General features: G+C 37.6%; 1 protein-coding gene across 1 annotated transcript; it reads left to right on the top strand.

Moving 5' to 3' along the window:
* Positions 1 to 35,269: 35,269 nt before the first annotated feature.
* LOC149220542 (importin subunit alpha-1-like) lies at positions 35,270 to 43,659 on the top strand. The gene is made up of 10 exons (XM_089382823.1): positions 35,270 to 35,852; positions 37,624 to 37,720; positions 38,038 to 38,129; positions 38,750 to 38,881; positions 38,970 to 39,155; positions 42,039 to 42,202; positions 42,338 to 42,413; positions 42,509 to 42,637; positions 42,789 to 42,916; positions 43,007 to 43,659. The coding sequence occupies exons 1-10, from the start codon at positions 35,646 to 35,648 to the stop codon at positions 43,368 to 43,370; spliced, it is 1,575 nt and encodes a 524-aa protein (XP_089238949.1). The 5' UTR covers positions 35,270 to 35,645; the 3' UTR covers positions 43,371 to 43,659.
* Positions 43,660 to 72,089: the final 28,430 nt, after the last annotated feature.

Raw genomic sequence — 72,089 nt, 5'->3', positions numbered from 1 at the left:
GATGAACAAATTGAGGTTGAGTAGTGACAACCGTACTTATACCAGGCTGACCTATAGGCATCTGGACCGTGGTTTGAATCGTAGATCCAGACAACGGTAAAGATGTCTGAGGAGTGGTTGCAGAGACAGTAGAAACCGGAGCTGTCGATACTCCAGAAGTAAGTGCGGTAGATGTAGCGGTAGTTGCAGCAGCCGTTTGAGATGGAGTACTAGGTGCAATTGGCGGCTGAGTAACTACCGAAGTTACAGAAGTTTGAACATTTGACTGGACAGGTTGCGGTTGCTGGGGTGGACCAGAAACTACGGGTTGTCCAGCTTGAGGTACCAACTGTATACTTGGCTGCAACACCTGTTGACCCTGTGATGGATCCCACACTATCATTCCAGGGTATTGACCCGTAACAGGTTGAGGATACTGAGATCCATAACCGGATTGAGGATAGGACTGATAATTGAAAGGTGCAGTTCCCATACCTTGAACATATGACTGACCTTGAGGTGGTTGATAACCTTGAATCGAGTATTGACCTTGAGGTAAATACGGATACTAGGGTTGACCTTGACCTTGAGGTTGATACCCTTGAGGTTGATACCCTTGAGGTTGATACCCTTGGGGTTGATACCCTTGGGGTTGATACCCTTGAGGTAAATATTGATACTGAGGTTGACCCTGGGGTACATATTGAGGACGGGGTTGACCTTGAGGCATGTATTGCACCATAGGTACATACTGACCTTGAGGTTGCCCCCCAGACACGACTTGTGTACCTTGAGGTTGCCCCCCAGGCGTTAACTGAGGCTGCCCCCAGGCGGTAATTGGCCACCTTGAGGTTGGGAAACGGGAACTGAACCTGACATCATGTAAATGTCTCCTACACCCAATGGTATATTACCATTGTTTCCAGCTAATAACCCATGATCAATGGGTTGAGGAGATGCCCCCGCAAAGGTACCAGAAAGTGATTGATACCCGGTGGGAACAGAAGGACCGCCGTGTAAGAAAGATTCAGGAGTTTGAGTAAACACGGACGACTGACCAGACATATTTACAGGAGTATAAATACCTCCAGGTGGAAAGGGAGTACGAGGTGTAGAAAAACCTACCCCTGAGTTGTCTAAATAATTGGTTAACGAAAGGTACCAAGTAGTACTTCTAGGAGGACTGTAAAAGATAGATTCACGCTCCCTGAGCTCAATAGTAAGTTGATCTTCAAGGTTAGAGACGCCTATTTCTTCCTCTGGAGCAAGTTCTTCAATAGCAATGAGACCAGTAGGAAGATTTTCGGTGATAACTCGTTCTACTCTTGGTGAATCTGGAACACTAGAAGTTGGAGTAACAGGTTCAGATATTTCAGGTTCTTCGCCTGTATCACTAGTAGGCGAAAAACTACCAGCAAGCTCAGAAACTGTAACAGCTTCGGGATTATAACCTGTCTCTAGACTTTGGTAATCTGGATGGACTACCAAGGAAGATTCTCCTTCTTCAGGTGAACCTACTCTACTGCCACTAGGAGGAGTTACAAGGACCTTCAAACCTTCTAGATTACTGGGGTCGTCTCGAGGAGGTTCACCCCGAAGTCTACGGGATCTCCTCAACAATTCGGCCACAGAAACAACTTCAGGAGACTGGCCCCGAAGTCTACGGGACTGTCTCGGTAATTCCGCCACAGCTAAAAACTTTTAACTACTACACACGAAAACAAAGTAAAATCTCAAATCAAACCACCTAAAGTCTCTAAAGAACCAAACAAATTTGAATCACACGCCTAAAGAATCTAGGGCGTCAAACCAAGCACAAACAGTAGCCTTCCAGACCGAAAACGCTAGTTGGAGATGAAACCCAACATCGCCGGATTCAGTACAGAAGTGGCGGGTGGAACAGTTACCCCGGCAACCTGCTTAATGAATAGACCGGCACAAGTTCCTCCACTTTAACCGTCTCGAGTGAAGTGAACCCCCGGAAAATCCAAGTGAGTCTAGCCGACGTCTGCTCCAGGTACAGTGGGATCTTCCCTCCACCGTCACCTCGGTAGAATCCTAAAGATAATGGTCACTAAGGTTACCAACCGCAACAAATGCACCTGGGGGAACAGTCTACACTCCGACAGCACGCAAGGGCAGAGTATCAAGCTCAATCCCCTTGCCGGTTCCTTGACAATAATCCAAGGTTTACCGACAAGTGACCCCTGGCTCCTCGACAATGGTTAATCCGAGGTTTACCGTTTGTAATACGTGCATGTCTGGCGTCGTTCTCAATGAGGGAGGATTGATCCCCTCACTGGTTCGGACACGAGCTCGTGCTTCTCCTTTAAGAGGAGCTTTCCCAGAGTACAAATGAGACAATTGGATTTATTCTATCACAAGATAAGCTACTTGTTTGGTTTTGTTGTCTTGGAGAGTTAATTACTCTCCTACTCCAAGACACTAGCCTAATCTAAATTGGTGTTTCAGAGCCCTAGTAAATAAAAGTTACTAAGTTGATTTTACTTTAAGCGTTAATTTTATGGTTTTTCTTAAAGACAAAAGGTAGCGGAAATGAAACCAATGGTGTGTAGACTCGACTCAAACCACTACAAAGATGCACCTAAGATGATTTACGCTACTTTTCTCTTTCAATGAAATTCCTAACTAAGAGAGTTGGAAAATGCAAATTTTATAGAAAACAACTTTCTTAGTAAAGACAATCAAAGAAACAATTCTCTTTATCTTTCCAAGCATACAAACATGACCACTCCTTACGTGCCCGAAAAACTCTTTTTCTTTCAAAATCCCTCAAAGCTACTTGAAACAAAACTTTTCAAAGGAGATGTTTTTGTATTTTCTCTTATTTAATAAAGCATATAAATCTATTTTAACGAAAATCAATCTCAAAAGCTATAAAATCTATGAAAATTTGACTCACAAGCAAATCAAAAAGAAATTTATTCTAAGCAAACCTAACGAGGCAAAAGCCTACAAGGATGATTCTAGGTTGTTTTACTTGACCAAAATCAAGCCAAGGACCAGCTAATGCAGAATCAAAAGACCAGTCAAAACAAAACTCAAATCTTTTTGTTCTTTTTGTAAAATGGAATTCAATACTCAATCAACAAGTACTTCGAAATTTGCCAAAGAGACAACTCAACGGTAAGTTGCTCTCACAGGTAGACTTTATGACAGGTCCGACTTCTAAGAAGGCTGACAAAACCAGAGAGATCTAAGGCTTGACAACTTCTACCGCCAAAGTCACTACAGGACCTACTCAAAAATCAAACCCTAGGGCTTAAACTTCTATGAAAACCACTAAAACACTCAATGCTATCGAAACAAGTTCAGGTGAAGATCTTTGACAAGAGACTAATGGATCTGGGCAGTAAAAACTAAGAAAAAGCAAAATCTAAGAGAAAAAATGCAAAAAATGGAAATTTCTTAATTTTTAGCAGGGTACGCAGGCAACCTGTTAAGCCAGGTGCGGGCCCGCTCTGTGCACACAGAAACATTGCGTACAAGTACGCACTGTGCAATACTCAGAGGGTGCGTACTACTGAAAAAACCAAGAAAAACTAAATTCAATCTAACCCACCCAAATACAAAGTCACAGAGCCAAAAATCAGAAAATAAATGACTTTTCTCAGATCAAAGTTGCATACAAAGGAAAAGACTTTCACATCAATGGATTCCCCAGCGGAGTCGCCATTTTGTCAGGCGGAAAGAGTCGATAGTGCGGACACAACCAACCTCCCTAGGAGCCTAAGACTCTCTAGTGACAAACAAGACAAACAAGAGCAATCCTTCTCTAAACATGCATTTACTATATAAGAAATCAAGTGTTTAGATCCTACCTGTAATCCAACGCTGTTGTAGCAGTCCAGCCTCGCTGATCCGGATGAGCTCCTCCTTCACTTTGAAACCTGCATCCACTAACAATCAAACGATTAAATAGCACTTGATAATCTCATAGAATAAAACATATTTAACACATAGACCAAGGAGTACATGAAACAACTCATAAATAACAAGTTATTGAGAAGAATGGACTCATTTGCATTAATAGGAAACAAAAGGAACAATTACAACCTGAGCCTTGGTGTTGTGCAAGTCCCTCCCAGGGTCCATCAAGAGTTCTCCTTTACTTTGACAAAGCTCACCCACTTCCAAATAGAACAAGCAAAGATGGCAATCTCTCCTCACAAGCTTCTAAATGGGAGTCTTAATTCCAGCAGCATCTACCCTTAGAAATGTTTAGCTTCCAACCTCCCCTCCTTCTGGCCCAATGCCTGTATTTATAGTGCTCAAGAGGAAGTTAATCAGGTCCACCATCAATGGGATAATCCCCTCTTTGGATGGGATAGCTCCCTTATTGATGGGATAAGTTCCTCTTTGGTAGGGGTACATGAACCATCTGGAGGCGCTCAATACACGTCGAACAACCTTCTAGAATGCTCTAGAAATGACCACAAGTAACTTTTTAAAGATGAAACTTGCGCATTTTGACCTTTACAGGGGTACGCACCTGCCCCTTTACATACAGAGCGTACAAGTACGCAGCTTTTGTGAACATTAGGTGCGTATCCGCAGGTAAGGTTGAGAGAACCTGTGTACCCAGAGATAAACACATTTACAAAGACTTTCTCTCTTTCTTGAAGTTTGACATGGAGAGCAGAGGTATGAGACTTGCCCAGGAGGATAGCATGACTGTTGATAGAGCCATACCAACTGTAAATAGTCATGGTGACATTTTTTAGTGTAACAGTTCCTACCATTGTTGTCAATTTAAGAGGCCTGCATACCTCTGAGTTGCTATGAGTTTGAATTTTGTCTAATGTGCCTCAGTGATTTTGAATGGGCAAGTCCCTGTCCTATTTATTGCATCGCTTACAGAATTGGCTATTAATCCTTGTTCCATGATGTCAAGCTTAGGAAGGATAAAGTTTACGTGTATATGGGATTATATACATGTATTTATAGCTCCTCAGTGATTTTGAATGGGCAAGTCCCTGTCCTATTTATTGCATCGCTTACAAAATTGGCTATTAATCCTTGTTCCATCATTTCAAGCTTAGGAAGGATAGCATTTACGTGTATATGGGATTATATATATATATATATATATATATATATATATATATATATATATATATATATATATATATGAAGCGTATTTAGGCTCTTCCTTCATCCAATTAATGGATTAAATCCCTTTCATACTACATCAAATCATGACTGTGGAATGGGGAGGGAACTTAGCATCAATCCAAAATTATTATGCATTTTGATGCCTTAATTCTACCCACATGAAACTAGGGCTCATGACCGTGGCCCCCAGGACATGTGATCCCAACGTTGTTACTCCTTCAATCATCGGTAAAACTCAAAAATCATGTTGTAAGCTCAATACCCCACCCTTGATGGTTTAATGGGCATCTTCCTCTGCCTTCCACTTGAGCCTGAAGCCTCGTCACCCTAGCCTGATCCTTAATATCCACTCTTTATTTCATCCAGGGATCCCCTTATGGGATGATGTATGCATGTGTGGGCCTAATTGTTGCTTGGCATCCATTTTCCACGTACTCATGTTGGCCCACTTGCCATGTTCTTTGGCACCGAGTCACCCCACTACTTATCTTTACCACATGCCTTCAAACATTCTGAGAGATAGACTCCAAGGAATTAGAAAGTTCTTGTCGCCATTTCTTGATGAGTTGTGGCAATTATAAAGCACATCACCTTGGTATTTAATGAAAGCCTCATATGTCAGTTTTCTCGTCCATGTCCACTAGCTACCACGTTTGCCTGATCCTTGTCATCCTAGCGGTTTTGGACAAAGTTTATAGAGGAATGACCAATATTGAAGTCCCAGGGTGAGGTAGCAAGGGTGGTTGAGATCGACGCATGTTAAAATGATTTATCTGTTTGTTCATATGGGTGTATGTGTAAATGTTAAGTCCTCTATTCAGTCTTGCAGGTTGACAAGATGGGTCAATCCTTGACCTGGGTATGAGAAAGTTGATAGCTAGAAGGTGATCATGATGTGGAAAGCCACGAGGGCTCCATGTGGTGCCACATGGAAGGTCAATGATGTGGCATCATGTAATTCATCTATGACATAAATCGGCCTTATCTTTTGATCCCAGAACCGGATTGGAATAAATTTTATACTGTTGGAATCGTCTCGACAAGATTAACATGATGGCATTATTCGTTTTGATTTTCAAATGAGTAAAAGAGATCGGAAAATTTAGACCCCATTTCCATGATGTAACTATGGGAGTCATGTCATTTTAGTAACTACCTCCTGCTAATCTTAGTTTTGGGTAGGGGATAGTAAGGGGTATGTTGCAAGTTTCTTTTAGTTGTTAAAATTTTCTCTGAATGATAAGCCTAGGATGACCATTTTTCATTAAAATCACTTGAAGTGCAAATTATGAAGCGTTAGGCTTAGTTTTAAAACATTGCAAAAGATCCAACAAAACAAGTATAGGTGCAAAACACAATTTTTCTTTGAAGAGATTAAAATCATGAGAATGTTCTTGTCCACGTGAAAACAACATTTTTCCCTTTCAATTAATGTAAAGGAAATGTCATTTCTAAAAAAACAAAATTGAATTTACAATATAACTTGGCCAATATTAAAAGAAATTCAACCTTAATAGGATCCACCTTGATTCCTTGTACATTAATGATAAAATGAAGGTAATATATTGTAGTTTGGGAAAAAGACCACCCAAAGAGAATTCACTTAAAGTTTATTTTGTTACAGTAGTTTTAGAACTTGTTATATGTGTTGGAGATGTGTCTTCCGACTGTGAGTGAAAACAATAATATCATATATATATATATATATATATATATATATATATATATATATATATATATATATATAATAACAAATTTATCAATACAATTCTAAAAACATGATTCACTAACTGCATAAAGTTTGCAGTGGGCATTGGTGAGCACAAAAGGCATCATAAGTCATTCAAAAAGACCCATTTTCGATTTAAATCTTGTTTTCCAAGTATCTTCTACTTAAACCCTGACTTGATGATATCCAATTTTGAAATCAATTTTGGTGAAGAATCTTGCAACTTTAAGTTGATCAAGAAAATCACAATACGAGGAAGTGGATATCATTTTTTATGGTGACTTTATTTAATACCATGCAATAAATACAGAGATGCCAAGTTCCATATTTTTTAAGTACAAGCAAGAATGTTGATTCACAATGCAAAATGATAGGCTTAATGAACCCTTTAATCCATATATCTTAAATTTTCCTTTGAATTTATTCACCTTGAATCTTCGAAGTGCGATACAAAGGTGCATCAAGAAGAGAGATTCTAGGAGGAATATCAATGGTATGATTGATTTCTCTTTCTACACAAAGTGTTTTTGGTTCGTGGGACACATTTGAATATGTTTGCAAAAGTTGATTAAAATATAAAAGTGGCTTGGAACCTATAATGTTTGATTTCCTTTCATGAGATTATGGCCTTAACAAAATGAATGCCAACGATGTTTCTTGATCAACTACTTTATGTGCCTGCTTTCAAGTAAGTACCAAAAAAGCTTATTTTAGTGTGCTTTTGATTAAGTACTTTTTAGTGTCTTTTAATGGTGTATATGTATTCTATATGCATTACAATAATCTTCCTCATCATACTAATAACACTTACCATGCATTAGATCATAGAAATACATATTGGTCACATCATAAGTGACATTATACAAAAATTGAGGTCCACGAGCCAATGATATAGTGTAGTGTGTGTGATTTGTGCAAATGACCCATTTTACATCTATCCAAGTGCATATGGATGAGGATGGGACCCGTTGGTAAATGTAGCTTATGAACAATGTCATTCACACTTGAGATTTTTTGTGATTCATTGTTGACTATACAATCCATTACAAAATCATGTGTGAGGTGGGAATAAGTGATATATAATAGTCATGCCCTAAAGGAATAAGACAATGGTATATCAAAGTAAACTTATTGATTTGGCATTTAAACTCTTCATAATCACTATCTCACTAAATGGAGTGTTTTTATCTCATTGTTCTTGAGATGATGGAAGAAATGATTTCTTCTTTAGTTGAAAACAACTACAATTGTCGTGTCATTTTATCTTACAATATATGTGGAATTTTACATTTTTCTTAGCATCAAATAAGAAGAAAAAATATTACTTGTCATAGGATGAGGTGTGGACTTTGAAAATGTTGTTCTACTTGCTAAAGGAGGATGATATTGTTGAACTCTACACTTATCATAAAAAATATCTTCAAAAATTGTGTGATATTATATGTCGCATGAAGTGTGGTGATCTCCATGTACTTTATCTCTTGATATAAATTTTCCTACAATCTAATTTTAAATTCAAGAACATGTTCCTCACTTGAATTAAATTTTGTCAAGAAGGATTTGTAGGCAATTAAATAGGTGTGGTATGCTTTTACATGGATAATTAAACCTAAGATGTAAGTGAATCCTTTTGATTTTCATGATGTGTTTGTACTTTTATGGATAGAACATGAGACAAAGGGATTCCAACAACATTGTCCAGTGGAAACAATATTTTGATTTTCCACGTGGTCTATAGACAAGAGTTTGGTGAGCCTTGGAAGCTTTAGTTTTACAAATGAAACAATCTCATCATTAGGAATTAGGTTGTAGTTGAACCACATGTCCATGTTAGGAATCCAATTGTCAAGTAATTCCAAATCATGGGATTCATCATAGATGGACTTGTCACACTTAGCACACTAAGAATATGGCTTACAACTAGAGATATCGTTAAATTTTAAAATTAACATGGAAATGGTGTTGGCCATTTTTACTACTCTTTCAACGAGAATCAAGATTTCCATGGCTCATGTACTTATCTCTATTTGATGCCCAAGAAAAGGGCCACTAACAAAATTTCTAACAATTTGATACTATAAAATCTCCTTCCCCTCTAATAGTGATGCTGAATGGTGTTGTCATTGATGTCAAAGCCAGTTGTTGGTGAGTAGCATGAAGAGAGCATCCTCTCTAGACATAGTCAAAGAAGAGAAGGAAAGCCTTAACGATGGCTTAAAGAAGATTTGACATGAAAATTTTTAATACATGTTAGATTTCAATAATGGGAAGTACCAGACAAGAATCCCTACACTTCCTACACTTGTTGAGGAAGTTGAATACGCAATTTCATGCTAGAGCATCACCATTTAATAGTATTGGTCGTGCCATTTCCAATGGTAGGTGTCATGCCTCATGGGTCCTATCCATAGGTGGCATGCCTCATGGATAAGTTTGTTCCAAGGTTTAGTATGCTTGTCGATCTAGTGTTTGTGGACTAGTAAATGGATGTGACGAATGGAAGCAAGGTATGCGCACTAATTTGGAATAAAGGCTTGAAGCATGGGATGTTATTTGATGCCCAATATTTATTGAACTCGGTGTTGGCATGTGTCTATGATCAAATATTGGTAGATTTTCTCTATGCTAGAACAATGCTCTATTGATCTGGCATAATGTTTTTTTTTGTGTTCAGTTGGTGATTTCTTTTGATTGGCTTGTACTGGCACATGAATTATTTTGACCCATTCTGGTTTTAGCACATGCAACTTTATTCAAGCACAAAATTCTTATGGATATGAGTTTTTGGAGTTTAATTTGTCACATCTTGTTGTTGTTGAGTGATCCAATGGAGCATACAATCTAGTGCATATCTTCTTGTTAGGTATTTAATTAGAGGTTATCTGAAGATTGATGAAATGAGGCACTATGTAATGAAATTGAGAGTTCAGAATTACTTTTAAAGTTAAAGGTACTAGTGACAAGGACAAATAATGTCAAAGAAATTACTATTTGTTGTTGCGATTGGGCCATCCACATAATATGAATATGCATCCTATAGTATTCACATGCCATCATAGTCATTTATCATTGTTTCTGTTGTCAGTATGATGTCTACAGCAGTCTATTTGATTGATTGTGTTTTCGTTAAAATAGGTTGATAGTATCGTGCTCAAAATATGTATGTTTGTTATTCAAAACAAAATCATAATCTCAACCCTCATATTATTGATAAATGAGGTCAGATATATAGTCGACCCTGATGGTGTGGTAGTAGAGTGATTGTTGATTTAGAACATTGTTGTTCATGAGGGTTTATGTTGTTGACTAGAGAAATTGGATAACAATCATGGAATTTTCATTGATGTTAATATGGGCAGATGTATTACTTAGGGTTTGTGTTGCATGCCAATTGAGGTTAGTTGTAGGGTTGCAGTTTTAATCATTATGTAACAGAGGCAATGTAGATATTTTTTGTTGCATTCATCTAGGGTTTCTACTATTTCATGACTTGTTGATGAGATAGTATGTCAGTGACTTTATGTGGTGTTAACAACAATGATACCAAGACTATTGACTATAGTGGTTTGAAAGTGATCAGAGTAGTGGATGTGTAGTGCAGTGATCAAGAGAAATGTCTAAACAACATAGCCTATCTTATTCAATTGTCTTATCTCCAAGGTGGTAGGGTGGTGCAAGGCAGAGATTGAAGTTTCCTTCAGGTTAGTTCTTGAGAACACTTCAGGGTAGTAGGGTGGATATGGTAATTTGGTGACTATGCAACAAGTTGGTGCTTGTAGGGTGTGCGTGTATCATTTCAGTTGGAGCTGACAAAATCATGGGTTCAGAGCCTCCTACCAGTCCATGCTAGTAAATCAAGGAGTTAAATCTTCCTTTAGGTTGATCGAGGGGTTGTTGCCTCCTTCCAGTTGGTACTGGAGAATATTGTAACTTTGTGCTTCCTATTGATGTAATCTTTAAGATATATATTAAAAGTGTTATGTGGCTTTCTCCCATTTTGGTTTCCACGTAAACAAAATCCTTTTGTACTCTATGTGATGTTTTTCATTATTGAATGGTATTGTTAATTACTAATATTTGCATGAGATAATTTTGAATTGAAATGGTAAAAAGTTCCCAATGTTGAATCACCGCCCACTCAGTATTGATGAATATTCCAACAATTGTTATCAGAGTGGGTTCCTTCAATTGCAACCTAATAGATGGAAGGAATATATTAGGAGAACATAGAAGGAAAAATTGAGGAAGCACACATCCAAATAGTCAAAGGAAGTCTCCAACATTGCACTAGTTTCAGAATCTATTACATCTTATGAAAATAAATAGGTTTCTCTAGTTCCTTTTTTTATGGAACCAGCTAACAATTATGGGAATACATAATGGAAGCATATTTATGAGATCTTGTATATGATGTATGGGATTCAGTTATTTCTAGAAACATATCTATAGGTGAATCTAGAAAGTACAATACAAAAGAAAAGAATGTCATCCTAAGTTCCTTATCAGATTATGTGAAAACTAAAGTTGGTCAATTATCATTAACCAACAATCTTTGGGAGAAGCTTCAAAACCTTTACTTAAAGAAGAATGCAAATCAAGATGAAGATGGTGATAATGATTATGATTCAGATAGAGCCTTGTTCATGGGATCAGATACCGAGAACAAAGAACCTAATGACGGTGAACAAAAGAAGTAGAAGTGGACGTGGAGAGATAATTGATCAATGCCTTATGTGATCTTAAGAAAGCAAGGAAGGAAAATAAAATACTTGAAGTAGAAGTTATTCAAAAGAAAAAGGAACTTGATGCAACTCTAGATGAAATAACCAGGCTCAAGGAATGGCAGAAGGAGAAAATCTAGGATGATAAAAAGAGGAATAATATCATTGATGAAAAGGAACAAGAAATTCCTCACTTAAAGATGAAGGAAAAATAAGTATAAAGAAGAGAAGTTATTTTGACAAGTCATCTCAAGGAAAAATGTGAGGACTTAAATAAGCTTGAACTATATTTTGGTCAATAAGAAAGAAAAATTGAAGAGATCATCTCCCTTAAGTACCAACTTGAGGAAGCAAGAATAACTGAAGAAGTAATAAATATTCAGATATTGTAGAAAGAAGAATATGACATCCTCAATTGTCCAAAATCGCTATGGACAAAATAGTCCAAATCAAAGTGAAAGATGGAAGAAGATTGAAAGTGTTGCTACTCCAAGAAGTTTTAATGAGGTAATAAAGGAAAAGGATCAACAAATTACTAAACCTTCTCAAAGAAAGAATATCTTCAAAAGATCAATATCAACAAGGCAATCCATTTCATCCCAAAACCCTAGTATATTTCCTAGTTTTTTTTTTTCATGTACAAATTTTGAGCATAATTCTAGGGATTGTAAAGCTTTTGATAGGGATGATTATCAAGGCCATAACAAAAATCTTAGTTGAAATCTTATGGAAACACAAGACATATATCCAAATGGCTTCATCAGAGGAAGGTATATGCCAGTTTCTTTGTCATTCGGGTACCATATAGAATGCTTCAAATTCCATAACTACTGGACACAAAACTCGTGATTGTAGAAGCGTGATGGAGTATTCCATGAAGGAAAATATTGATATCAAGTACAAGAAGTTTTGGAGAAGAAAAAAAAACAAGAAGAATAGGTAAATGAACAAATCCCTAGGGTCATACTCATAGGATTTGTAAACCACGAGACCATGATGAATCTATAGGTATAGATGAAGATGTGACGATTAATAATGATGATATTGCAACATAAAATGTTCATAAATTATTCTAAAAAAGCTAGCTTGGAGACTCCCAGTATTATGAATGTTGAAGAGGGAAATTCTAAGTAGCAACTATTACAAATTTGAAGATTAGAAAAAAAGTAGAAAAAGTGGAGGAATGTTGATTCACAAGACTATTTTTATTGACAGGACCCACTTTAGAAAATTGGGATCTGAAATTGTCTAGGAGTAATTTGAGGAATCAAACAACTTTTTTTGGGGTAAAAAAGTGTCACTTAAGAACAACATATTTTTATGTTATTATACACATAGATACATTTCCAACAATGAAAGAATCATCTCAATCAAAGTATGTATGCAAAAGTTATGTCACTCGGAAGTTGAACTTCTTATTTTTGACCACATAATTTGAGAGGAAGACACATCAACCCTAATTATTCATGGAAAAAGTGTTATCCAAATGATCATGATGAATAAGTCTCTATAATATTTGATATTGTAACTCTATTTAGGAGTTGAACGAGTCAAAATTAACCACTAGTAGGCTATTGGGTTATGTTATAACCGGGCCCTAAGAGGAAAATGGGTTCCATTCTAATTGAGTGCATTTTGTTCCATAGATCAGAAAAGTATATGAGAGTGGATAGGAAGAGAGAAAATAGAGAATATTCTTCCATTGTAGTATCCCAAGAGCCATAGGAATCACTTCTTTGTACTTGCATCCATTTTCCATTTAGATAAAGAGAGCAAAGTAGCCTCCCTTTCTAGCTGGTTTTTCTCTCAAAAGGGTTTCTCAAGTTATATCTTATGTTCATTGGTGGTTTGTGAGTTTATTTTCACTATTATCTATTCTATACATAATTATAATTTACGTGCATATTCAATGAATAGTAATTTACAAATCCAAAAAACTAAAAAGAAATAAACCCTCATAATATAGATTTCAATTTTTTAAGCATATTTTATTAGATCTGTTGGGACGAATTGTCCAATGGAATATCTGCGGTAGTTTAAAAATCACATCGGTATCAAAGAAGGTTCCTCTAGAAATAATTTTTGAAGTTGTATGGCATCCATATCAATTAAGCCAAAAATCACAAAATTTCGGTCATCGCCAACAAATTTATGAATAACTCTCATGATCCTACAAAGGAGAGGTTTGTGTAGATGAAAGAACAAGTCCCAAATATAAACCAAAATGTAACCCTCCTCATGGTAACCCTAATAAATAAGCTCTAACTATACAAATATTACATAGGTTCTAATGTGGAGATTTAATTGGAGAGGAAATCAACATATTAGAATAACTAGAGAGGGAATCTAAGAACCAACTCAAAAAGGACCAACCCAATTTGAGTGTCTTGAACCATTCACAATCCATATTCAAAATGGAAGAAAATGTTGACATCAAGTTGTATCAAGGTGATATTAATGCTCTGAAGCTAAATCATTGGTTGCAATAATTAGAAATATATTTTAGTGTTCATCATATAAAGGAAAAAATAATATTTCAGTTGCTTGACTGAAATTAGAGGGTCGTTCCCTGACCTAGTGGAAATCCACATGAAGATCTTAAGGTTGGAGGGATATCCTCCAGTGAAAAATGTAGTATACCTGGGTGGGATAGTATGGGGTACAGAGGGAGGTACCCAAGGGAATAATGTAATAATGGGATGGGTCATAGTTAATAAATAAAGTGGTTAACCCACATCATGTAAGGGACCACAAGTAGTTAGCAATAATGTGATAAGCCCATGGTATTAGATGGATGGTATTGAGAGAACCATGGTAATGACCCATGGTATTGTATGTATGAATCCTATATAGAGGTTAGAGACTCCCTGTTGAGAGATGTCAAGGCATATTGTATGGACAAGCATATGGCTTGTGGAGTGTTCTCCTTCCTTAAGGAGTGAATGTATGGTGTTTCCCTACCTTAAGGGTTTTGATTAATAAAGAAGCATTCATATATTCAGATCCTGTTATTTCTTGGGTATATATGTTTTATCAAATTTTTTATTTTTATCTTTTTTGCAAAAAAATTTGGGGCAGCAAGTTTGCAGATAATATTTGTAACTTCTGGTGCAAAATCTGAAGAGAAAAATTGTAGATCTGGATTTTTTGCAAAAAAAGACCCAAATTCAAAAAAACAATAAGCCGAATCGGTGTCCAAATGAGAGAGATATCGCTAATTTAAAAATCAACTGTGTAGTAGAAATGTTTTGATGAAAATTCATGGATGGCGGATCTCTAGTTAATTTTTGTTGTTTTTGTGGGGAATTTTGAGAAACTAATTGCCGATATGAGATCCTCTTGTAAAATTACCAAATTAAAAAAAAAAGGATCGAATCGGAGTCAAGGATGAGGGAGATATCGCTGATTTAAAATCAACTCTTTTTTCATAAACTTTTGTGACAGCAGGACACTTGCAGCGCAAATATGAAATTCCAGTGCCTAGATTGGGATTTCTATCACATGGGAAGATGCAGAATGGTATTTTCATTTACGAAAATAGGTCATAATAAGGATTCCGAGAAATATTGATTGAATTGAGTCATTTTAAATTTTCACCAAGTACGTGATTTTTTCAAAACCCTCTTCATGGCTTCTAGCAAGATGTTTTTTACAAGAAAAAATGATGGGCCGACTATTGAAAATTTTATAGCATTTCATAATTTTGACTTCCCAGGGTGTTGGAAGGACAAAATAGGGTATTATTTGAAAGATGAGGCTGTTATATGGTGGAAATCACTTGATAGTGAGATTCTGAAGTCATGTCGTGCTGACAAAATTGAAAAAATATTGTTGGACAAATGGTCTCATACTGGAAATAAGGAAACCAAAAAACCTAGAAAAGATTTTATTTTTACAGGAAAGAAGGAAACCAAGAAACATAAAGGGTTATTTTCTGCTGGTATCTCCTTATTACAGGTTCATGGGTTGATTCAGAATGAGAAGATCATTGTGTCTATAAATCCTAGTTGCAAGCATAATTTTATCAATGTTAATTTGGTAAAAAAATTGCAAGCTCCAGCAAAACACATTGAAAACACACAGGTTGATAATGAGAATGTTCAAGTTTATAAATATTTGAAGCATTCTATGGATAAGTATGTGTTGCATTGTGATTTTTATACTTCAAGCATGGATAACATGGATGTTAGATATCATTTTGGGATTCAGTTGCATTAAGTAAGTCATTCATCTATGACCATTTCCATGGGAGGTAGTCATAAATGACTAATTTCTCATTATTTTTTAATAGTCCACTTAGCACTCATTGCATCGGGTGATGCTCAGAGGGGTGAAGAAGTGGGATTGAAACTAGTGAAATGAATCACATAGTGTCAATCATCACTTCCAAGACTTGCAACCAGTAACCAGGACTTCCCAGGCAGTCACCCATCCCAGATCGCCTCTGGCTCAAGCGCGTATCCAACCCCGCTCCAAGGACTAGTAACTCAACCCAACAAGGGCTCCAGAGCATTTTCCTAACCTAGGCTCCAGGACTAGTAATTCAACCCAAGTTGTTCTAGGGATTCCAAAGCATTTGTTCCAACCCACATCCATAAGGAACCTAAGAACCAATCAAGAAAACAACAAGTGGAAAATTCCACAACACCATGGCTATCCAGGAAATGGCAAGGCAAGGATAAACCACTGTCACTCTAGGAAAATATCCATGCCAATGACAACACATAACCAAAAAATCACATGCATATACATGCATCCAGAAACCAGTAAGGAAATCACACATACAACCTATTATCTGCCAAGAAATCTATTTGTAGTTGTTGATCCAATGTTTCCTTGCGCTCTCTGCTTTCCTTTACCTTCTTTCTCCATATCCAAGTGAATAATAGAGTGCTCCAAGCATGCTCCAAGAATACTCCAAGATTTCTCTAAGTATGCAAGAGTATGAGAGAACAAAGCTAAAGTAACAAAAGGCTAGCAATTGATCCTCTAAGGCCTTTTTATCATCGAGCCCTCTATTTTCTTCATTTTCCTTCATTTTTCCTCTAATTTCCCTTGCATGCAAATCTATGTATCTTCACCTTCCTTTTATCCTATTTTCCTTTATATTCATAAATAAATGCCAATTAATGTCTCTTTACCTTTGCCAATGCCCTTGCCGATTTCCATAGCCATAAATAAACCGAAAGTGATCCCCACTATAATATATTCCCACCATTCAACTTGAAATACATGTCCCATGACCTTGGTCTTATATATATATATTTTACATGGAAAATCAACCAGGGGTTGTTACATAATGTATTTGTTTACACAATTTACTGACATATGGTTGACCTTGTTCTTAAAAGGTGTTGGGACAATGTGGTAAATTCATGCTTTAATAGATGGTTATACTTATAGTGCTCAAATTACATCATATTTTAACAATGTGTGTGTAATGGTTAGCTTTTGATAATAAATTGCATGGACATTCATTTATAATTGCAGTAACATAATATTGTTTTTGATTGCAAGCTCTTATTAGCACTCTTTACAATTCTAAGTAGGAATAATGGAGATTCATCACTCTCTGGCCATATTGGCATGGTTACTTCCTATGATTTCCTTCCCAATTTTTCCAGTGAAGTATTCCAAGTTTTGGGTTTGTACTTTTATCTTATTATTGTTGAAGTAGGGATAAAGCCTTGCTTCTTTGTTTTGTTGATGAAATTGTTTCATATGTTTGATGACAAGATTTTATGTTTCCATTACCATGACTCCACGATGTTCTTTTTGATTTGGTGGTATGATTAGTTAACATGCACATGAATGATAGTTCACGATAATTTGATTAAATGTTGAGCTCTACTAGTGAGTTGAACCATTGATAGTTCAAAGGCACAATAGACCTGTATAGGAATTTTGTGTCATCCTCATGGTATTGGTAAGATATTGGCATGATCAGGTGCAAGAACCTCATTGAATTAGTGTAAGATTGCATGGAATCTTCATGCCATTAGTTATGTGTGCATATGACCCATATATATAGATATATAAGTGTATGTTTGTGTAACTTTCATGGGATTATACATTGAGGACTGAACGAAAAACCTACAATCTTTAAACATGCCTTCAGGCATAGTTCAACTGCAATGTTGATGGCTTGCAAACCAAACACTGCACACGGGATTGTTGAAACATTCAATTAGCCTTAGGCCTGTGTTGAAAGCTTTGGCCACACATAGGTGAAATACCAACACAATTAAATGGGAGAAAGTTAGTATAACACATATATAAAAAATATATAATACCAATGTTTATGTCGAGGAGCACCATGACTTATGGGTCAGAATTGTTGTGCCAAATTGTTGGAGGTCATAGCCCAAAGGTTGGGTCGCATGACCCATAAAACCACACCCGATGGTTGAGGGCAGAAGCCTTACCCCCAACAGATGAAGGCTTAAGCCCTAAGGGCCAAGCCATGGTCCATATAACCATGCATGTAACCAAGGGCCAAGTCATAAGGCTCATGTAACCAAGCCCCATAACCATGTGTATAGGATTATTGCAATGCAACACTGTTACACTGGAGGTCAGGCCAACCTGTAGTTGAATTGGCCTCATACACATTGAGTCGGGGTTTAATCCCATGTACCATGTAATATAACCCACACAACCACACACCATTATCGAGGGTGGAGGCCAATCGCAATGGATGATAAATACACGTCAGGGAGATCAACAATTGTGGTGGGTTGTTACACCAGCCAGTGACGTCAACAGGGAGGGGGTGACACAATGGAATACCCTTCGTCAGGTGTAATGGTGGGTGGAGGACCATTAGATTCCCTTATGGAACCATGAGTTGGAACCAACATTTCAGGCCCCCACCCCCTTGTGATGATAGCGGAGGGGGGGTGTTGTAATCGTTGTGGACCGTTGACCATGCCCTCTCAACCATATTCATCATATGTGTAGTGGGTGGAATATATATATATCAAGGTCCATTCCCATGCGTAGGTGGAAGGGTAATCCAGAGTACGTGGCACCAAAGTGCACTCATGGCTAGGTGACATAGGGGAGTAGAAATGTGCCACATGGTGTTATCGGGAAATCTAGTGTCTATGCAGAGCTGCTAGTCCCACTAAGGCTGGTAGCTACCTTAGAAACAAACAAACTAAAACTACTTTCGTTTTCCTTTATGAGAAATAGATAAGAGGGGAATAAAGGAGACCAACCTCTGTCTTGCGCTTGGTTCCTTGCTTGATTCCTCTCCCTTCTGATAGATCTTTGCCACTCGCTTCCTCGTCTACCCAGCTTCAAAGAGCACCTGTAGAATCAAAGAAGCATAACACTATCCAAGAACATAGATCTATTGTCATAAACAATATAGGACCAGATATATATTCACCACACAAATGCATATATCATCAATCATACAAGAATGTGGAGGAAAACTTGAATAGCTTTATTAATAATCAAGAATAGCAAAGAGGATTACAACCAATTGTTCTGACCCAGCATCATCCTCTCAGCAAGAAAGCCCTTCTTCACCTCATGAAAAGCTTAGATCACCCAACACTATGATGTTGCACCAAGAAACCAGCAACACTTCCTTACAAGATACAAAATTCCAGCCTCTGGATCTCTGGGATGAGGGATCCATATATAGATGTTTGGAAGGGGGGTGAGTCATCTTTTGAGATTTGATTAGTGTCCTCTCTCTGATAGTTCTTGATTCCACTTGGAGATTGATGATCTCTTACTCATCCCTGGGCGAATGCAGAGAGGCAAGTGTCACAGGAGAAGTTTCTGGAAGATTCCATGATCCTCCACCTTGCAGATTGACCCTGCCATTTGTCCACTCTCGCACATTTCACCCCATAGAAGGGCTTTTCAGTATGCATCGCACCTCCCTTGTGTATTTAGGTGGGATGCAACGCACTTTGACCATGGAGCAGGTGAGATGGTGCAGTTTTGACCAGTTCTGAGCAGTTTTTCATGGAGAACTTCTGGGAGAAGATGTAATCAGTTGACCTTGTTCTTTTAGAGGTTGGAACAACACTTTTAGGGACTTAAGAGCCCTTGCTTTATGGACATTTATGATTGGGGTTGCAGTGCCCAAAAATGTCTATAACACATGGCAGAAAAAAGAGTGATTACACATTAAAAATTAATAATACTTTGAAGAAGCATAATTTTTGATCCAGAATTCTAGATTAGGGAAAATTTTATATCACTAGAAACACCTCACCTGAGTGTGATGGTGTCATCAGAGTTGATTTTTTAAACATGGAGAAAATTCAAAAAGAAAAAAAATAATAATTAACCCACTTTTATAATAGTATTAGGGAAGTGTTGATGATAAAAAATGACCTCATCAACATTTTTGGCATTAGAAGGAGGGCCAACCAACTGTGAATGGGAAGACAATCACACATTAAAACCAATAACCATTCAAAGAGTCAATCTTCGCCCCAATATTCACCTTTAACTTCTAGATCTCGTTCTCGATTTCCACCTTCTCTATCTGAAGTTTCTCAAACCTCTCATACATCTCCTAGCCCCGTGTGAAGATCCTCTAGTGAACCATCAGTGAACACTCTTCTCCCTCCCGAACCTCCCGAGTCTCCTAAAATCTAGACTATCATACACAAGCCTGAAGGAATTTCAATCTATGGAGAGTAGTCATTTAATCCATAAATTTCATGAGGAAGTGTTACTTCTATTTTGAAATATTCTCAAGTCCTAACCAGAGCTCAAAGTGCAAAATTAGGAATTAGGCCATTTTAATTTCCTATGCAAACTCATCTAAAGAAAAAAAATCCATTATTCGATTTGATTCAACCACTAGTGAAAGTATTGTATGTTCCTCACCTCCTCTTACTCCTACCATTCCATTAATCACATCTCATCTGTTACAATCTTCTTTTGTTCCACCACATTTTACTTCATTGATATCATCTTCTAGTTTTGTGTCTTCATCATCATCTTCCCTTCCAACATCATATACCCCAATTTATTCTGCATCTGCTTCTAGTTCTTCCCCATAGGATCTACTACAACAACTTCAATGGAAAAATGACCTTGCACAACTCCAGGAGTTGTAAATATTGCCCCTCCTTTACATCCTCTTCCTAAGCATCCAGAGAGATGGCTACCCAAGTATAATCCTGATGATGGCCTTCCAGCAGAAGAGAACATCCACAATTTTAGGTTAGCTATTAATCTTAATGGTGTTTCTGAACAAGATGTTATACGTAGACTTTTCCCTTGCACATTTGAAGGATCATCCAGATCATGGTACTTTTCTTTACTTGCGTATTCAATTAATAATTGGGATATGTTTGAAGAATTATTCCTTAAAAAGTTTGAAGATGATAATATTCCTGCTTCCTTGATAAATGATTTGTCTAATATTAAAATTGGACCTAATGAAAATATCAAAGATTTTAACTCCAAATTTAACAAAATTTTAAATAAGACCCTAGGTATTACTAAGCCAGGAGAGGAGGTATGTGTTGACTGGTACATAAGTGCTCTTCCTTATTCATAGTCATGTTCGCAGTTAGAGAAAAAAAGAAAACACTCATGGGTAACATGAAGGAAGTCTTGCCCACGGGGCTTTGGATTGACGGTGAATGGGTGCGCTGTTAAGGCACTCCTTGTGATAGGTCACTGGTTCAATTCCTCGTGGGTACTTAGTTTAGTCTTAGCCTAGAAAAAAAAAACATGAAGGAAGTCTTGGAAGTTGAAAAGAGAATGCTTGCACTTGAAAAGAAAGTCCCTACTGAAGAAAATAAATTTTCCAAGAAAGTTACCTTTAAGGAAGAACCAAAGAAGAAAACTACTAAAGATCCATTTGATATGGAAGGACTACAAAAGGTTCTTAAATCGATGTCTAATGAATTGGTTGATTTTAAGAAACAATTTGTTGAATGTTCTTCTTATAGAAGATATTTTAGATCCTTTAAAAGGACACAATAATCACCACCTCCTGCACAGATCTCAGTTGCCAATGAAGATGATGAAGAGGAAGCTCAATCAACTATAGAGGAAATTGAAGAAGCAGAAGCATTTGAGGCCAATGGTCTTTGGGACTATATTCTTCCCACATCATATGAGGAAGAAGAAGAAGAAGCTCTTCTTGTAACCACTAGAAGTAAAAATTCCACAAATACACCTTCCTCAAGTTAAAAGGCTATAAATGATTCTCCTTCAGAAAAAGGTACGCCTAAGAGAACTTCTAGTTAGACTTCTATTCTACTACTAGTGCTCCTAAGACTAATTCATATTCTTCCTCATCTAAAACATTGATTGTGTATGAAAATACTGAATACAACATTGTTGAAGATATGAATAAAACTAAGGCAAATATCTCTCTCTATGAAGTTAGCAAGCTAAAACAACAACATAAATTGTTACTCAATGCTTTAAATGCAACTCCAAACTTTCCTCTGCCATCAAATGCTGTCACAAATAAATATTCTAAGAGTAAAAAAAAATCTAAGCCTTCTTCTCCATCTTCAAACAAAATCAGTCAGATAGATGCCATCCTCATTGGTCACAAGTCAAATTCTCATACACCACCCTTCATTTTAACTTTTGAAGTCTTCAATAAAATATTCACAATTGCTTAATCGATTATGGTGCTTCAACATATATTATGCTTTGTTTAATATGTTTAAAGTTGAATGTGAAACTTTTGAAGTTTGCAACTCAGATAGTTCAATTAGACAGAACAAAAGTGAAGGTTTTGGGTGAGATGAATGAAGTCTTAATTAGATTGTCATTTAACCCTAAGGTCTTCCAAATAATTGATATTCTTGTTGTTGATATCCATGGATTCTATGGTCTAATACTTAGTAGAGATTGGTCTAAAAAACTTAATGGCTACTTTATTATTGTTTGGTTTCACCTTTGGTTACCATATAATGGTAAACCAAATCAAATTATAATTGACAGGGAAAATCACATGAAATACACAGTGACTGATTTGGATAAAGAGAATGAACCATTTGCATTCATAAATAGTATTTTGGGAAATTATTTTGCTGAATCTTTCTTTGGGAATTTCCCTACCCAAAACTCCCCTTATTCTTTAGAATCTGTTTCATCACAACTTGAAAACTTTTCACAAACAAATACATCTAGATGTGTAAATATTGTAGAAATGCCTATAGATGATTTTGTAAATAATGTGTTTTGGACTCTTTATTTTGATGGGTCAAAATCAAACAATGTTGCAGGTGCAGGTTGTGTTCTATTCAACCCTAAAAATGAGAAAACCATGCTTACCTATAGGTTGGAATTTGACTGTATAAATAATGTTGTTGAATATGAAGCACTTGTGCAGGGTTTGCAAAAAGTGATCAGTTTGGACGTCAAATACTTAAAGGTCTTCGGTGATTCATAGATAGTCATCAAGTAGGTAATAAACATAATACATTGTTGTTTCTAACCATCTCAAGAATTATCAATCTTTGGTACAATACTTGACATCACATTTTCTTTCTTTTAACATTAGCCCTATACCTAAACTGCAAAATGAAAGCACTGATCTATTGGCCAATATTTCTTCCAAACTCATTCCACCTGAGGGATTTATTCCTAATTGGTTCACTATTGAATTGATTTTTTCGCCATCAATTCCTAATAACATCACAAACTGGTGAGTTTTTAATGATGATGCAGACATCATTAGTTTTCTCACATCTAAAGGAACTTATGATCAGAAAATCATTGATGAAGACTCGCATGACAGAGAGATGAATCAATCCTCTGAGGAAAATAAGTCTAAAAATGCAGTTCCTAAGTTTGTAGTGAAATTAGAATATCTTTACGACCTTAAAGATAGATTTAAGTGTCCAACCAACTGCAAAATTCAAAGCTCTTCTTTAAGGTTTGAAAGTATTAATTTTGGGACTAAAGATAAACCTCAGAACATCAATTTAGGTCTTGGTCTGTCCCCAGATGAAATACTTGCCTTTATCCATCTTCTTAGAAGGTATAAAGACATGTTTTCTTGGAGTTATGATGATTTCATAACGTATGACACCTCAATTATACAACATACCATTCCAATGTTTCCTGATGTAAATCTAGTCCAACAAAAGCTTAGAAAGATCCATCCTAATCTTGAGCCTCAAATAAAAGTTGAGCTAAATAAATTGTTAAAGGCCAAGATTATATTCCCTGTTACACATTCAAAATGGGTCTCTGACCTAGTACATGTAAGGAAGAAGAATGGTGATATTAGGATTTGTATTGACTTTAGAAATCTGAATAAAGCTTCAGAGAAGGAAAATTTTCCTTTGCCACTAATGGAACAGATTTTACAATCAGTTGGGTTTGAACTTATGTCCTTCCTAGATGGATTTTCTGGCTATAGTATGATCCTGGTTCATCCTACTAATAGGTTGAAGATTACTTTTAGAACCAAATGGGGCACTTACGCATATCAAAAAATGCCATTTGGTTTGATCAACACAAGTGCAACATTTCAAAGAGCTATGGACATTTCATTCAGAGGTCTTATAAATAAACCAGTGGTAATCTATCTTGATGATATCACCATCTATTCTAAGAAACAAGGTAATCATCTACATGACTTAAAACATAACTTTGAACACTGTAGAAAGTATAACATATCTTTAAATCTGAAGAAATATTTATTTGCTTTAACCAAGGGTGATTTTTAGGACATGTTATTTCAAAAGAAGGAATTACAATTGATCCTGATAAGGTTAAGGCTATTTTTGAAGTGGCCCTTCCCCATAATAAGAAATCCATGTAATATTTCGTTCGTCAAATTAATTTTGTAAAACGTTTTGTTCCAGATTTTTCACAAGTATTTTACCTTTGCAAAATATGATAATAAAAAATGAAATTTACAAATGGGGGCCAAATGATCAAAATGCCTTTGAATTAATTAAACAAGCAATCATACAAACTCCATCCTTGTCCTCTCCTAATTATACTAAAGAATTCATTCTATATACCTTTTCTTCTTACAAGTCTTATGCAACAATATTAACTCAAAAGAATGATGAAGCAATGGAAGCACCTATAGCTTTCAATAATTCAGGATTACAAGGAGTGGAGTTGAATTATTTTGAGGTTGAGAAGCAAGCATCTGTAGTTTTCAAGTTTGTTAAGCATTTCAGACCCTTTCTATTAAAGTCACGTACCAAGGTAATTGTACCTTATTCAAAAGTGAGAAATTTGGTAATACAAAGAGACCTTAGTGAAAAAATAACACATTGGGTTGCTGCCCTACAGGAATATGACTTGGCAATTAAGCATGCTAAGATTGTACGGGGACAAGGTTTGTGCAAACTAGTTATTTGTTGTAATTATAGTTCTTTATCAGAAAATGTTTTAGATGAGCAAGAAGATATACAACATATATATGTCATGACCTCTGATTCACAATATTAAGATCTAATTCATTTTTTGACTCATAATCATGCACCTTCCAAATTAGAACCTAAATAGAAGTTGTGTTAATCATTTATGCAATGCAGAACATGGTTATTCCTCAAAGGAATGGATCAAAGCTAAAGATGGCAAAGCAACATTAGGTGGAAGAATAGATTCTTTACCATATACTAAATAGTATGGAGATGCTCCTAAATATTCTTTGAATGTTATCCTATTAGACCATAGGGCATATATTAAAGCCTTATGCCAATTTTTCTCATTGTCATCTATGGTCCTTTTAATAATCCGCAGGAGATTTTTATTTGTGGATTCTGCTAATCCATTACCGTGAGGGTAATAATTAGAAGAGTATTTAATTTTAAAACCTCTTTATGGAGAAAATTCAATTAAAGCATTACCAGAAAAATAAGAAGCATTTTCAATGATTAGCAAACTTTCCAAACTTTTCATGCACCTCCCAAAGCGACCTCACCTTCCAGCTGGGTTTTCTCCTGAAAGGGTTTCCTAGAGAGCATATCTTGTGTCTTATGTGTGTGTGAGATTATTTTTTCGTTCTCTACTTTTTGCATAATTTTTATTTGCATGCATGCACTAATTACAGTTAAGTTTACAGATTTAAAAGTTTAATAAAACTGTAATAGTGTAGAATTTTCAGATTTTTAATAAAATATTGTCACAATATGTTATGGCGAACTTTCCAGTGGAATATCCACGAAAGTTTATGAATCATTTGGTATAAGAGCATGTTTATTTGGGTATTTTGTGGAGATTGTAGTGATTTAGATTGATAGGGCCAAAAATTGTAAAACCCTAATCATGGCTGACGAATATGTAAATGAACCTCATGATCCTGCAGAGGTGAGGTTTTCGTGGCTCGAACAACAAGTTGCGGATATAAAACACAATGTAAACCTCCTCATGGTGACCCTAAGCAATAATTTGGGGATATTTTGAGAATATGGGGTTCGAATGCAAAGGAAAAATCATAAGGGGGATCAGTAGATCGGGAAGACACATAGAACCAACCGAAGGAAGAACCTAGAAAAGATCAAGCCAGTTCAAGTGCCATGAATATTGCCTTGTTTAAAATGGAAGAAAATTTTGATATCAAGCCATACCATGGCAATATCGATGCTCTGAAGCTGAAAGAATGGTTATAGAAACTGGAAGTTTATTTCAGTGTCCATTAGATCGAGGAAGGGAAAAATATCTCTTTTGCACAACTGAAATTAGAGAGCCATGCATTGACTTGGTGGGAGAGCCACACGAAAACCTTAAGGCTGGAGGGAGAATCTCTAATGACTAAGTGGGAGGATTTCAAAACCCTCGTTAATTCACAATTTTATCCCATCGGGTACCTGGAGGACCAGTGGATCTGGTGACATTACTTCAGGAAAAAGTCAAACCAAAGCATGCAAGAGTACACTACGGAATTCAGAAAGATGGCTATAATGTTGGGCGTCTCTCCAAATAACCTAGATGTACTCCTCAAGTATTTGGGGGGTTTGCACCGCCATTTGCATGAGAAAATGATGTTGTTCAATCCCAAATCAGTGGATGAGGCTTGTATACAAGCACAATACATGGAAAACATAGGTCTGAAAAGAGCGCAATAAAGTGGATCGAAGCAGAAGGAGCAACAATAAGCTTCTAAGGAGGCGAAGAAGAAGCAAAAAGGGAGAAAAGATAAAAAGACAACAACCACAACACACCAGTTCAAAGATCCTAGCAACCACTGGAACCACTATAACATTGATGGTAATACAGAGGAAAAATGCTGGAAGTTGCATCCAAAGCTAAACTTGAAGAACAAGAAGAAAGATAACAAGAAGAAGAATATCATGGCCACTGATTCGAGCAACCAAGTTGAAAGCATCTCAGATGTGGATGAGAAGATAGTTTGTACATCAATATAGAAGGAGGTGAATCTAAGTAGGCTTCAGCAACAAGAAGAGAAAGAAATGACCAAACTCTTCCATATAAAGAGACAGGTCAAGAAGACAAAGATTGGTGCTCTATTTGACTCAGGATCACAGGTGAATCTCATTGCAGTAGAGTTAGTCAAGAAGTTGGCACTGGAATTTTGTGATCATCCAAACGCATATCCACTAGGATGGACAAATAAGGACACAGAGCTGAAGGTAACTAAACAATGCAAAATTAGATTTTCTACCAATGTTAATTTTATTGATGAAGTAGATCTAGGATCTAGATGTAGTTCCCCTTGATGTATATGGAGTTGTGTTTTGGAGTCCATATATGTACACATGTGATGCAATATTCATGAGGAGATCCAACCGGTATCAACTTTTCAAGGATGGAAAATCATTCATCATCAATGCACTCAAAGGAAAGTAAAAAATTTCACTGGTAAGTGCCAACCAAGCCAAGAAATTGATCAATTCCATCAAGAAGTATGTTTTATTGTTTTTAAGAGAAAGTCAGTCTAAAGAGGAGTCAATAAGAGGCAGGGCATCCCTGGAGGGGTGTAATAAGAAACAAAAACAAAAATTGGAGGAGTTTTTATAGGAATATAGGGATGTGTTACAAGAACCTAGAAGGTTACCACCTAAGAGAGAAGTGGAGCATGAGATCCAACTATTTCTAGACTCCCCATTGCCAAATATTGGGTTGTACATGAAGTTTGTTATAGAATAAAGTGAGGTGATGAAACAATTGCAGTAGCTGCTGGAATAGGGTTTCATTCAACCGATTACATCACCATGTGGGTCACCCATCATCATTGTACCAAAGAAGGATGGGAGTTGGCAGATGTGTATATATTACAGGGCGTTGAAAAAAATCACACTTAAGAACAGATACCCCCTGCCCAGGATAAATAATCTGCTAGATCAGTTGCAACAAGAAAAGTACTTCACCAAGTTGGAATTGAAGTTTGGATATCACCAGTTCGAGTCAAAGAAGATACATGGAAGGGCCCCTTCAAAACCAAGCAAGGTTTATATGAGTGGTTAGTAATGCCATTTGGTCTATGTAATGCACCAACTACATTTATGAGATTAATGAATGATGCACTACGACATTTTATAGATTCATTTGTTATTATCTATTTGGATGATATATTGCTATATAGTGCTACCTGGGAGGAGCATATTTCACATTTGACGCAGGTGTTAGAAACATTGAAGAAGCACTAGCTGCAAGCAAATCTCAAGAAAATCAAGTTTGCACAACAGTCTTTGGTGTATATGAGGTATGTGATTGATGGACGAGAGATGAAGATAGACCATTCTAAGATGAAGGCCATCTTGAAATGGTCGGTGCCTACTAATGTTTCTAAGGTCAAGAGTTTCATTGGGGAAACACAATACTTGAGGGAATTCATAGCCTCATTTTTAGTGATAGCGACACCACTCCATGCGATAATAATAAGTGGCAAGAGTTTCCAGTGGGGAAAATGTAAGCAGATGGTTTTCGAGGAGCTAAAGAAGAAGAGAATTCAAGCACCAGTTCTAGAATTACCAAACTTGTAGTGACCCTTTGAAGTGGAGACAAATGTGAGTGCATATGCTACGAGAGTTGTCTTTGATGCAGGGAGGAAGGCTTGTATGCTACCATTCTGAAGTATTTAATGGGGTGGTCCATAACTACCCTACCTACGACAAGGAGCTCTATGCCTTGGTGCAAGTTGTGAAGAAGTGGAAGCACTACCTGATGGGAAAGGAGACAATAATCCACACAAATCACCAACCCTTACAGTACTTGCAGGCCCAAAGTAAGCTACAATAGATCAGACATTACAAGTGGATGGGGTTTTCACAACAGTTTCATTTGGTGATAAAGTATAAGAATTCCAACACCATTAAGTTGGCCAACATGTTTTCAAGGCCACCCACATCGAAGATTACAACTTTGGGGACTCTTATGCACATGGATCCATTCACCCATGATGCATACAAAGAGACATATTTAAAGGATAAGGAATTCAAGGAGGTGTATCAATAGTTTCAAAGTGAGAGTCATGTGCAGGATGGCGACAACACTGTTGACTACCATTTCCAGGATGGGTTACTCCATAGGTTAGATAAGCTATGTGTTCCTAAAGGTGAGAGAATGCAGTTGATCAGAGAGGCTCACACCTCCAAGGTTGCATGGCACTTTGGTGTAGGGAAGATTGTGGCTAACTTTCAGAGGTATGTGTGTTTGCCCAAGATGCAAGATCAAGTAGCTAGGTTCATAATAGGATGCATTCTTTGTTGTACCATCAAGCCTAGAAACAAGAAACAGGGTCTATATCATCCCTTACATGTACCTACTCATCCTTGGGAAAGCATTACCATGGACTTTATGGGAGGTTTACCGATAACCAGGAAGGGACATGACTACCTGTTCGTGGTAGTTGACAGGTTCAACAAGATGTGTGTTCTCATGCCCTGTAAAAAGACCATCAACGAGCAAGAAGCGACAAAATTGTTCTTTGGATAGGTCTGGGTACACTTTTGGATACCAAGGAGCATCATTTCAGATAGGGATACAAAATTTCTCAGTGCATTCTCGACTACGTTGTGGGAGAAGATGGACATGAAGTCGAAGATATCTACAAAATTCCATCCATGGACAGATGGGAAACATAAGTAGCCAACAAGACTTTGGTGTTGCTTCTCAGGGGTTACAACCAGAAGCATCCAAATACCTGTGATGAAAATATGGTATATATACAACATTCTTACAACAAAGCAGTTCACATTTCTATAGGATAGTCCCCATTTTACACTTGTTTTGGATATTTTCCACCTTCACCTTTAGATATTGTATATGGGCAACAAGGAGGAGTAAGGGAAGATCTTACAGGAGATGATTTGAGGGATGAAAAAATTATAGAGAAGATTAGGAAGATCCATATGCAGGTACAAGACACACTGCATAAGTTGCAAGAGAAGTATAAGGCTAGGCATGATCAACACAGAACAAAGAAATCATTCAAGGTGGGAGACATAGTATGGCTACAGTTGAACAAAGAGAAGCTACAGGGGCCTGTAAGAAAACCAAGGCTCTGAGGTATGGTCCCTTTGAGATACTGGAAAGGTGGGTGATATTCCTATCGACTCAGTTATTGACATTTACTCGGTTGTGAATGTAGAGAATTTGAAACTCTATAAGCCTTCCATACTAGATCAGGAAGAGGAACAATTCCTACCTTCTATGGAGGATTTGGCACTAGATGCTCAGGCAAAGTTGATAGAAGATACAGTTTTACGAAGAGGTTCATAACTACAAGACAGGGGTAGCATGACCTTTGGAAGATTGGTTTGAAAGGATAACTTATAGGCAAAGCTAAATGGTACACCAGAGAGAAGGTGGAGGAAAAATTTCCTCACCTCATTAAGTCGAAGTTTATGGGAACCAAAAACCTCCCAAAATGGGGAGGTGTAATCCGAATTATATAATTATAGTGTTTTTCATCCATATCGATGCATTCAGAGCAGAAAAAGTGGAGGAATCAACTCATGGGACCATTTTTACCAGTGAGGTCTAGTTTGGCAAAACGGAGTCTGAAACCTTCCGAGAGCATTTTGAGGCATCAAACAATTTTTTTGGGGGTAAAACTTTGCGACTTTAATGCAAAACCATTTCATGTTTTTCTACACACAGAAATTTCCAATGACGCAAGAAGCATGTCAATCAGAATCCATATGCAAACATTATGCCCTTAAGAAGTTGACCTTTCTATTTTCACACCTATAGTTCAGGAGGATGTCGTGCCAACCCCCATTATTTATGGAAAAGGGGCTAGCCACATGTTTGTGATGTAAAAGAAACTAGAAGATTCTATATTGTAACTCTAGATAAGAGTTGATTTAGTCAAAATTAACCACTAATAGGCTATCAGGCTGTGTTATAACCGGGCCACTAGGAGGAAGAGGCATTCCATTCTTTCGAGAGAATTTTGTTCCATAACTAAGCAAAGATAGTTAGGAGAGATAGGAGGTAGAGCACACAGAGAGGATTTGTGCATTGTAGCAGCCCACAAGCCACATGCATTACTTCTTTGTACTTGCAACCATATTTCTAGACAGAGAAAGAGAGTGAAGTGGCCTCACCTTCCAAATGGGTTTTCTCTTGAAAGGGTTTCTTAGAGAGCATATCCTGTGTTTATGTGTGTGTGTGTGTGTGAGCTTATTTTGTTGTTCTCTACTTTTCTACATAATTTCTATTTACATGCATGCACTAATTATAATTAAGTTTATAGATCTTAAAGTTTAATAAAACTGTAATAGCATAGAATTTTTGGATTTTTAATAAAATATTGTCAGATCTATTGTGACGAACTGTCTAGTGGAATATCCACAGAAATTTATGGATCATTGAAGAAGAAAGAGATAAGACTAATAAAACTTATGCCAAACATCAAAAAGTTATTAAAAATTGGTTCAATAGTAGTTTGGTTGGCAAAAAAGATTCCCAGATTGGTGATTTAGTTCTGAAATGGGATAAAGCCCACGAAGAAAAAGGAAAACATACTAAATTTATGAAATTATGGTTAGGCCCATTTTATATTGCTGAAAAAGTTGGTCCATCTACTTTTATCTTGTAAAATCCTGAAGACATGAAACAGAGTCTCCCTATAAATGGACTTATCCTTAAAAAATATTTTTATTGAAATCTCAATGACCTATTGTAAATATGTAAACAATCATATGTAAATCTCGTATGAACATCTTTTGCATCCCTTGGTTTGTCATTTGATTAGCATATTGGATTTTTCGTATTTTGTTTTTATGCTTTCTTTTAATTTACTTTGAATGTTAGTTGTATGCTACGCATTTTTGGTTTCATGATTGGGTAATCAATTATACTCCATTACTTTACACGAAGTCTTATATTTAAGGAACATTTCAATAAAGATGAAGTTATTATGCTAATGTTCAACTTTACCAACTAGTAGAGTCCTTGGTTATCTTTCTTTGTGTTCAGATCTATCCGCCATTACTTCATGAACTATTTTAAACTGTAGTCCTATGCAAGAAAAATATATTTACCAACAGTTACCTTAAGGTAATCAATTATTAAAAAGAAATATTATCCAAGCAAAGATTAGCTACATAAAACTTTTTACGCCATCCCTTTCTCTTAAAGAGTTGATCTGCCACCCCATCTCTTAAGTAATATCTATGAGATTAACTATAATCACAGTTAAACCTTTAAAGAAATATAACAATTAGCTGAAAGATAGGAGGTCTCATCATGAGGCAACCTACCATGATCATAGGCTCTGACATAGTGACATTACCATTATTGGTCACCAAAACAAGGTAATGGCTTTCAACCACAAACTAGAAGACAAGAGGTCTCATCATGGGCCAACTTGTTCACTTTGTTAATTCCTGTGAATGGCATTGTCATCAGTGGTCACCAAGCTAGGATGGTGGTCTTCAATTCACATTTAAATAATCATTAAAATGATCATTTATAACTATGCGTTTATTTATAATAGATGGGATAATGGCATCAAAAAAACAGTTAAAAGGCATCCATGTCGAGGCTATGGACACCTGTTGGCAGCAGTGGCTCTGCTTGTGGTATTGAAGTTTATTTTAACACTAAGATTTGCTTGGTTACTTTGCATTTTTAAAATTGAATGCCAACAAGACTCACTATTGCAAATACACATTTTGCTAAAACATATGTATTATGGGGCAAATTTTTTAGAAGTTCATGAATAATGAAATATATGATTTTTGTTTTATGTGTCAATTATGTGTACAAGGGACAAAGCTAATAAGATATTTGAATTTTAACATTTTTATATCATCTAATCTTTATTCCTTCATTTTTTTCGATTTCGTATTTATAATAAAAATAATTGTTTCGCCCAATTTGTCACCAATTATTGTAGAAAACAACAATCCCTATATTTTTATATCTAATCATAATAAAATGAGGACCTTTCTTTTCAATATTTTATTTTAATCAATAAAATTATTGCAATAAATCTTTTTAATTTTAATTGCTTTTATTTCAAATAAATTAATGAAGTCCTTTGGAGAATTTTAAAGAACCATTGTAGGCGAGACTTTATTTTCTGTTGGTCATCCCTTGGTGGGATGATGTGCTTATGGCCTACACGAAAAGCATATCTCCATATTCTTTATTGGTCGCGATAACCACACCATATTATGAGTCATCCTACCGCTTTTAGGTTATTTCCTTATACAAGTTGTATGATATGTCTCGGTAGTAGATGTAGTCGAGGTCAGTGAACAACTTTTCGTTACTCGAAAAGGCATAACAATTGGCTCTTTTAGCGCATAAATCATTCAGGGTATGTATCATTTGCCAAAACCTCAAGTGGAATATAATGCATAGTGTGTTGAGCATTTTGTTAAAGAAGAATGTGAGGGGGATAAATATAAGTTACCTCAAATAATCAGAGGATGGATGAAAGTGCATAATTTGTTAAAGGAATTGAATTGTTATCTTAGGTTAATTTAGAATTTAATTGGTAGCTATTAATTAAGCCTTTTGGTCAATGGCGAGTTTTTAAGACTCCCACTGACTTAAACTCAAATGCTGCCACTTTTTCAAACTTTTATTTTTAGCTATGAGCTAAATATGAAGTCTCGTTCACTTCAAGAGCTGACACCACTTTTAGAAATTTATCAACAATGACAACAATCTATTGGCTCAACATCAACTTGAAGACCTCTGATTGGACTTTATATTTTTAATTATATCTATTTTACTATTTTATGCTTAGTTTGTTTTGGTTTAGTTGAGAAAATATTGGGGACTTAGTTTCTCATTTTTGTTATAAAAAAGACTATAAATAAGGCTCTCAAACTCATACGAAGGGATTCTAAATTTTGGCAAAAAAGAGCTTCAGTTGCACTATTGTACTCAAGTTCCTTTTATTAATACCTTTGAACCATTTTGATTCCACTTTAACCCACTTTTTTCGTTCACGCTTAAAACTTTTACTTTTAGGTAACTAGACCCATTGAAACCAGTTGGAACCACTATTTACAATGGAAAAATGTTTGATTTGGGACCTTGACTAAGTGATCTCCTAAATGTTGATGAGATCATTTTTGCTCATCAACAAGAAGTTGGGTTAGTAAGTGAACACTTCTTCGTAAGTAAAGTGAGGTGTTTAGAACCTTCACATCACGGAGTGCCTTAACAAAACAACCTGTTCACGGAGTGCCTTAACAAAACAACCTGTTTCCATATGCTCTATACGTTGTAGGCTTATTTATATCTATAATTAATTAACATATTATTAAAATTATTATTTATTATAAATAATTTTCTTTTAAAATCAACATACAATAACATAAACATTATCTACTTAACACAATCTCCATCATATCAAAATTCCAAAATATTTTTTTAATGTAATTAGATTTAAGCCATTACTAACTCACCATTAAACTACTTAACCACAATTTATGTGCAACATTTAGCCATTACTAACTCACCATTAAACTAATTAACCACGATTTTTGTGCAACATTTAAAAAAAAAAAAAAAAAAACCACTACACCTAAGAAGATGAAAATCATTAAAAAAAATCTCTCAATGTAATTAAATCATCTTAAATTATTGAATTGGAGTGAATGCAAAATGATTATTAAATTTATTTTATTTATCATGGTGATCAATAATTTGTGCGAGGTGAGTGTAATTAAATCATCTTAAAATTTTGAATTCAAAATGCAAAAATGATTATTATTTCTAATTTTATTTGAATTATCATAATAAATCCATAATTTGCCTAAGATTTTAAATCATCTTAAAATTTTGAATTCAAAATAAAAAATGATTATTATTTCTAATTTTATTTGATTTATCATAATAAATCTATAATTTGCCTAAAATTTATAAGCTAAATATAAATTAGTACTTTGAATCGTATCATAACTAATATGCCATTTGAAACTTGATAAAAAAATAACACACCATTATGCCATCCACTAAATCATCTCACCATTGTGCCTATCCACTAGTAATCCCACAAAGAGATTTTTATAATCCCTACTTCTTATTGACTATGTCTATAAAAACATCCATAATCTCAAAATAAAATTAATATTTTATTATTAAATCATTTAATGATCAATCCATACCCATGACTAAAAATTCACATTTTAAATGTTTTAATTGGAACCAAAACCATAACTAAACCCACTAGTCGAAGGTTGGTGAGAGCGGTCTCTAGCCCAAGCATCCGAGCAACGGTTATTAAATTTGAATTGTGAATAACAAATGTTGGTTTCCCCGCCATCTTCTACTTCTGATTGGGTTCTTTCATTTTATTGAATGCCCACCTGATATCTTCAATCCAAACTACCATTTCTTGATCATATCTATAAGTTAATCTCACACTCTTTACATATTTTCAAGAATCCAGGTTGCGCAAGGCTCTTGTTTCTCCTCTATTTCCTACAATTTCATTTCAAATTCTGCGCCAAGTTCAGTTTTCAATTAATGTTCACTCCCTGCTGATTATATCTCCGGAAGCCTTTATTGGGTTTACTGAGGCTTTGAGTTTATTTTCAATAAGTCAGGTTGCCTAAGGCTCTTATTTTTGCTCTATTTCCTGCAATTCATTTCAAATTCTGCGTCAAGTTTCCTCCCTGTTGATCGATCTCCCTGAGCCTTTACTGGGGCTTTGAGAGCTTCGACCGGGAAAGATGTCGCTGAGGCCGAATGGGAGGATGGAAGCCCGGAGAAAGATGGGCTACAAGGTGGCCGTGAACAGAGAGGAGGCACGCAGGAGGCGAGAAGACGACATGGTCGAGATCCGGAAGAACAAAAGGGATGAGGGTTTGCTTAAGAAACGCCGGGAAGGGGGGATCCCTGCCCCGCCAACCTCTGCTGAGATCCCCATGCAAAACCAGGTACGTTATAAGGCTTTGATTGACCTTTCTGAATAGTCAAAGGGTGAAATCAATCAGATCGTAATTTATCAGTTGTACTATTGGAATTCACCGTCTTAATTATCCATCGAACTGTTATTATCTCTGGTTATTTTAAATCTTCTTTAATTTGTTGGTATGAATACCATTTGAGGTGGTATCAGGGTTTTATTAAACAGCTTTTTAAGATCAGTTTGGGTTTTGTAATTAGTGGGTTGTTGACGACAAATTTCTCCTGAAAACAACTGTGTAGATTATAGGAAATGTCAAATCTCCAACTGTGAAAACGTTCATATTCAGATTAGTGGTGTGTTTGCCAATCAGTGGTTATCAATTCCCCTTAAATCAGTAATGCTATTGGGTTCCTGTTGCTCTAGCTGTCCAATGATCTCTGCTTGGTTTTCAGGCGTTATGTATTAAGCTTCTTACCCTTGCCATGTTTCTGAAATTTCATTCGACTCCTTGCAGGTACTACCAGTTCTTGTCACAGTTTTAAAGCTATCTTTGGATACCTAATGACTTGGTGGTATTTCCCAATTTAGATTTAAGGCATCATGCTCAACCTGATCAGGGTACTTAGTTGCCTAACCCTGTAGGCATGTCGGTCGGGACTATCAATTTCTCAAACTTCAACTTATGATCATAAAATATACACTGAGCTTTCTAGTTGTAAAATCTGGGAATTGGGACCTCAATCTTTTCCTTACCATGTAGCCTTTTCATTGACTTGCTATAATCTTGAAATTTCTATTGTCTCTTTGGGCAGTTATTTGTTTTTCATAATAGGTATAGGCCTAGCCTCATAGTTATTAGGTGGTATTTAACATATACTGGTTATGAGATTGATGCGCTGATATATTGTTTTGCCTTTTTTTTTAAGATGATTTTACACTTAGTTTGTGGGTGAAATTTTTGAAGCTGTAGTTATAAGATTGATTCTTTCAGGTGGATAATTGTTTATACGTCCTTGGCCTTGTTCTTTGGCAAATGGGAGTTTAAACCTTCGTTGCGACTTAACTTAATATACTTTTACTTTTTCATTCATATTTATGACTATTAGTTGTGTGTGACTAATTTTTTATGGATTTTGAAATACTTAACACGCTTTGTTTAAAATTGCCTATGCTAATGAAATCTTTTCTGATCCCGTCGGTTTTAGTAGTCTTTTAAGTTTAATAAGTTTACTGCTGAGTTTGAAGATCCACCAGAGCAATTGCCCTGTTATATTTATTTTAAATCAGTTACATCCATTATGTAACCTTATATCATGCCCCATCCTCTTCACCACTTTTCTATATAGTGTACTGAATGGAGAACACACTCTGAGGTTCATGTCTATGTAAAATTGATTGGTATCGATTCAATTAGAATCACGGGTATCTGAGGTTTTCATGTTTGTAATAGTCAGATCTTTGCAGATTGGTCAGAGATTATCTGTTCCAATTTTTTAGCTCGATATATGGATCCACAAGTATGTGAATATCCCATTGGATTGGGCAGAAGTGGATTGTCAATTTCTAAGAAGACATGCTGATCATCACATGGTCACGCTCATGTTCTGGATTGGAACCTAAATCTCCATATGTCCTAGTTTATATGATTTCTTTTCCATTGGTTCCATGATATGTGGTTGCACATGAATTGATGCATTGGACTTAGATTTGTTTTTTTTGAGTAGCTTGGCTTAATAGTTTTTCTAATACTATTTTATTTTACTGTTTTCTTTCTAATGCTATGGTGACTGTTGCTACAGTGCGATTCTATCTCATCGTCAGCAATCGCAATTACGTCTGAAGATCCAATAAAACAGCTAGATGCTACTACCCAGTTTCGGAAATTCCTGTCCATTGGTCAGTTAATTAATAAATACCTTTAACGTTCATGATACAATATTGTGTATCAAAACACCAGTTTCAAAGTGTCACATAGATACAGGTCATATTTTTATTGTACTGTATTACTGAAGATTACATATAGTTTCTGTTTGCTATAAGAAAGAATGACAAATGAAAATTTCGAATCACGTTTTATTTTTAATTATTTCCTTGAATCGCATTTCATTTACAACTCCTCCCAACATGTTGATATCTCTTACTATTATTCTCTTGTTGCATTCAGTTTTTAATGGATTATGTTCTAATGTATTCTTAAGGTGTTTATTATGCAGAGATTAATCCTCCAATTGATGCCGTAATCAGAACAGGAATTCTTCCTTACCTCGTTAATTTCCTGCGAAGGGCAGACACACCAAAGCTTCAGGTAACGATTGTCCACAACACTTTCACAACTCTGATGCTTTTGACAGTTTCCTACAGAAAGCGTGATATTGCTTAAGATGATTAAATTTATCAATCACAGGAAACTTCACCATTTTAGTCACAGGCAGATCATCAATGTTATATTAAAATGGATTCATTACTGCTTGGATTACCTGCTTGGTGTAGTGGTCATGGATGGGTGACTTCAAGGTGTAGCTGCAGGATTATCTGGCCTTGGATATATTCATTCTGTTCATGGAAAAATATAAGAGTCTTCCATTTATTATGATATTTTGGAAAAATCCAAATTGAAAATGATTATTTTCTAAAGTAAAACTAATAATTGAGGCGTCCATAAAATCACGGTTGGCAGGTTGAAAAGCTTGTTTCCTGAGTAGTACTCTTGTTTCCTTGACTAGTAAATCAAAAGTTCCTTTTTAAGTTTTAGGTTTGTAATATTGTATACTCCTTGACCTGCAATAAGATCCTTTCAAGGTGGAACGGCTATTAATTTTCATGGTGTTTTATTAAAACTACTGCTCTTTTGAGGGGAATGAAATGCTTTTGTGAGTTTTACCATTTCTTATTTTTCTTGTCAACCTTTATCATTCGTTTTTACAGTTTGAGGCAGCTTGGGCTTTAACGAATATCGCATCAGGAACAACAGAACACACTAGTGCTGTGATTGAGCATGGTGCAGTTCCTCTTTTTGTCCAACTTCTTTGTTCTCCTAATGATGAAGTGCAGGAGCAGGTATTGCTCTACACTTTCTATTTATTTATTTATTTAATACAAATCCCCATTCTACATGTAACTTTGCTTCCATATTTATGTTCTACAGGCTGTTTGGGCTCTGGGAAATATTGCGGGAGATTCTCCTAAGTGCAGGGATCTTGTTCTCAGTCATGGAGCTATGATGAATCTACTTGCTCTATTCCATGAACATACTAAACTTTCCATGCTGAAGAATGCCACATGGACACTGTCAAACTTTTGTCGTGGCAAACCGTCTCCTCCTTTTGAGCAGGTTAGTAGACATATTAGAGCGGAAAATACTTGTGGTTCACTTGAAACTGTTTGAATTGTCTCTCCATATTAACTTTCAGTTTAATTAAGTTTAACTTGAGTAAAGAAATTATTTAATACAAGTATTGAGAGGATCAAATTTTGTTCAGATCTTTTTAAAATGTAAAATTTTAGGAAAATTTTACCCCTCGAGGATCCTTCTCAATGTTTTGATAAATTGGAGTTAGGATAGATCTCGATCTTAAACTATTTTAAAATCTATTTACCTGTATGCAGTCTCCTATATTTATAATAACGAGAACAAATGATCCTAGAACAGGGTAACCTACTTTCCTTCTCTTGTTAAAATCTGCAGTCCTTTCACATTGTTGAAACCTGGAATGGTTAAAATTTCGAGGTCAATCTGTTCTCTGAATTCTATTATACCAGAATGATCGAGGGATGGTGGATAGTGGTTGAGCCTCAATGCGGAGTCGCTCCCTGCGTTTGTTATAAAGCTCGAGATTATCTTCTCGGGAAGACCGAGTCCTTCTGCCAGTAATTCTAGTATATCACATGACAGCTTTCTGGTTGAACTTGTGTAGTTCCTTGCAGTATCTCTGTAGCGTGCAAAAATATAAGAAAATAAGAATGGAGATCCATATAGCATATTTTTTTACCAGGAATCCATGTAGTTGTTAAGTGAAACATGTTCAACATGTTGAAAATCAGATCGGAACAAGAGATATTCAATCCAAACCACTTCCCCATTGCGGCTAATGCTCCTGTTGCCATAGCTGTAGGGATCAGCGGGTCCTTCTCTCTCTTTCTCATACAATGGCAAAGAGAATAACTTCTCGGAATGTTTCACATTGGGGTGCAGATCAATGGATATCAGCAGGTAGATACAAAATTGCTGAATACAGAATTGTTTTTGTGTTCTTAACATTTCTGAAGTTTGGCTTTGGCTTATAAGAGGAATCATCAACAAGTTTCTGCTTGAGTTTCTGGGATTAATGAATCCATTGGACCATTTGCAAAGAAAGCCTGCGGCATTCCTTGTGAAGATGTCATTCGTCTTCTTGTCACAAGTCAGAATGTTAATGGAGGAACCCTCCATTGCAATTATTCATCACATCCATGTGGTAATGATCCATAAGCTTACTAACGATGGAACGTGGATCCTCACCATGTAACAAGGCTTCATTTTAAGGGATTTTTTTTTGAGAACATTGGAGTAACCATGGGACAGCAGTTGAACTTATGAAAATGAATGGTTTGAAATCCCTGTTTGGTCTACATCACTAATTTAAAGATCTAAGTTCATTTCATATTCTCTCCGAGGCTTACCATTTTTCAAGAAAGCCAGAGAAGCGCATTGCAGGCCTTCCTGTTCCAGTATTTTGTAGTCCTTTGAAAACTTTCTTTGGAAGATTAAGGACGATCAAGAAATGCGAATTTATTGATTTGTAGGCAGACAACTTTGATAGGTTGGTTAGCAGCAAATTGGTCAAAGGAGATACGAGTTTGCTTTTGTGCTAAAGGAATTTTTTATTGTCTTTTAAAAACTCTCGAAGACAAGATCGAGTGAAAACCCTATTTGTGACACAGAACCGTAGAATGGGCCCAATCACCCAATCACCTATTTATCTCTGCCCCTGTTTGGGTTAAATTCCCAAATCTCCCCTTACAGATGTCCGTTGATGAAATCCATAGCCATTTGTTTGGGTCAAATTCCCTGATCTCCCCTTACAGCTATGGGATGAGGAAATCTGTAGGCATCAATTTGTCGAGGTTCATCGGCTTTGATAGAAATAATGAGGATGGAGCAGCGCTAGTGACTCCCCGTGGACTTGGATGTAAACAAATGTCATTCCGATATAGATGTAAATATGCCTTGTATTTTGATTGGTTGTTTAGTTTTACTGTAAATTTTGTATTTACCCTCTGTGTGGTATGTTTGAGCTTATGTTGTCATTTAAGTTAATTGTTGACTTTACTCTATGTACCCATAAGATGTGTTGGATTTACAATCAACATAAATCTGTCATTATTATTTTTATTATTATGAACTTGTGGAATTGGCAACTTGACACACGATGGATTCTGACTGCTATCGCTATCACTTCCAGGTGTACCAACACAGCCCCTCACGCAACACATAGGAATAATCGAGGTTTTATCCAACAATGTCACAAGGAATGCCTTAATAATATAAGCTAATACCAACTAACCTACAATCCAGGGACCTCTAAACATATTTTTATCGAAATGGTTAATCATTGACATTTTATTTTTCTGAACTCTCCAAATATTTTTTTACATTGAAGATAGCCACTTGTGAAGCAAAGGCTGAGGCTAAAACCCATGTTACCCTGCTATATGAGGTAGTGAATCTAGAAACTTCTACATGGCTCACAAATTACAATTTAACACAGGTTTTAAGCATTTTAGCATGTACACTGAAGATATAACAAACGTGGAGGTTAATGTACTTCATACGTCTTGAAAGCTGAGATTCTCCTAAGACGGTGCCAAAGCCGTAGGTTTGAAGGAAATATACTCCTAATACATTAATAATCCAATCTCAACTGTACGTAACAATTCAAAGCACATGAATTGTAGTTTTGACAACTTATGTTATCCATACTAGTTGAATTGCTATACACCATATGTTGCTGAGGTTTCAAGTTCTTTGCTATGACACATTGAATTGGCTGAATATAATAAATACGCATGCCAGATCGTTATATGTGGCTCTATGTAGTATGACCTACCTGAATATGTCAACCATAGTCTTTTCATGTTGATTATAGCAAGTGAATTAATTTTAACTTTCTAGTCAGCATGAGCTACAAATTTAGAGCATTTAAGTGGCTGTTCTGATAAAATTATTTCATCGTAGGTAAAAGTTGCCCTTCCAATTTTGGAGAAGCTTATTCAATTAGATGATGAGGAAATACTGGCAGATGCTTGCTGGGCTCTTTCGTATATTTCTGATGGAAATGATGAGAACATTCAGGCTGTTATTGAAGCTCGTGTTTGTGAAAAGCTTGTGGATCTTTTACTGTGAGTGATTCTTGATATATTTGTATAGGGTGTAATGGCTTGCAAGTGCATATTTTGCTTATCAGTTTTTCACCTAGAGGTTCCGGTTTCTATTTGTCGTAAATTATTCTGAAAGATTGAAATTTCTGATTGTAGTCATTCTTTACGAGTTCTCACTCCTGCATTAAGAACTATTGGCAATATTGTGACTGGCAATGATGTGCAAACTCAGGTACTCGGCAATTTCACTATAACTTTTCACGTCTATGCAATATAAATTTATCCGAATATGTTGTTTGACGTGGTTCTTTATTGCCTTTCACTCAGCATGTCATCAACAGTCATGCTCTTCCATTTCTCTTGTCACTTATCACAAACAGTCCCCAAAAAAACATTAAAAAGGAGGCTGTCTGGGCAATCTCCAATATCACAGCAGGGACCAAGGATCAAATTCAGGTTGGTTGTTCAAAACACATTTACTAATGTCTTTGTGAATAGAGTTTTGCATGCCAGGGGATGTATGGAGTATGGCTAAAGCTTGTTTGTAAGTTGTGTTTAGAGGTTTTAGACACGGTGTTCTGTGAGTTGATATGCTATTCTTTTCCAGGCCGTTATCGATGCAAACGTGATTCCTCAGCTTATATTATTGTTAGTAACGGCAGACTTTGAAATAAAGAAAGAGGCAGCTTGGGCCATTTCTAATGCTGTTTCAGGCGGAACCCACGAGCAGATCAAGTACGATAAAATTAACATTTGTGAAAATTTTATTTTATGTTTTAATCTGTTACACACGAATTTCTAAGGGGCGGTTTCCATGATGTGCAGATACTTGGTCAATCGTGGTTGCATAAAGCCCCTCTGTGATCTTCTTGAATGTTCGGACACAAGGATTTTAACAGTTTGCCTTGAAGGCCTTGAGAATATTTTGAAGGCTGGGGATGATGGAAGTCATGGAAATAATAAGTATGCAATCTTTATTGAGTATGCTGATGGATTGGATAAAATTGAGGCACTACAGATGCATGAAAATAATGATATATATGAAAAAGCTGTTCGGATCCTTGAAACTTACCTAGCCGGTACTGATGAAGATGAAGAACAACCTTTGGCTAATGGAGATGATAACGGAGAATTTTCTTTGGCTGCAAATCAACCTTCCATTTCTTCCCGTCCCTTTAATTTCAGTTGAATATTTTGAAGATCATGTTTTTCCCCTTATGTTGTGAATTTGCTTAACCTACTTCGCTAGTTCTATATGGTTTTGAATTTTCGTTGGCAGTATCCTTTTCATGTGTCTTTTGATATGGCAGAGTCAGGTTCAAGGTCCTCAAGTCACTTGTTGAGGATTGAATTCAGTGTGCATATCTTCCATGTTGAGGATTGAATTTAGTTTGTATATATGCTATTTTTATTCTGGCCTCCTGATGCCATATTTTACAGACCTGTGGAAGATACTATTTTTGTTACTGGTTGCAGACAATCCGTATTGAGCTTTTTATTAAACATAATAGTGAAAGTTTTAGTTCGTATAGAGTTCGGGAACAGAAGATTCGCAATGTCAATTTTGTAAAAACAAAAAAAGTATCTTAAGAATGTTGCTATTGCAGTTTCATTACTTATAGTTGTTACAGTACTCTGGGCAAAACTTCGAGCAATGTACTTCAATTCTAGGCACTTAGCTAAAAGCTTGCATTTTCTAGACACTTGTCTGAGCTACTTCTTTTCATGTAGGTAGGCTTCTTTTCATGTAAGTAGGCTTCTAAATAGTACTTTTTACTTGAATATAATTTTACTTCCATGTGCAAGATCCCATACCTGCCATAAATGCTTCTATTCAAACCTCTTTCTCCTTGTTTCCAATCTCCATAGATCAAGGTAAAGCTTTGCCAATGGGTAACCTTTCTGAATATTTGCAAACAACACGTAGATTATGCATGAATTTTACATACCAATTTGAGAGAAAGCTAGTACTTAAGCCACTCAGGACCCAACAGTGTGTAATCTATTTCATCTTGGCCCTATTATTTTATGAAAAGAAATTGAAACAACTAATTCTACAACAAGGGAACAATTTTTTTGTCTGTGGTTCACCGACTCTAGAGATTGGAACAGTCCAAAGGATATTTGTACTAGGTAGATCCATCCAAAGGGATCACTTTATGTTGGCTCAACCACGGAGCCTGACCCCGAGAGTGATGTTGGCTCAACCACGGAGCCTGACCCCGAGAGTGTGAGAATTGAACTCATGACCACTCAATAGCAAAAATACTTTTATGGCAGAGACTCGACCAATTGAGCTAATCCTTGAGGCTATAATAAAAGAACTAATAACAAAAATAAATAATAGAAATAAAAACTCTTAGTATGCACATACAAGTGGTTTTAAGGACTGTTTGGCTGAAGTAAAACTAATTTAAACAGAGTATATAACTTATTTTACAATTGTGGGAAAGAACTAAAAGCAACTAAATTATATCTACCCTAACCTACATCGAACTACTTGAAATCGTGTGAAATCATAAAGCTAGTATAGCCAGCGAGGGTTGCATGGTTATCAGAACAAAATGCTTGATTGAAGCTTCCACAACTCTTATTTTCTATCCCTTCGTCAAAGGCATTATTGTTATGAAGCATACAAACACCTTCCTTCATCATTCTTTCTTTTTGCTAGAGACTGCAGACTGTATATTACAGGAGTGTCATCAGATGTTGTGACTAAAGGAAAGATCCCTTTGTTATAGATGGAAATTCTTGTCAAAGGACTATGGTCATAGTTTTACTTGATCAGGATTTCTACAAACTCCTTTTCTTTTTGTTAGTCGTGTACATCAAATTGCAAATAGGAGAGCCAAAAGTTAGAAAATTTTGTCATCGTGGGTTGGAAAGGTTAAGATTTGTTTTTATGTCATTCTATTATTCTTTGCTGTTCAATATTTTCCTCAAGAATCTAAGCTCGTGCGAGTGCATATTTATGGTACATACTTTAGCTTGATGCTTGATTTATGTTAGATTTGATGCCAAGGATTTACCTTGGTTATGAAATACATTAGAGCAAGGAATAACTTTGGAAATACTTTGTCAGATGGGTATCCTCAAAATAAGTTAGCAACAAGGTATACAAATCTACAAGATCCAGTGGCTTATTGAATTCTTTGTCACGTGTAATTTCTCTAAAATCATTCCTCTAAGAGAAATATTATACGAAGGTGTAGAGTTCCTTTCTGTTAGATTTTCCTCTTGGTGTTCTTCATTATCAAGTTGTATATTATATTGTATAATACCATTAATGGGTATTGATGCAATAGAAGGATAGATGTTTTTGTCATATGCAAGAGTGATTAGCGGAGATGTGGCGTGGTGATCTTCAATGGTCAAATTCACAACATTCTCTTGTTTCATTGGTCTAATTCACAACATTCTCTTGTTTCGTTTCTAAGAATGATTATGACAATTATTTCTCGACCAATTTGCTATATGGGTTCCACCTCATGAAACTTAGTTGAGTACACATTCTAGGGGACTGTTTTTAATTTAGCTGTCAATCATATGTTTCCATTTTCAAAGACTTATTTTCATGTTTTAATTGCGTTGAGAGGTGTTTTACGGTCCAATATGGGAGATGTGTAGACATTAGATGTTAAATGGGTCGCTGTGAGATGTTTAGGCATTAGATATTAGATATGTAAGAGTTCAATATGTCAATATTTTTTAATATTGATTCATAAGTATATATGTTATGTTGTGTAAACAATTGATTTCGTCAAATTACATAAAAGAAAAATTAAATAAATTTTTAAAAAATAAAATAATAATTAATAATTAAAATAAAATAGAGATGAAATAGTAAATTTATTGTTGGAGGTTTTTGGGCTGCAAGTTTTCACAACCATGGTCTTGTCTATGGTATGGTATTTTTTCCCGGTGAAATTACATTTAAAAAAAAAAAAAAAACTAAAAAATAAAATAAAATAAAAATCTAATAATTAATAATTAAAATAAAATTGAAATGAAAGAGTAAATTTATGGATGGAGGGTTTTGGGCTCCCGATTTTCACATCTATGGTTTTGTCCATGATATTCTTCTCTAATGGTCAAATTACAATTAAATTAATAATTAAAAAAAAAATAAAAAATAAAATAATTAAAATAAAATTGTAATAAAATAGTAAATTCATGGGTGGAGGTTTTTGGGCTCTAGGTTTTCACAAATCATGGTTTTGCCCATGGTATTCTTCTCTAATGCAGCTTATTTAAAGGTAATTTTTGCTAATGTGAGACATTCATTGCAACAAAAGATTAAAGTAAATTCTAATTTCCACCATAAAATATCATAAGCTTGAGCAATTTTCTTATCCAATTTAGCAAAGAAAACCACTCAATAAAGGAACACTACACCATGTATACTAGGTAAAACAACTTTGCTCACTTGGTCCACCTTGCTCACTTGGTCCCTGGTGAGCCACTTGCCCTGGTGAAGGAGTTGGCTTGCTTTCACAACTCGATACAGTTGAATATTCTGTTGGCGAGTGTGTTTGATTTTGCAATTGTAACCAGACTTTGTCGCCCACCTGAAACTTGTGTGGCACCCGATGTTGATCATGTCGCTGCTTGTACTTGGCATTTGATTTCTTTAGAATGTCATGGTCCTGCTGGCGAATATGTTGGATGTGCTTAATGACGTTGTTTGCCTTATCTGTTTCGAATTGGACATGAGCCGAATCTGCGTGAGTAGCTGCAAATGGCATGGCCACATCAATGGGACATAGTGGTTGGAATCCCAAGCCCACCTAAAAAGGGTTGTGGCTAGTCGAGCTATGGAGAGCCCGGTTGTAGCTGTGCTGAACATAGGGGAGGTTCTCGTCCCATGTGCGTGGATGCTTTGAGTTGTACATGCGCAAAATGTGTACGATCATCCTGTTGACAACCTCTGTCTGGCCATCAGTTTGAGGATGGAAGGCTGTGGACTTAGTGAGTTTGGTGTCCAACATCGACCAGAGACTGGACCAAAATGTATTGAGGAACTTGCTATCCCAATCTGAGATGATAGACTGTGGGATCCCAAAGTGTACCCACACTCGTTCAAAGAAGAGTTTAGCAGTGGCTTCTGCTGTGATATTCTTCTTACAGGCCGCCATAATGGCCATCTTCGAGAACCGGTCGACAACCACAAAAACACAGTCATTTCCATGCTTAGTGGAAGGAAGGCCTGACATGTAATCCATGGAGATGGATTCCCAAGGTCGACTAGGGGTGGGCAGTGGGGTATAGAGCCCTTGCTTCTTCATAGTCGGTTTGGCAATGGCGTAGGTAGTGCATGATTTGATGTACTTCTCAACATCCTATCGAAGATTCGGCCAATAGAAAGACTTCTACAGTACTACCACCGTTTTCGCGACCCCGAAATGCCCAGCAGCCTGACTGTAGTGTGCTTCCCAAATCATCTTGGCACGCTCGCTTGAAGGAACACAAAGGTGACCCAGGTGGCATAACAGGGCATTATGGAGGTGAAAATTTGGAACATGCTAACCCTCCAAGAGTGTCTGGTATGTGTGGCCGAATTATGGGTCACTTTTGTAGAGAAGTGGCAAATCCAAAGTCTCGTGCCCACAAGAGTTGAGCACGGTGGTTAACGTCATGGTCGGTGGTCGACTGAGGCAATGTGCAACATTATTGGTGTTGCCTTTCTTATACTTGATATTCAAATGGAATTGTTGTAGGTATTGTTATTGGGAAAACTAGTGTCCATTCAGAGTTGCTAGTCCCACTAAGATGGGTGGCTATCTTAGAAACAAACAAACTAAAGTCACTTGTGTTTTCCTTTATGAGAGATAGATGAGAAAGAAGCAGAGAGTACCAACTTCAGTCTTTCGCTTGGCTCCTTGCTTGTTTCCTTTCCCCTTTGACAGAAATCCACCACTCTTTCCTCACTTGTCCCGCTTCAAAGAACACCTATAGAGTCAAAGCAGCATAATACCATCAAAGCATAGAGATCTATAACCATAAACAATATAGGATCAGATGTATATTAACCATACAAATGCATATATCAATACAAGATTTAGAGATATATAAGAATATGGAGGAAAACTCAAATAGCTTTATTGATAGAAGTAGTAGAAGAGAGGATTACAACCCATTGGTCTGACCCAGCGCCATCCTTCCAGCATGAAAGCCCTCTTCACCTCATGAAAAGCTTAGATCACCCAACAATACAATGTTACACAGAGAAACCAACAACACTTCCTTGCAAAATACAAGATTCCAGCCTTTGGATCTCTAGGATGAGGGATCCATATATAGATGTTTGTAGGTGGGTGAGTTAGCATCTGGGATTTTGATTAGTGTCCTCTCTCTGATAGTTCTTGGTTCAACTTGGAGATTCATGATCTCTTACTCATCCCTGGGTGAATTCAGAGAGGCAAGTGTCAAATGGGCAGTTTCTAGAAGATTCTCTAGGTTTCCACCTAGCCAACTGCCTCTGCCATTTGTCTGCTCTCGTTCATCACACCCTACAGAAGGGCTTTTCAGTATGCATCGCACTTTTTGCATGTGGCAGGTGAGATGCATTGCACCCTTAGCACTAAGCAGTTTGTATGGTCCAATTTTAACCAGTTCTGAGTGGTTTTTCAAGGAGAACTTATGGGAGATGATGTAATCAGCTGACCTTGCTCCTTTAGGGTATGAAACAACACTTTTAGAGACTTAGAAGCCCTTGGTTTATGGACATATGTGATTGGGGTTGTAGTGCCCAAATATGTCTATAACAGTTGCCCCCTAAAGCATGAGGTCGTAAATTTTCAGATGTTGGGTGAAATGCTTTACCATGAGGATCCGAGGTTTTTCGAACTAGAAGGTGACCTGTAATAAGATACAATACAATACATTACCTTCATAATATTTTCACGATCTAGCTAAAGCGGGCATTCCCATGCTCAGCTTTATAAATTCTTTCTCATGTACATAGGACAGACAACCGTCTGAGTGGCAGACTAATGATTCTAGTAGAGCCATCATCCTTTGGCTTGGATGATTATCTGTGCAACAATGATGTACATTTGATGTTTTTATTTTTCCTGAATATATCGCAGCTCGAATGGATGAAACTAGATTCGGGGTCTTCAAAACTCGTTCAATCTTCGCCCGAAGTACAAGTCGATCCATGTGAAAAGATGTTCTAGCGTCGAACATGGAAAGACATCGCCTGATTACCAGCCAATGATGTAAGTTGTTAACAGGCGCGAGAGGAATCACCGATAATGATAATGACCCTCAAGGTACTGCAGTACAATTCACGTGGTGTGAATACATGAGTCGATGTCAAACACCACGCAAAATCTTTCGGTCGAAGGTCATTAATGTAAACCTGTCACCAGAAGTGAGAAACTTGCCATTGAGGCATGCAAGCTTCAAAGTACTGAAAGGGTTGTTCCTAGGTCGACTTCTTGGATAATGAGCTGATGTCGACAAGAAGTGACCCATCGTAGGAGGGCATTAATGAATCCCACATCTACGACACGGAACGGAGCAAATGATTTTGTGGAGGTGAAAACGATCTGATGATACAAGGTTCAGGGTGGCAGTCATGAAAGAATGAAGCGTGAAGGTATTGCAGCGGATGAGACACAAGCTGGGTTGGTGAATTCTCTGAGCGACTTCTCTTGAACATATTGGCGACACTGAAATGGATTGGTAGTGTTAATCCCCAAAAATGGATGGTATGGTGGTCCAATGGTAATATGACCGGTGAACAGAATAACCCAACACAACTCAATCATGGTGATGGAGTGAAAGTGTCATGTTCAAGAGCGACCTGCTACTAATAAAGTTTCTTCAAGTTTTCTTCCCAATTTTTCCTCAGTCATTTCTGACCAGCGCCTCTTTATTTTTGTCAAGCTTGAGGAGGATAACATATGCTTGTTCTATAATTTGCCCTTCGGGCAAACCCGTCGCTATGTTTTAACGAGCCTAGCGACAGTGAAACTCGCCCTTACCTACATGGACAAGTTTGTCGCTATTGTTTTAACAAGTTTAACGACAAAGATAACTCGGTCCTTTTCATTTTTAGAGAGTCTGAAAAAGGACGGAAAGGAAACTCCAGTATTCCTTTTTCGTAATGTAATCCCTTAAGTCCAAAAAAGTGTAAAATAATACGAAAGGGATGAATTTTCGATAGTTTTAACGAGCCAAACAAGACAAGCGCTCGATATTTTTGTGTAATGATCCCTCAGGTCCAAAAAGATTAAAATCTAGAGGAGGGATAACACTTCCGATCGCTTTAACGAGTTGGAGAGGCCAATTGCTCGGTAATATTTTCATATTTTACGAGTCAGATGAAAAGAGCTTAAAGGAGACTCGTTTTTTGAGGAACGAGTGATGTTTTCGGATAGCAGCTGGTTCCAGGTAATGTTTGGAACTTTTTCAATCACGGCAGTGTAAAGAAGGTGGCTAATAGGATCACTCGTCGCAGCGGTTCCTGAGAAGGGGTAAACAATCAAATGGAGGCGTATGATCGACTAAAAAAGAGTGGAGGTGATGGTAAGAACACGACCAAGGCTCAAAAGCTGATAATAATGCGATCGCAATGGTTATTTACTGGAGGTGGGTTCATTTTTTAATGAGCTTAAACTCTGGTGGAACATATGCTCATTGCTAGGTTTATTTTTTAACAAGCTTGAACTTCGCGTAAAACTACTTGTGCCAGTCGTATAATAAGGATGTCTCATCGATAGGTTCATTTTTTAGGGAGCTTGCCCCATTCGAAACTTTGCTCCGGAGCCTTTTGTATGCAAGCTAGGAATGGCCAACTACTGTCCTAGGGGTTAAAGAACTACTAAGGTTAGGTAGGATAGCTTCTCGGTGGGAAACATATCCTTTACTTTGCCGTTTCCGTTGGTCCTGGCAAAGGTGAATGGTTGATTAGACCAATCACCTAACTCAAGCAGTCGAAGTTAGTAAAAAATAGGGGGTTAGAGTTACGCTGATCGCTTTTCACTTGCATGCAAAAGGTTTGCATGCCCCCAGGTATAACGAAGTAGAGTTTCTAGGTTACCATTCAATTTGCAGACAAAACAATTCCATGGCTCTGTCGGGAAAGGCATACCTTCTCATGGAGGAATCTTATTCCAATCTAATCCCATTTTCCTAAACGGATGGGTGTGTCAGACTAGTCATATTCTTATGCGGAAACCTACCTTATAACCGGGGTTTTCTTGCTGAAGCAGACCAGGGCGTATGCCTCCTGGGTTTCAATCACAATCACCGAATCACTTGCGCTCATCAGGTGGATGGACTGGAGATTGATGAGACATTCCTTGTGCAAAAAGACTAGTTAGGGATGGTATTTGACTATTAGCTATGTGTGAGCCAGGGAATGAAAGTTGGTCTACGAGCTGGACCACTCTGCCTTCATGCGGAAAACACATCACTCGAAAGAGTGAGGAAACAATAGCTCCCATGCTATAAATGTAGTCATGCCCAAGGAGTAGATTGTAATCTAAAGGTCCTTGGACTACCATTATGTTCAGGTAGACAGTTTTCCTTCTCAAAGTTATAGGCAAACTTGGAAGGATCCCTAATAGTCGACTGGTTCCTTTGTCGAAGCCTGTTAGATTTCGCATCTCAGGCAGAAGCGATGGCGAACCAAGCGCTTTCCAAGCAGTTGAGGAAAGGATACTCACAGAAGCCCCTTCATCTATGATAGTACCAACCATGATCATTCTGTAAGCTTGTACTATGATTCGGAATGGTACATTAGATGGTAGACGGGGTCTGCCTAGTAGATTCCAATCGATGGAAACGACTAGATTGCTTGGAGGTGGGATCGAATAAACGGCCGGATAAATTTTTGACGAATTTCCTTCCTGGGGTAAAGGAATGGGTAGATTGCCCCCATTTTCATCGGAGTCTGTGTTTACGAAAAGAATTTGAACGGTGTCGTTCTCATTCTCTTGGGTGACTGTATCATCTGAAGGCGGATCCTCTGAAGACAAGATTGGGTTGACTACCGTCTCGACCTGTTGACTTTGGTCCAGGGTGGACTCAGAGGGTTTACCTTCAATGATAGGCACTTCGACTGACAACAAAGGTGTGTCAGTCGGATTTTCAACTAGTGATGGACTTGGCAAGAGTTTCTTGTATCCAGAAGGAAGCCGTAGCGGTGAAGCAGGACGGTCATCTAGGAAGGGACAACGGTGGATGGCATGATCGCCTTCGCACAGTCTACAAGGAATTTTAGATCTTCCTTTTTGTCTAGTGACTTCGTTTTCACTAGTTGACGGTGTACTTTCAACATGATTGTCAGAGGTCGAGGACACCAGATTGTGCAAGCGGGGAGACTAGTCCCTTAAGATCTGTGGGATGCAAGGACAATCTCGATGATGGTGGTACCCTTTGCAAATGACACATGGAGATTTAGGTTTGGATGGTGCAGTGTGTGGATTTTCGCTAGACAATGCTTGGTTGCCCCCTTTCGCCGTTGGATTCTTCTTCTTCTTCTTCTTCTCTTTCTTCTTCTTCTCAGTTACTTGGTTTTTAGTTTTACCAGCTTCACCAAGCGAAGAGGAAGAAGGAGAGGGAGAAACAAACGAAGTAGAAGGTTGGGGGGTAACTCTAGTATCATCCAGTTGCTGATTTGATTGCTCAGGAATCACGGTGCTTTGAACGACAGAGGTCGAGAAGAGCCATACTGGCAGGCCAATTGTCAATCCTGGAAGGGACAATGTGGCCATATGAGGTGCACCAACATCTCCCCAAGAGGAGAAAGGACTAGGATTTCCCCCAAGGGGAAATCCTTGGTTGGTGGACTCCATTTTCTCAACCTAAGATCAACGAGAGAATAGGGATGTTATTCCGATTAAAATAAATTTTATGACGCTTTGACACAACTTTCTTTTTCAATTTTTAAGAGTCGAGAAAAAGCGAAAGATGACTCTAGTCGCCTTTGACTTTTAATGAGCCTGAAGTGACAAGTGCTCAGATGGAACTTTTCTTTTAAGGAGTCTGAAAAGGAACAAAAGGGACTACTCTGGAAATCTAGATAGAGGGATTACCAAACCAATCGTAAAACTGCAGAATACTTTTTACAATACAGCAGTCAATCTTCTCGAATGTTGTGTTCAGTGCATTGTGATCGATAGGGTGGCAAACACGGCTTCCTAAGGATAAAGGATATAGCCTATTGTGGTCTCCCAGTATATACTCAATGGTACGTGGGAGCACAAGTCTGTACTGGCACTTGTCGTCTCAAAGAGGAGGAATCACCCAACCTACGATGAAACCGATAGTTACCAGGCTTTACGACACCGGAATACGTCTTTAGAGTAGACTTCTAAATCTTGTGCGTTAGGTTCCAAAGCGTTTTTATGTTCATTGAATTTATTTTACAGTTGATCTTTCTTAAGAAGTTTGCCTTTAAGGTTCACCGCGTGATGTAGATATACAATTCCTAAATATGCAATCTAAGATGATAAATAGTCGTTTACTCTTCTTTTGCAATGAAAATCCTAGCTACTAAGGAAAGAGAAGCGAAATTCTTTCAACATAGAGCAGAGAGCACACACTAGATGCACTGTCCTAAATCAAAATCAACAAGCAGTCTAAATGCAAATGCACATGCATGTATTTGTTTTCCGTTTTCTTAATGTGTGAGTGACAAAAAGAATGATAAGTACAAATATGAACTATCTTTTCTCTCAAAGCGACAATACTAACAATTTTCTCTTCAAAAGACGAAAGGAAGACGAAGACGACACTTTGCGATTTCAAATTCAAAAAACGAAAGGAAGACCAAGACGATACTTTGCGATTTCGAATTCAAAAAACGAAAGGAAGACTACTTTGCGATTTCGAATTCAAAAACGAAAGGAAGGCTAAGATGACACTTTGCAATTTCGAATTTAAAAAACGAAAGGAAGGCTAAGACGACACTTTCAACTTCAATTTGAAAACTGCTTTCGACACTTGAAATACTATTAATTCAAATCAAATACAAGAGTAACAGTGTAATCGACCATAAAAAAGAGTAGGATTATTTTCTTTGACTAAAAATGACACTTGTGACACTTCCAAATCAAAAGATGACAGTGCGATAAAGCTACTTTTTGTAAAGGAGAACTGTAAATGGCGAAAAATACATAAAAACATTCACAATTATTTGTACAATGGAGGTTGAATAATGCAAAGAAAGGGAGTTTCAATAGTGGTATACTGATCACAGACAACAAAACTCATGAATAATTGAAGACAATGAAGAAAAAACCAAAATCTGGAGGTAGAAACAGTCTTATCTAATCATCGCACCCGTAACACAGGGAAACAGGGATGCATCTCACCTACTGCACACAGGAGGTGCGATGCATCCAGACTGTCAAAACGAGACAGTGCGATGGTCCAAGGACGAGACTTTAACTTGGTTTTTGGTCATATTTTGCAACTTAGTTCAGGGATTTAGGCTGAGCTAATGATAGTTAGTAAGTACAAAGTGTAGGGGATGATCTAATGAGGTTACTTGAGCTACCACCAGGGCACTTAGGATGTTTGCAAGTTGGTTGTTCAGTTTATAAACAAAACCCGGAGATGGATTGAAGCAGCATTGATCTACTTTGCACTTGCATAGCAAATGCAGTTCAAAGGCTAGCTGGCTTAACTTCAGGCTCCGTCTGTAGTTTATAAAGCAAACAAATATAAACAAGAAAACAAGCTATTCGCTCCCCAGTGGAGTCGCCATTTTGTTATCGGGAAAACTAGTGTTCATTCAGAGCTGCTAGTTCCACTAAGACGAGTAGCTATCTTAGAAACAAACAAACTAAAGTCACTTGTGTTTTCCTTTATAAGAGATAGATGAGAAAGAAGCAGAGAGTACCAACCTCAGTCTTTTGCTTGACTCCTTACTTGTTTCCTTTCCCCTTTGACAGAAATCCACCACTCTTTCCTCACTTGTCCCGCTTCAAAGAACACCTGTAGAGTCAAAACAACATAATACCATCAAATCATAGAGATATATAACCATAAACAATATAGGATCAGATGTATATTAACCATACAAATGCGTATATCAATACAAGATTCAGAGATATACAAGAATATGGAGGAAAACTCAAATAGCTTTATTGATAGAAGTAGTAGAAGAGAGGATTACAACCCATTGGTCTGACCCAGCGCCATCCTCGCAACATGAAAGCCCTCTTCACCTCATGAAAAGCTTAGATCACCCAACAATACAATGTTACACAGAGAAACCAACAACAGTTCCTTGCAAAATACAAGATTCCAGCCTTTGGATCTCTAGGATGAGGGATCCATATATAGATGTTTGCAGGTGGGTGAGACAGCTTTTGGGATTTTGATTAGTGTCCTCTCTTTGATAGTTTGGTTCCACTTGGAGATTCATGATCTCTTACTCATCCCTACGCGAATTCAGGGAGGCAAGTGTCAAATGGGCAGTTTCTAGAAGATTCTCTGGGTTTCCACCTAGCCAACTGCCTCTGCCATTTGTCTGCTCTCACTCATCGCACCCTACAGAAGGGATTTTCAGTATGCATCACACTTTTTGCATGTGGCAGGTGAGATGCATCGCACCCTTAGCACTGAGCAGTCTGTATGGTCTAGTTTTGACCAATTCTGAGTAGTTTTTCAGGGAGAACTTCTAGGAGATGATGTAATCAGCTGACCTTGCTCCTTTAGGGTATGAAACAACACTTTTAGGGACTTAGAAGCCCTTGGTTTATGGACATATGTGATTGGGGTTGCAGTGCCCAAATATGTCTATAACAGGTATGTGAACCACTTCTGATGGCGATCATTTTGCAATTTCCCTTGGGTCTGTATGAACTGCAGGGGTCGGTGGTCTGTGTGGATGACCGTTTCCTTCCCCAAAATGTAATGCTTCCATTATCAGCAGGCTTGTACAATGGAATACATCTCTTTTTCATAAGTGGGATACTTCGAGACTGTGTCTGAAAGTGTCTCACTGTGATATGCCACTGGATGGCTGTGTTGAGTAAGGATCGCCCCAATAGCGTAGTCAGAGGCATCTGTCTCGACCTCAAATGGTTGTTTCAAGTCTATTAATGCGAGCACTGGTGCTGTGTGTTATCACTAGGAACTATAGTTCATGTATATAAGAGTGTCCATAAGTTTTTATAAAGTATTGAGGTCTTGTAAATAGGTTTGTTAGTTGATGTCAATTTCAAATTTGAAATTCAAGAGTTGTGGATGAGAATTCGTGTAAAGGCAAGGTTATTAGTCCCTCTCCATCATTGTTAGTTATGTCACGTCATGTCATTGGTACTTTGCGCAGTTTCGCAGCGCGGGTATGATGTCTTTGGTACTTGCGCAGTTTCGCAGCGCGGGTGTGATTGGTCAGTTTTGCTGCGAAATAATGTTTGCGTGTTTTCGTAGCGCCCCGTTTGTCAGCGATTTCGTAGCGCATTCCCTTAAATTTGAACTGCCCGCGCTACGAAATCGGGGTTTCAGGCTTTTTTTTGCAGCATTGTTCCCTGAATGTCTAATCCGAGAAGTAGTGAGTCACGAATCCGGTCATGATTGTCTTTTCATACCATTTCTTTGTCATGATGAGCCATTACTTTGCCATAAGGTCCGATATCATATAGTTATGTGTCAGTTTAGAGGACGTTATAAGAGCTGGTCATTCCATAATGAGTTCTTCATATCATATGAATGTTTTTGCTCTATGAAAAGCCTGAGCTTTGTTTTAAACGAACTACTGCAAGCGAGCCTGCTCTCTACAGCTAAAGATTGTCTTCGTGCTGCAAACCACCGTCATTCCCTTGTGTAAAATTACTCAAAGAAGCATGGAAAGAAGGGAACATCGTTCAGGTAAATGTGTGAGAACAGAGCCGGAGGGGTTAGATGTAACCCTCAGGGATGAGGAGGTAGCAAAGGCGTTTAGAAGTGCTGGTTGCTGGCAATTTTGTGAAAAATTAAAGGGTGGACATGCAGAAGTGACCAAGGCATTTGCATTGAACTTCACTGGACTGAATTCGAAGGTGGCCATGTTGGAGTTTCCGGTGTCCCCTGAAGTCATTTCTTCTGTCACAGAAATCCCGAGGGGTGGCCAAGAGTGGTTCAAGAATTTCAAGTTTGACATGGGTCCGTGCAAGGAGTTCTTGAAGGCACCATATGTAGACGAAGATCTTACTAAAGCTGTCCCAAGGAGCTATCTAAAGGAGAATTATGCTATGCTATTGACATGTATCCAGAAGTACCTGACATGTGAGGGTCGGTACAACAAAGTCTACTCATACCATTTTAAGCTGCTGCTACACTTCACTGGTAAGAGCTCAATAGACATACCTTTTTACTTATTCAGAAGTATTAGCAAGATGTGTGATAAGATTCAGTTAAAGAAGGAAGCTTATGAAACATCTCTTTTTCATCATGGTCTGGTTAAATTACTGGTGTTGGATAGCCTACATAAAATTGGTAAAGACTGGGATTCATTTGTGTTCATGGCCGGTTTCCCAAGTAAAACGGGCCTAACTCCATTACCTGTAAGAGAAAGAGAAGAAAAGAGTGAGGAAACTACTTTGGCTGAGATTAGGAAAGAAATAACAGATCATAAGAAGCCCAAAGCTAAAACAAAGAAATCAGAGAGGTCTGTAACAGTCAAAGAAACACCTGAAGCATCAATGAAGAAAACTCCTAAGCCAGCAGTTAAAGAAACACCTGAAGCATCAGAACAGAAGACTTCAAAATCATCTAGAGTATCTGAAAAGGAAACCCCTAAGTCATCTCCTAAAGAAACACCTCAGTCATCAAAACAGAAGACTCACAAAAGAAAAGATGAAACTAAATCCAGTGAAGTTGAAAGGGTTTCAAGGGTGAGAACTAGAGGCCAGCTAAGCAAAGAAAAAGGAAAGTCAGCCCCTGTAGAAGAAAGTCCTATTTCAAAGGGTAGTTTAAATGACTTACTTGAAGCCATTGAATTAGAGCAAGATCATCCAATCCAAATTGAACCACTTGAACTTGAGCAAGATCAATTGGTATCACCAATGCATATTGATCTAACACAATCCTCACCTGAAAGTTCTAAGAAGTCAAAGGCTTCTAAAAGATTAAAGTTTGAAGAACCAAGTGAAGAGTATGCCTTTAAACCACGCAGACCAATGACTAGAAGGCAAATGAAAGAAGTGGAAAAAGCTCAGAAAGAGAAAGCACCTTCAGAGATGCCTAGGACAGAGGCACTTGAAGTCTTCTCTGAAATAGTTCAAGCAGCTAAAAACAAGAACAAGGATAATAAGGTTGTTATCAGTCAAAGTGGAAATGTGATTGCCATTAAGAAACAAGCTGAAGCAAGTAAGGAAATACCTCAGGTTCAAAATGTTTTTAAAGAAAAGGCAGTAAGATATACAAGCTATAAGAAAGCTGTAATGAAAGGTAAGACAAGTTTGATCAGTCAAGCTAGCTCAGTATCTGATGCCTATGTATGGACAGTGCCAGCTCTGAAGCAGGCGAAGACTATGAAACAAATGAATGCAGGTCTAAGAGCAGAGAACAAGAAGTTGAAGGAAGAAGTCATCAGCCTGAAAGAGAAGCTAGACAAACTAGCTAAATGATTCAAGAAGGGATGTGTTTTCCAAATTTTGATATATTTTGGCCATCGTCTTTTTAAAAAAGCTTTTTGAGACTTTTTGATGTCTTTACACCTGTATAGAATGACTGAAGAAATCACAGACTTGAGTTATTGTTGCTTTAAGGTTCATGTATTTAATTTTGATGACCTACAGCAGTTTCGTAGCGCGCTACGAAACTGCTGTAGATGACTGGTTATGTTGAAAACTTGAGTTTGAATGCTGAGGTTAGCAAATATTTAAAGAGATGACTTAATGCCAGCATGGAGGTTATAGAAGGTCAGTCAGATATTTAAAAAAGGTTGCCAGGTGTAAATATTCGAAGAAAAGGTGAAGTTTTGTTTCTTATTGAAAGTTTCACTTTATGTCCGAGTTTTTAGGGTTGTGATAGAGCTGCTGAGATGTTAAGTGATACACTTGTCTAGTTATGGGGTGGCCAGATCATGAGTTTTCTTCAGTCACACGGGACTATCCAAGGATTAAATGGCTTGAAACTGGATCATTAATACATGTACACCGATGGGAGGCAGCAACCGAGAATATAGGCTTCATTTTCTTATTGGTTGATGAATCATCTATGCATCAGGTATCCGGCTCTGTTCATACATTGAATCTGCTTTCAGTTTGGGTTTGGTTATTATTGTAATGCTACAGGTGGCAAGCTCTGAGAACGCAGCAAAGTATACGAGGGGAAAGACTTAAAGTGCCAATGTGACAGAGTCCTCTGTTTTCGTAGCACCATATCTCTTGTAATCAATTAGTTTGTTTATGATATAGTTAAGGTCATTAATGTCAAAATTCCGAGCTCCCTTCATGCTTGTTGAGGAGTCTCGTGCAGTAGTGTTTTGATTGGCTATATATAGGAATAACTTTTATGTAAAAAAGGTTGGATACTTTATAGAAAAACAGTGTTGTTTTGGGCCATTGTAAGACCTTTTTTGACAGTAATAGTAAAACAGAGTTATTCTCTTCTCAAGATTCTCGAAGGATTGTCATGTTCAAATGTAGTGATGGTGTTTTATACTTTATGTTATTTTATAGTCTTGTTGTATGCAATCACTCAGAATTCATAATTATATGCTCTGACTTCCTGTGTATTCAGCAAGCTATGTTTTGGTGGAGTATGTTTGACATGTAATGCTAAGAGCCTTGATTTCCATGAGATCACTGTGTTTTCCTTGTTTACTTAATATTATAGACTCCATAGCCCAATGAGAGCCAGTTTGATGTGTTTCCAACCAGTTATGCTTTCATAAGTGAATAAAGAGTTAGCCATCTAGTGTTTGAAGGATTTTATCAAGAGTTGTGAGAGAGCCCTCTCTGATTAGGAAGGCTAATTCCTAATCTAAAGTATGGTCTGAAACAGTTACATGAAACTTTGCTTGGTTGCAGCCCCTAGTACTGGTTTTGTGATAACACTGTGCAAAGGAGATCTTTCAACTCTGTGAATGCCTTCTGTTGAGATTCAGGCCAAATTTTTTTTGCTTTCGCTCCTCCCTTGGTGACTTGACTCAAGGGCCAAGTGATATGAGAAAATCCCAACAAAAACCTGCGGTAAAAGTTGGCAAGACCTAGAAAGCTACAGAGCTCTGTTAGAGTGGTTGGAGATGGCCAATCCTGAATGACTTGGATCTTGGCTAGATCCACATTCACCACTTGTTCATCAATAATGTATCCTAGATACTGAACCTGGGTCATGCCAAAAATGCATTTCTCCAAATTGGCACATAACTTGTGTTGTCGCAGTGTTTGGAGAACCTGTCGGAAGTGGTGGAGGCGCTCTTCCCAACTCTGGCTGAAGATCAGGATGTCATCCAAGTATACCACTACAAATGAGTTGGTGAATGGCTGCAAGATTTCATCCCTTAGCCTCATGAAGGTTGCAGGAGCATTCGTCAATTCGAAAGGCATAACCAACCATTCGAAAAGGCCCTCCTTGGCTTTGAAGGCAGTCTTCCACACATCGGAGGGTTCGATTGGTACTTGGTGATATCCTGACTTCAAATCGATCTTGCTAAAATATTTTTCCCCCTTCAGTTGGTCTAGGAGGTCATCAATCCGTGGGATTGGGTACCTATTACGAATAGTGATCTTGTTTAGCGCCCGATAGTCAATACATAGTCTCCAAGTCCCATCCTTCTTCTGTACCAACACGATCGGGCTCCCACAGGGCGATGAACTGGGACGAATGTGACCTTTCTACAGCAGCTCCTGAATCTACCTCTTGATTTCATCATTCTACAGAACAGAGCGCCGATAGATTGGTCCATTGGGCAGCGGCACACCTGGGGTTAGATCGATGGAGTGCTTGACCTGACAGTGCAGAGGAATTCCTGCGGGGGAGGTGAAGATGTCCTCGTGCTCCTCCATGACCTTGTCCATCTGTAGTTGTCGTGCGGAGGGGCCCTATCTAGAGGTCATGGCCACTTTCTTCTTCTTTCCTTGAGGGCCTATCATCAGGAAAACAAATTTCCTAGTTTTGGAAATGAGCTTACTGCATTGTTTTGCAGTAACCAAAGAGATGGCGGTAGGTGGTGCTACCTCTGGTATCCTGTACAACTTGTTTCCCAAAGTAACAATAACAGCACGGGGCCTTGATTCATACACAACATGTCGCTTCCACAAGTATGGTTGTCCTAATAATACATCACAAACTTCAAGGGGAGAAATCTCATACAATACCTCATCTGTGAAGGGCTTGATGTTGTATGGAAGGGGACACTACTAGCTCACACGAAGATCCCGTCCTTGGTGAAGCCACCCGATGGTGTATAGTTGTGGATGTGTTGTGGTTGGTAAGCCCAGCCGCTTCACGACCTCTACCGAAATGAGGTTCTTTTGGCTCTCGCTGTCGACAATGAACTGTAGTGGGGAGCCCATTACCCACATCTGGGAGTGGAAGAGACGCTCCTCCTCTGGGTCTTCGGGTTCCTCCTTCTGGATCTTTGCGGTGGAAACGGTGGCGTTGGGCTCTGCATCGATAATCTGCTTCCCTTTGTCATTCCCCTTGTCAGGTTCTGACTCAGAGTCGAAGCATGCATCTGATTCTGAAACCTTTAGCTCGGCCACCAGTGACTGCTTGGCCCAACACTCACTTGTGTTGTGAGTGGAGCTCTTATGGAACTCACACCACTTTCCTGTGTCCTTTTTCAGCTTCATGGCACTGTTCTTTGCTTACAGCTTTGGCAGGTTGTCTTGGACCGCCCCACCTTGGCATTGTCCTTTTTTCTGCGGTTTGGGGGCACCTTTCCCTTGCTTCGAATTCGCAGATCCAAAGTCTCGCTTCTTTTGTTTAAACTTTTGCTCGACCTTGACAGCATATCGGTATGCCGTGCCGAGCGAGGGGATGTTCAGGAATTCTATTTCTTCCTGGATGTACTTGTGCAGGCAGCCACAGTATTTGAGTACCAAATGCTGCTCCAAATCCTTGATACCCAACTTTGTGCGAAGGGTATGGAAAATATTGGTAAACTCCGGCACGTCTTGGTCCCTTCCCTGCCGCAGCGTGGTCCACTTTATGTATTGATCCTCATAGCTTCCTACACGATAGTACTACTCCTTGATGGCATCCCGGAATGAATCCCAAGTGGGTGCGGCTCAAAATAGTGAGCCTGTACTTTCATCCTTTTGCTTGCAGTAGGTTTCCCACTAGTCCTTGACATGGGGGGCTGCTTTGAGAAGAGCGAAAATAATCTTTTTCCGACTGGAAAAATCATGAATAGAAAAATAACCCTCTAGCAGATTTAACCATTTATCGACAACATCTGTGTCTATCTAACCCTTGAATATGGGGATTTCAAAATTAACCCTGGGTAGCCGCTGAAGGATCTAGGCAAAGCTGTCCATCATCGCGTTCCTTTGTCGCTCGAGGGCTTCTTCAAGCAAGATTTTGATAGGATCTCCTGCCCCCTCATCTTTCATTTCTTCTGCCATAGGAGGTCGTCAGGATTTGTGAGGCTGGTCTTGCAAACGTTCGACCAGTTCAAGCCCTAACTCCTTATATCTCGACCTTGTTGGGGACATGCAAAGAAAAACAGAGAAAAAGCAGACCCCTCTGATACCACTGATCCAGATTTAAACAAGAACGCTACAAATTACAGAGATAACCATAAACACAGAGATGCAACGGAAATAATACTTCATTTCAATAATGTAAAATACTGAAATATGCTTACAAACAACAATGGAAATAAACCAGCTAGGGCGATGGTAGCTTATCTCTGAGAAGAGATGTGTCGGCTACATGCCTTTGAACTGTGTTACAATGAGGCTCGAAGGCCTATTTATTGTTGAGAAACAATGGAAAACCCTAAACATCAAAAAACCTAACCCTAGAAGATGAAACGCCAAATTGTGTGCCCCGTTTGGGTAAATTGGTACATCAACTTCCTGGGGTCGTAACTTTGGCATACGATCTCCGTTTGACGTGCACAATATCTCGTTAGAAATATCTATCCGAGAACTACAACTTTGGAAAGAGAAACATGGGTCCATGTTGCTCCCACTTTTTCCAAAAAACATCGTTTAGGGCCTCAAAATGGCTCCAAAAGTTCAGGACCCGAAAACTGCTAAAAATAGTAAATTGTGCTACAAATAAGGAAATTGAAAAGCTGAAAGAAACAATGGTGGGGGTCCAAGTGGACTTGCTAGGTGACCACCAATATCCATCTGGATCATCTATCAAGCATCAAGAGGGATCAAATCTGTCGAGGTGCAAACATTTCCTCATGTTTTGCACTAAAAATGGAGGTTTTCACCACGAGAAAGTTGATCCCTCTCAGTGCTTGATAGATCCGTAGTTAAGATGGATCTAGGTTGGTGTACCTTTGTAGTCAAGACTAGAGAGAAGAGATGAAGGGTGAATTTGCAAATTGTCTTTAAAATAAACAGTTTTAACCAAACTGGTTGAATATATATAAGTCTTTTGAGAACCCCGTGATTTTTTTAATGTATTTAATGTGAAATTTCCACGAACTGTAGCAACTGAAAATTTATCTCCTAACTTATGCAGTTTATTTTTTTTGTTAATTATTAACGACAAATATTGATAAACTCACATTGCAATTATTCACAAACAAAATACATTGCAAAAAATAAAAATAATAGAATTGAGAAATAATGCACGCACACACAATTTTGACACTGTTATTTTTGGACAATCGTCCTTGGAAAAACTGCGAAGGGAAAACTAGTGCAATTGATGAGGGTTTTATTATTATTCAACGATTTGAGAAATATTACAATTTTCCTTCACTGGAAAAGCTTTGAAAAATACTAATCTTCACTAACAAAATATACTAGAGACTCAAAATCTCCCTTTGTAACTTGATTTGGCCTCTCTCAGGCTACTTGCACTCCTAGCTACTCGCACTGCATGGTGGAAATGCGCACTATTGCTCCGAAAAATTTGTACAACCATTGAGAACCCTTATCTGCGAGTTGCTTTTCCTCCTAGATTACTCTAGGCCTACTCGCTTTGCCTTCAAGTGATAGATCCGACTCTGGCTCATTGAAACAAGCTACTTTTCCACTCGCACGGTCAAATTGGCTACTTGCACCAGCTGATTCGACGTCCTCTGCAGATAATTTTGGCATCCCTTTCTTGTCACTCTAACACTAGAAAATCTCTGGAAATATCCTGCAGAATTCTTCTCCCAAATCTTTGTTGAAACCCCACTGTTAGGTGTCTCCCTAGCTTCAACTGCGCCCTTGCTGAATCACTACAACTAGGTAGTTTAATTGCTCAACGGATTTTGATGTTTATTCTCCAAACCACCTCAACTTGTTCTTATAATATTATGTTGTGCAACCAACAACCATGATCACATCTCAATCGATGACTGAGATCATCTTGACTCTGTCAATTAACTTTTCCAGAAGTCTCTCGAGCAAAATCGATCTCCCTCAATTAATCTTATTTAATTAACCAATTTTCCTAAGTTAGACTTAGGAAATATTTGATTATTGGCCAATTAATCTAATTGAGGTGTTTCTAAGGATTTTCTTGCGAAACATTTTATGGGTGTTGGAGATCTCATGTTCCTTAGCCTCTTAGACACCATAGAGATTTGAAAACATGTTTGTTGTTACTAAAAACTAACACTCCCTCTTAGAGAGGAAGGTGTTCTCCACTACTCCCATCTGCTCTCTAAAGATGAAAAACTTTTCCTTTCCCAAGTCCTTCATATAGCCGAATTGATCCACATTGCTGGTGTCTAACATCTGTGACACAACTGGTTGCCATAAGTTAGCAAACCTCCAATAAATTTACTCCTTCACTTCTGCTAGCTCAATTGATCTCTTGGAAGGTACTCGTCCCATCCTAATCAATTAGACCTTCCTTTGACACCCTGAATCGACCTCTGCAACTACGTACCAACAACTTCTCTGGCTAACTTGCGCTGCTGGAAATAACCATGGCCTCCACTAGAAAATTAAACCACAAACTCAGAATTGCTTCTTTACAAATCGATCTAACTAGCAAGGTACCTTGTTTCCCCCATAACTCCCTCTTCTTCAGCTAACTTTCACTATTGGAGAGACTGCATTCTCCATGGAGTAACTCACACTCCCTTCTGTAGATAAAATTGATCTCCCTTTGCCACTAATAAACAAGAAATCTATGTGAAGTAAATCCTCTAGAAACCATTGTACACCACACTATCACTGTGCTACTATGTCTCTCCTACTACATTCTATAGTTGAACCACTTTGTGCTTCCATTGCACTACTCTGATCTCACACTACTGCCCCTACGCTGTCTTTGTGATACTACTATCATTACAATACTGAGTCCCAATCTCCCACAAAATAATAACGAGGAAATCTCTTTCCTTCCAGCAAATCAACTCGACCAGCTCTCGGTTACTAGCACTTCTTCTTGCAACTCGCACTAGCTCACTAGACTACGCAACATTGCTTTGGGAAATTTTATTTGCCTCCGGAAACTTTTTCCAACAGTCACTCTGCCTCCCGCTACTCAATGAAGCTCCTCGCTCTTCCTCTAGAACACGCATTGGTTGATTGTCTAAATCTCATGGGAAATTCGTACTACCTATTTCGACCTTCTCTGCTGGGAATTATGAACTCCCTTCCTGCCATTGGAATGTTGGAGTCTCTTTGGCTAGAATTGTGCCTTGCTGTCTACCACTGACCAATTCACACTGCCTCCCTTCCACTTTAATACTTCGGCTCTCGTAGCAAAGGTAATAGTCCAACTGAGGAATCACATACACAACAACTTGATTTGATCTACCGATCAAGCCCTCATTGGATATGATCTAGATATCCTTGCTACTCCTTCCTTGGACCCTGGTCAATCTGGCATACTAGAGTGTGAATTCATCCTCCAACCTGGCAGACATATCCTCGATCTTTGATGAAGTAGTTTCCTGCTTCCCCTTCTTGGCCTTCTTCCTCTTAGGACATTAGCTAACATAGTGACCAAGTTCACCACAACCAAAACACTTGACCTTCAACATATCCTTTTTATTTTCTCCTTTCAAGTCTTGTACTTGGCTAGGACCCTTCTTCACAGTTTTCCCTTTACCTACAAGAGTGAAATTTTCTTACTCCTTCTTCACCATTTGTCCCTTTCCACTGCTATTGGTAGTGCCCTCGACCAAGATAAGCCTCATATCCTCCTGAGTGAAATCACTCCATATGCGCTCCCATCATGGAAGTGTGTCTTGCCAAAAAATCACTTGGACAAAAGTATGCCACTCCTTGGTAAACCCATTGAGTTTTATATGTGCTAGCTCATCCTCTGTTGGCTTCTCTCCAACTACTACAAGTTCATCTCTGACAGACTAAATCTTGGTGAGGTAGGTGGTTACATCTTCACCCTTGTTCATCTTGATGATCCTCAACTTCTCTTTGAGAATCATTTTATGATTCTCTCATGGAGCTTGGTACAAATTGATGATGGCATCACACATCTCTTTCGATGTCCCCTTTTCTGTGATATGTAGAATGATATGATTTCGTACTCTATTGAGGATCGTCCTATTATCCTTGGCATTATGCATCTTGTATTCATGAAACTGGATGGGATATCCTGACACAACTATAATTGTTGTAGAAAACTCCTTTAGACCGTGCTAGTCCAATAGAAATAGCATCATGGCCTTCCAAATACCAAAGTTCGAAGCTCCATCCAACCTATCCTGATATCTCAATCTTGCTATGACCATCTCTGGAAAACTCTGCAAAACTCAAATAACTGGAGAAATTAATAAACCAGGTTGAAACCATCATGTGTTTTCTCTTCTAGGCCCTGTGTTGATCTGCTACTGCAAAGCCCTTATGTTTCAAAGCCTCTATGTTAGATCTACTATGTGAAACATGATATGCTTCCAGAAACCCTTCCCAACAACCTTAATGCCTATTGTTGCTCACTGAGGAAACTTGGACTTCCTCTGGATCACCTCATTGGACTGGAAATCAAACTGTCACCTCTGAAATTCGCACTGCCTAGCTGGTCTGTGAATATTTTCTTTTAATGCTTAGATCTCCCTCTGAACTGCACCAACCTTCACTCTAGAGTTACTCAGATACCATGTGAAATTTCCACAAACTGCAACAACTGGAAATTTATCTCCTAACTTATGCAATTTATTTATCTTATGTTAATTATTAACAGGAAATATCGATAAACTCACACTGCAATTCTTCACAAATAAAATATGTTGCAGAAAATAAAAATACTAGAACTAAGAAATAATGCACACACATGATAATTTTGACACCGTAATTTTTGGATAATAGTCCTTGGAAAAACCCTGAAGGGAAAACTGGGGCAATAGATGAGGGTTTTATTATTATTCAAAAATTTGAGAAATATTACAACTGTTTGCCTTTCACTTGGAAAATCTCCATAAAATATTGATCTTCACTAGCAAAATATATTAGAGACCCAAAGTCTCCCTCTGCAACTCGATCTTTCCTCTCTCGGGCTACTTGCACTCCTCCTGGATGTCACATTGAGTGACTGGAAATGCACATTGATGCTCCAGAAAATTCGTACAACCACTAGGAACCCTTCCCTACAAGTCAATCTACCTCTTGAATTTCTCTAGGCCTACTCATGCTGCCTCCGACTGATAGATCTAGCTCTGGCTCACTAAAACGAGCTCCTCTACCACTCACACTGTCAAATTGGCTACTCACACTAGCTGATTCAGTCTCCTTTACAGATGATTTTGGCCTCCCTTTCCTGTCACTTTGACATTGGAAAATATCTGGAAATATCCTCCAAAAGCCAGCTCCCAAATCTTTGTTGAAATCTCACTGCTCAGTGTCTCCCTAGCTTCAATTGTACTCTTGTTGAATCACTACAGCTAGGTAGTCGAATTTCTTAATTGATTTCGATGTTTCTTCTCCAAATCCCATCGATTGGATTGTATAATATTTTGGTGGGAAACCAACAACCATGATCACATCTCGATCAATGGCTGAGATCATCTTGACTCCAATTAATTTTTCCGGAAGTCTCTAGAGAAAAATCGATCTCCCTTAATTACTTTGATTTAATTGCCACTTTTCCTAAGTTATACTGAGGAAATATTTAATTATTGGCTAATTAATCTAATTGATGTGTTTCTAAGGCTTTTATCATGAAACCTTTTATGGGTTTTGGATATCTCATGTTCCTTAGCCTCTTAGACACCGTAGAGACTACAACACATGTTTGTTGCTACCAAAAACTAACATTTAGCCACAATATCTTAAAAACTCACTTGTTGTCGTATTTTCTTCTCAATTAAAGAGTTATCAACATGTCTCAACTTAATCTAATTAATGTGTTTCTAACGCTTTTCTCATGAAACCTTTTATGGGTTTTGGATATCTCATGTTCCTTAGCCTCTTAGACACCGTAGAGACTACAACACATGTTTGTTGCTACCAAAAACTGACATTTAACCACAATATCTTCAAAACTCACTTGTTGTCGTATTTTATTCTCAATTAAAGAGTTATCAACATGTCTCAACTCAACAAATTTAAATTGACATGGGTGTGAAATATGAGTTTGGAAAATCTATTACGACTCCACTAGGAATTTGTATCATTAGGTTTTAAATTATTTTATTATTCAATTAATTTCTACTATGCATTCACTTAGTACAACATGAGGTTTGTAAACACATTTTTTTTGCAAGGTTGATTGGAAAATTACTACCATCTTCATCAATATCATTTGGATTGATACACACTTTCCATTCTTGCAGACAGATTCAATGATTTAGTCTCATTAGACTAGAAGGAGAAAGTACTTGAGGAAAGTTTTTCTTCTAGTTTTGCATGTTCCCCACATAGTCTAGGGAAAACCTTCCTCTAATAAAAGATGATACATTCTAAGCAATGCATAAATAATTCCAGGTTAGGGGACTTATCTTTTTGTTGATATTGATGAGAAAATTATAGGAATATCAAAGAGTAGTCATCAATAGACTTGTTTCCATTTTTAAAGTTTTCATGGCTCATGGTGCATAGTTTGTATAGATTAATTATCATGAGCATCAAAGAATACATCTTTGAATCGATTTTAGGTATAAATTAACTTGGATAGGGGTCTCTTATACCAGTCTAAATTTTAAATTTTTTTCCTCAAATGTGAGGACAATAATTTTCATACCATATCTACATGATTTTTTCTTATTCAGAAAATAACAATAAAGTTTATACCAATTAGCATGCAAGAGTGTAGCATTTTCCCTTCACCATCAAATTTTATTCTTTACAAATCATTGAATATGTTTTTCAAGATACCATGTGGTCCTAGAAGACTCAAAACCTGATCCCTTGTAGGTGTAACATACTCGACTCCCAAGGTCACTTTGTGGAGGTGGGAATTTGTTCTCTTCATATTATGATCTCAAACCTATTTTCTAAAGTTTCCATCATCTTTTATTCATTGAGAGATTTCCAACAATACAAATTTCATCTCATTCTGAGCTCTAGGCTCAAAGTGATGGCCCTTAGAAGAATTTCCACTTTATGCCATGTGAGCATTAGTACAACTGACATGTGGCAATATTGAGCCACATATCACCACCATATTACACTAAGTCATTTGGCATTTGGTCGACACATGGAAGATATGTGCTCATGTGTTGCCATCATATTAAGCCATCTATGTAGGCTATGCACATGAGTTGGGGGTCAAATTTGGATTTGGTTTTTCACATATCAACCATTTCCCATTCTCCCAAAAATCCATATTAACACTGGTGGTCAACAATGGATATCCAATTCTGGAATTTCCTTAAAGTCCCCTTTCTTAAAAAGTTTGATTTCCATTATTTTAATCATCTGTTGACGTACATCATCTCCATGGTGGCCACCACCTCATCTCTATTTCCCCTTTGATCCATGTTCACATCCTACCATGTTATCTTAGTCAATGCAAGTCAAATTCCCACTCATCTAGATAGGACATCTAGATCCAACAAAATGTAAAAACACTCTTTTTTAAAAGTTCTAGATTTTGGACTTCATGTAACCTCCACCACTTGGATCCACATCAATATCCATGTCATCCTTTTGAAACTTCTATGCCACATGAGCACACCATGTTGGCATGCCACATCATCAAAATATAACCCTAATACCATGTCAATAGTGACATGTCAGTTTCCATGTCAACAATGCCACATCAATAGTCCTTCCATCTGGACCCATGGGATGTCCATGTGGGCCATCCTATTGGAATTTGAATCCATATTTTTCATTAATGTGAATTTTCAAATAATATGGGATTAACATATTTCATATCCAAATCATATTTTAGAATGAGAATGTGCTGACGAGGACAACAACTAACAAATTCCAAATTCCCTGCTATCTAGAATATGTCTAATGATATGAAGGCACTCCGAGATCCAATGGTATGATCAACTAACATTTTCCAATCCATATTTTTTCAACATCCGAGTTTTCCAAAATGTGCTCATTAACCAAAGTTTCAAAATTGTGTACTTCAATTAGGGTTAAGAATTCAACCTTTAGGATCCCTCTAGACTCCCATGTCATGCACAATTCAACTACCACATCATCTCCTTTATGATAATATTTCCATATCATCTAGCCATATCACATTTTCATGTTAGTATACCATAACACTGGAGACACATGGGCATCCAAACCACATCATCCCTATTAACCAACTATTGGGAAATACAAGCATTTGGGTTAAACTTATTCCTTTTATTTAATCCTAGTTTAGTGTATAGATCGTTAATTACTATAAACCTTGATTCTCATTGACTCAAATATATATATTAATTGACCTATATGCCACAGGGAAAACTCAGAATTGACTTCACAAGGTTTGGTTGGTCTGCTTGACAGATGACAACTAAAAAATCCAATTCTACCAAGAGACGTTTGAACAAAGACACTAGGGAAAAATAAGAATGGACTTTGAAAGGTTTGGCCTATCTAGTTGATGAGTGACAACCAAAAAAACCAGTTATATTTAAGTGATGGTTGTTAACGAGGTCACTAGGCAACCAAGGCACCAAGAGGACTAACAAATATATCTGAATCCCTCTAAAAAAATTAAGGTGACAAAACATACTAACAAAGGGAAACTTCCAAAAATTGGATCTGATGGAAATTTGAATTCTGCCAAGTGATGCAAAAAGCTTTATCAATGGACAACATTAAGATCCAAGTAAAACTTTAAGTGCTCCTTTGTGGAAAATTCGAGCCTTCGAATCCTTCACAACTTGAACTCCAGGTTCCATCTGGCTTCCTGTATCTAATATTTTTTGTTAAGTCCCTTTACTAAAACTTTTTGGATGCTGACTAATGTAGATAATGAGACATCCATTCATTGCCAAACATATACCCCTTATACCCCCCTTTAGCTAGGCCCATGGTTTGGGCCCCCTTTTCATCCCATATGACCTAGTGTTGTGCTAAAGCCTTCTAACATCTGGATCTAGAGAAATCCTTAAGCATCCCTTTTAGAAAAATCTAGATTTCCAAACCTCTGCTCCTTTAGCCTTCTTCCAACTAAGTCTATGGACTCAACCTTGTCGATCCATGTGACCAAGGGTTGGGACTAAGAACTCAAATCCCTATATTTATGAGAAATTACATGTTTCAATGGGGATTTACTGCTTTCTCCTTATTGGTTTATTCTAACTCTAGTGGGTGTATACTTGGCCAATTTCCTTGGAGGAATCCTAACTCCTACTTAGCTTGAAAAATAATCAAAGATTTAGGCCTACACAATTTAATTTTCACTCTTTTAATCTCAGTTTCATAACTAGAAAAAATAGGCATTTACATTTGTTTAAAAGTGTTGTTCC

This window comes from Pinus tabuliformis, chromosome Q (assembly GCF_031772625.1).
Source record: "Pinus tabuliformis cultivar Carrire ecotype Pingquan chromosome Q, CPIR1, whole genome shotgun sequence".
NCBI lineage: Eukaryota > Viridiplantae > Streptophyta > Pinopsida > Pinales > Pinaceae > Pinus > Pinus tabuliformis.
The sequence above is the reverse complement of the archived record's forward strand: the minus strand, read 5'-3'. Positions and strand labels throughout refer to the sequence as shown.

What these genes read in the sequence shown, in the direction of transcription:
- LOC149220542 (XM_089382823.1), top strand. Translation starts at nt 35,646, where the DNA reads ATGTCGCTGAGGCCGAATGGGAGGATGGAAGCCCGGAGAAAGATGGGC. An exon ending in AGATCCCCATGCAAAACCAG is followed by an intron (nt 35,853 to 37,623) that starts GTACGTTATAAG and finishes CTGTTGCTACAG; the next exon opens with TGCGATTCTATCTCATCGTC. An exon ending in CGTCTCCTCCTTTTGAGCAG is followed by an intron (nt 39,156 to 42,038) that starts GTTAGTAGACAT and finishes ATTTCATCGTAG; the next exon opens with GTAAAAGTTGCCCTTCCAAT.